This window comes from Molossus molossus, unplaced genomic scaffold, assembly GCF_014108415.1.
Source record: "Molossus molossus isolate mMolMol1 unplaced genomic scaffold, mMolMol1.p scaffold_m16_p_4, whole genome shotgun sequence".
Lineage (NCBI taxonomy): Eukaryota > Metazoa > Chordata > Mammalia > Chiroptera > Molossidae > Molossus > Molossus molossus.
In genome coordinates this window covers 47,894,406-47,948,199 of record NW_023425377.1, presented here as the reverse complement: position 1 = coordinate 47,948,199, position 53,794 = coordinate 47,894,406, and the positions used below count along the sequence as shown (strand labels likewise).

The 53,794-nt window shown below is 53.3% G+C and overlaps 3 protein-coding genes across 10 annotated transcripts; 1 reads left to right on the top strand and 2 right to left on the bottom strand.

The window, feature by feature from the left end:
* The first annotated feature begins 419 nt into the window (after positions 1–419).
* On the top strand, positions 420–15,287 carry DBN1 (drebrin 1). 3 transcript variants are annotated; one of them, XM_036240243.1, is made up of 15 exons: positions 420–650; positions 6,107–6,162; positions 6,723–6,835; positions 7,009–7,083; positions 7,176–7,322; positions 7,449–7,526; positions 7,788–7,939; positions 8,045–8,108; positions 11,476–11,535; positions 11,624–11,747; positions 12,483–12,620; positions 12,958–13,128; positions 13,528–14,246; positions 14,569–14,671; positions 14,838–15,287. In XM_036240243.1, the coding sequence occupies exons 1-15, from the start codon at positions 565–567 to the stop codon at positions 14,903–14,905; spliced, it is 2,154 nt and encodes a 717-aa protein (XP_036096136.1). In that variant the 5' UTR covers positions 420–564; the 3' UTR covers positions 14,906–15,287. The 3 variants fall into 3 exon arrangements, with proteins under 3 accessions (XP_036096136.1, XP_036096134.1, XP_036096135.1); XM_036240241.1 differs by lacking the exon at positions 12,483–12,620; XM_036240242.1 differs by lacking the exons at positions 11,476–11,535; positions 12,483–12,620.
* Positions 15,288–15,986: 699 nt separating this feature from the next.
* Positions 15,987–17,383, bottom strand: PRR7 (proline rich 7, synaptic). Its single transcript, XM_036281882.1, has 2 exons — positions 16,716–17,383; positions 15,987–16,540 (listed from the first exon to the last, which is right to left on the bottom strand). The coding sequence occupies exons 1-2, from the start codon at positions 17,137–17,139 to the stop codon at positions 16,143–16,145; spliced, it is 822 nt and encodes a 273-aa protein (XP_036137775.1). The 5' UTR covers positions 17,140–17,383; the 3' UTR covers positions 15,987–16,142.
* Positions 17,384–28,595: 11,212 nt separating this feature from the next.
* Positions 28,596–45,228, bottom strand: GRK6 (G protein-coupled receptor kinase 6). 6 transcript variants are annotated; one of them, XM_036281881.1, is made up of 17 exons: positions 44,816–45,228; positions 40,712–40,807; positions 40,022–40,130; positions 39,648–39,760; positions 39,439–39,516; positions 39,002–39,102; positions 38,598–38,690; positions 38,433–38,496; positions 38,198–38,338; positions 37,728–37,918; positions 36,917–36,954; positions 36,737–36,826; positions 35,642–35,850; positions 35,428–35,565; positions 31,885–32,022; positions 31,665–31,799; positions 28,596–31,019 (listed from the first exon to the last, which is right to left on the bottom strand). In XM_036281881.1, the coding sequence occupies exons 5-17, from the start codon at positions 39,460–39,462 to the stop codon at positions 30,927–30,929; spliced, it is 1,455 nt and encodes a 484-aa protein (XP_036137774.1). In that variant the 5' UTR covers positions 39,463–39,516; positions 39,648–39,760; positions 40,022–40,130; positions 40,712–40,807; positions 44,816–45,228; the 3' UTR covers positions 28,596–30,926. The 6 variants fall into 6 exon arrangements, with proteins under 6 accessions (XP_036137774.1, XP_036137769.1, XP_036137771.1 ...); XM_036281876.1 differs by lacking the exon at positions 40,022–40,130 and having other exon boundaries at positions 28,596–31,017; positions 44,816–45,225; XM_036281878.1 differs by lacking the exons at positions 40,022–40,130; positions 44,816–45,228 and adding an exon at positions 44,692–44,749.
* Between the last annotated feature and the right edge of the window lie 8,566 nt (positions 45,229–53,794).

Sequence of the window (53,794 nt, the reverse complement as noted above, 5' to 3'; positions counted from 1 at the left end):
GGATGGGGATGAGGTAGGGACAGAGATAAATTAAGCTAGGAATGAAGCTGGGCCGGACTGGAATGAAATGGATTTGGGATTTGGGACTGGGACCTGATAAGGAGAAGAATGAAGCCGGGTTTAGAGACGGATTGGTGAGGCTGGGGCTGAATTTGGGGCTGAGAAAGAGGGTGAGAGCCTAGGCTGAGGCCATGGTAGGTGAAGACTTGGGACGCGGGTGGGACAGGCCTCGAGAGCCGAGGGACAGATCCTCGCGGGCGCAGGGACGCTGGGTGAGGGGCGCGGGGGCCTCCGAGGCAGGCCGGGAAGAGTGGGCGGACCTCCCCCTGGGCCAGGCTGGGGCGGCGCTAGGACCGAGCGCGGAGGGACGAGCCAGGCGGAGCCAGCGCCCCCCGCCCCCCCCCCCCCCCGCCGGCTCCCTTCCCCCGGCCGCTGGCTCTCTCTGCTCGCAGCGCTGCAGAGGCTCCGAAGCGGCGGCAGCGGCTGTGACTGCCTCCTTCCCTCCCTCTTCCTCCATCTGTCCGTCCGTGCATCTGTCCGTTCGGCCTCGGTCCGGCCCGCAGCATGGCCGGCGTCAGCTTCAGCGGCCACCGCCTGGAGCTGCTGGCGGCGTACGAGGAGGTGATCCGGGAGGAGAGCGCAGCCGACTGGTGAGCCTCCGCCCCCGCCCCCCAGCCCCTTTGTCCCCGCACCGCCGCGCCTTTGTTTCCACCCGGCCCACCGCCCGGCTGCCGGGAAAGGTGGAGGCGATCCCGAATGGTGCGGCGTCCGGGAGGGCGGAGAGGGGCTGCCTTTGTGCGCGCCGGGGGAGGGGCCGGGCGGTCGGGCGGGGCGCTGCCGGCCCCCAGCGCCCAGAGGCCGCCCCAGGCGTGATGTGGGAGCAATGGCCGGACTCGGGACAGAGGGACGGAGGGACGCAGGATCCGGACCGGTGGCCCGGGGCTCAAGGCCCTGCAGGAGCCCATCCCCCGCCCCGGGCCCTGGGGACAGGTGTGCAGAGGGCGGACAAGGGCACCTTCGCTACCTTCAAGCGGGCGGGGACAGGGCGGGGACCCAGCTAGTGGAGACAGTTCAGCCTGCCTGACCCAGCCCGGACGGCGGGCCACAGCACAAAGGAACGCTAGGACGGGGGAGGAGTAGAGAAAGCTGGGGACCGGGGCGCCCCGCCCACTATGGGGGGGGCCTCTTGGAGTTGGGGTATGATGGAAAGACGTTTATTACCATATGGCAACCTCCCAGTGACTCCTGTTCTTCTCTCGGGCCGCGGAGAAGGCAGGGATGAAGGAGATTTCAGGGACTGGGCAGCTGGACTGGGAGATGCCAAGGACACCAAATTGCCTGCCTAGAGGGCCAGCTGGGGACCCTGGGAGGAAGCCCTGGGGCACACAAGCCTGGAGGGAGCCCCCAGTGAGCCATGAGGAGCTGAGTACATCTTTTGAGCCGTTGGCCCCATGGCCCAGTGCAAGGGGCTCTCAGCTCCCTGGTTGGGGAGGAGCTGGGCTGCCTTCTTCTTCCCCAGCTATTGTCTCCCCTTGAGCTCTGGGAGGAGTGGACCATCTGCTCTGAGGCTGGAATCTCCAGAGTGGTAAGAAAGCCAAGGGGTTCCACACTGCCCCATTCAGGAATCAACCCCCCACCTCCACCCCAGTACTCATCTCTTGGGTCAGATGCTCATTCTATTCCCAGACTTCTACTCCCTCTGGCAGGCAGGAAACTGAGCCACACAGTAAGGGCAGGCCTGAGGGACTGCACTTGAACTGGCCTTACCCAACTAAGGGAGGGCATTCCAGTAGGGATACTGACCTGGGTGCTGGAGGAGGGGACAAATGGCCAGGCATCCATACCACAGTACTGCAGCACTGGCGGGCAGCCAGGCCTGCCTTGAGAGATGGACTTGGGAGACAAGCTCCCATGTTCTGCAGGTTAGTTACAGGAAAGGCCAGCAAAGCCTAAGTGGGTAGGTGGCCCACTCATTGTCCCAGCCCCCTGGGGGCTGAGGTCATGGGAGGAGCTTGGGGCAAGTGGCCAGCTTGGCCTGGTGGAGGAGCTGATCTTGGGATATGATGGGCCCTGCCTGGAGAGGGGTATGGTCCATCTCAGAAAGTCCCCTTGTCCTCAGTCTAGGGCAGTGGTTCTCAACCTTCCTAATGCCGTGACCTTTTAATACAGTTTCTCAGGTTGTGACCCCCAACCATAAAATTATTTTTGTTGCTACTTCATAACTGTAATTTTGCTACTGTTGTGTCTTAGGCGACCCCTGTGAAAGGGTTGTTCAAACTCCAAAGGGGTTGCGATCCACGGTTGAGAACCGCTGGTCTAGAGGTCCGGTCTACCACCATATCATTGTCCCTAACCTCCCAAAAGCAGAGCTCTGGAAGCTCAGTGTGGGACCACACAGTCACTGCTGGCCCACATCCTGCTCAGTAGAGGCCTGGGTTCCCATCACTGAGCAGTATCCATGTGGCCAAAGCTACTTATTCATTACTGGCATGCGTCACTTCCCATATGGGTTTTGTGTGGTACTCACACTCACACAGATGCATACACATTTGTTCACTCCCAAGGGCCTACATAGCATTTTGTAAAAACAGTGTGAAGATCACATCCTGCAGTGGGGGACATGAATACCCCCAGCTTCCTGCATTGAGCTAGGAATCCAGTGGGGTCTCAGGATTTAGGAGCAGACCCCTGCACTCATAAGCTGGAAGGAACTGTTTTGGATAAAATTGCTGCTTGGGTAAAGGGGGCTTGTCATCGCCTTCTCTTACCTTGCCTCTGAGTGGTGAGGGTGGTGGGGAGCTTATTTCTTGGTGTCAGGGCCTCTGAAATAGACCAGCCCAGTTGCTGGGAGCAGGGGACCCAGGAAGTCAATGTAGTGGAAATAGTAAGTGTTGCCCTGGATGTGACATGACTCACTATGTGATCACACAAGAACCTATTTCTTTTTGGTCCTCTTAAAAAGAAGAAGAGGGGCCCTGGCCAGTGTGGCTCAGTTGGTTGAATATCACCCCATACACCAAAGGTCACTGTTCGATTCCCATTGGGGGCATATGCCCAGGTTGCAGGCTCAATCCCCAGTAGGGGTATGCAGGAGGCAGCAAATAGATGTTTCACTCTCACATTGATGTTTCTCTCCTTTTCCCTTCCTATCTCTCTAGAATCAGTAAAAACATATTTAAAAATAAAAAAGAATGGCCGGTTTGGCTCAGCGGTTAGAGTGTCGGCCTGCGGTCCTGAGAGACCCGGGTTCGGTTCCCGCTAAGGGTGCGTACCTCGGTTGCAGTTTGTCCCCGGCCCTGGTCGGTTGTGCGGGTGGCAGCCGCTCGATGTGTTCCTTTCACGTTGATGTTTCTCTCTCTCTCTCTGTTCCTCTCTCTCCCTCCCACTCTACCTGAACAAAGAATGGAAAAATGTCCTCGGGTGAGGATAAAAAAAATAAATAAATAAAAAATAAAAAAGAAGAAAAGAAAAGACGAAGAGGGGATTGGGCTCAACTATACCTGGGATATCCAGGGCTCTTCCAGCTCTAACATCCTGAGAGTGCAATTGTCTTTTTTTTTTTTCTTCTTTTTTTTATCATCCTCACCCAAGGACATTTTTCCATTTTTTGTTCAGATAGAGCAGGAGGGAGAGAGAGGGAGAGAAACATCAACGTGATGAAAGGAACACATCGAGTGGCTGCCACCCGCACGACCCAACCTGGGCCGGGGACAAACTGCAACCGAGGTACATGCCCTTAGTGGGAACCAAACCCGGATCTCTCTGGACCACAGGACAACGCTCTAACCGCTGAGCCAAACCGACCAGGGCGAGAGTGAAATTGTCTTGAGGGATCTGCCTACCCTTAGCCTCTCACCTCAGCTGACCCTAGCATCTCCTTGGAGCTGCTACATTCCAGCTCCCACCTCACTCCAGTCCAGTTTCTCTGGCCTAGATGGTTTCTCAGAGTTTGTGTCAGTATCATAAATACCTAGTGGTGCTGCTGTGTGCTGGACCGTGGACCCAGAGAGTGAAGTGTGTTGGTTCTCTGATTCAGACATCCATCTTAACAAAGTTTAGATCCAAGGCAGTGTCTGTCTCCAAGGACTGAAGCTGATGAGATATGTATATTTCTGGTTCCCCCATTCCTGACCTCTTGTGCTGTCCAGGCCCAGGCCACCTCTGACGTTATTTGAAAGCACTGGTTTAGTGAGATCTGGGGCAGGCTCAGAAGCTTCTTCCCATCCTTTCTGGGATGCGGTAAGTGGTCTGAGGAGGTACACAGCTTCCTGGAGAGCTGGCATTGGAACCCTGAGGAATTTCTGCCAGAGGTGGTCATGGGGTAGAGAAACAGGTCTGGCTTTTCTGTGAAGGGAACCACACATGCAAAGGGTAGGAAATATCCAGAACTGTATTTGGCATCAGGGAGCCATCCATTGTGACCCAAGTGGGTGGTGTGGATACAGAGGTGTAGCTGGAAAGGCAGGTAGTTAGAAGTCAGGATTGAAGGCCTGCTGAAGGCTTTGAACTTAGCTATGGTTTCTGTCAGGTCAGGGCTGTGACCAGAGTCAGAAAGGTGGCTGGAGTGGGTACGCAAGGATTGAGGATGGAAAGGGCAGGGCAAGCGTTCCTGGGAGTAGCAAGGGCCCTCAGAGCCTCTCAAGACATTCATCCCTGGGAGATATGCTGTCTAAAGCAGTATCTGAAAACCAGGGTCTCAGAGTTCTGCCTTGGTTTCTCATCTGTGGAATTGAGAAGGACAGACCCTGCTTCTCTGAGGGCCCTTTGTTCCCAGTGGTGGGTTTGGGTAGCCAGACAGGTGGTGGGACAGCTGTTCTGGGAAGCAGCTGCCAGCACTGGGGCCTGGGCAACAGTTGGACCAAGAGCTCCCTGCCTCAGAGCCCACCTGTGTCCCTTTCAGGAGGGAAGGATCCTGGGAGTGTGTGTGTGTGTGTGTGTGTGTGTGTGTGTGTGTATCCTTAGCAATGACTTGTGCTGACCTCATGGGACTGGGCCAGGCCCTCCTTTTTTCTCTCCTTCCTGCTTCCTCTCTCCTTTTTCTCTCCCTTCCCTTTCTTTTTCCTTCCCTTATTTCCTCTTTATCTTTCATTTCCTCCTTTCTTTTGTCTTCTTCTCTTTCTTCCACTTACTCTTCACTTTTCTTCTCTGGCTTCCTTGTGCTCCTGTCATCCCTTCTGCCCCCCTGCCTCCTGCCTTGGCAATAGGGAAATGGGGAAGGGGCTGAGCCCTCCAGAGCCTCTGGAACAAGGCCCTTCTTCCTTGCCCCAGGCCTGTTCTCCCAAGGGGGGGTCATCAGGAGCAGACATCCATGCCTTCAGTGAAATGGATGCTGTGCCACTGCCGCCTGGGGAGAAAAAGCTAGGAAGGTGGAAGAAGGAGGGCTACTAGGTCAGCTTTCTGATGACGCTAAGGCCAAAGGAAAGGCTGGCAGTTCCAGGAGGCCAGGGCCTCAACTGGGACACAGGTGGCCTAGGGGCTGGAAGACCAGGAGAGCAAAATCACCCAGAGGCCACAATCTGAGCAAGAGTGACCTGGATGACCTCATCTACATTTCAAAGGCAGAGATTAAGGCTGGGGTCCTTTGTGTTCTGGAAACTGCTGTTGGAGAGGGCCTGTCCTGTGCTGGTTGCTGGGTTGCCATGGTTACCAGGGGATGCCCTGATCTGAGTGAGCACCAGGTTCTCCTCCCCTTCCCCTGGTGTGAGAAGAGGGATGATAGGTACCAAGGCACACGCCTGGCAACAGCCAATGGGGATGAGGAACGTGGTAGCCAGGAAACAGTAACCAAGGATCCATAGCCTTGGAATCTCCATCTCACACCCGCTTGCTGGGTTGTAGGCTGCCAGGACCAGGCTCCCAGGATGTGACACATGGGCAGTGATTTCTCCACCCCCATTTCTTAATTCCCCACCTGACCCAGGCCTCCCTCTACCAAGTCCCAGGGCTTCCCCTCCAGAAATGGTTCTTAGCCCTACTGTCAGGCAGTGAGGTCTGGGGCAGAACCCCCTTCCTGTCCTGCCCTTGTCCTCCTCCCTAGAGCTGTCCTCACCCAAAATTGGCAGCCTAAGCCTTGACAGTTTTAAGAGCCACCCCTCCCTTTCCCCAGGGCTCTGTACACATATGAGGATGGCTCAGATGACCTCAAGCTTGCAGCATCAGGAGGTAAGAATTCTAGCCATTCCTTTGCTGTTTTCTCCCACCCTCTCCTCCCCCCTCCTCTGGTTGTTTTCTTTCCCACCCACTTGGCTCTCAGTCTCCTGGCTCCTGGCCACCTCCTCGCCTGCATCCAGCAGACCCACACTTGTCTGGCAGGTGTCCTTCCTGGTCATCCCTAAGCTCCCAAGGGTGGGGGGGGGAGGACACCTGGTTTCCTATTTGATTATGAAAAGACAGCCTCAGAGAGGGGAGAGTGACTTGCCCAAAGTCATACAGCTAAGGAGGAGGGGGCCTAACAGGGATGACCCAGATCTCCCCCACTTTCCCCAGACCCCAAAGGCTCTGGGCACTAGTATGTCATGAGACATGAGGATGTGTGAAGAACAAGCAGTCCTACCCCAAATCAGTCCCTGGAGATTCAAAGGCAAAGTTAGTGCTTGTCCGCCACTCTTTCTCACACCAACACAGAACTCAGGGACCTCTAGGTTCACAAGAGGAGTCTTCCCGGCCCTTTGTGGGGTAAGAGTTAGTAGATGGGAGTCCTGACACCCTCCTGATTTCCCCAGATGGGGGCTTGCAGGAGCTCTCGGGCCACTTTGAAAACCAGAAGGTGATGTACGGCTTCTGCAGCGTCAAGGACTCCCAGGCTGCTCTGCCAAAATACGTGCTCATCAACTGGGTATGCAGCTGTGGGCTGGGGAAGGGAGCTGAGACCCTAGAACAGTTACCCTCCACCCTGCTCCACCCACTGACACCTCTGGAGAGAATACCACTACACTCCTGGGAAGAGAGCCCAGGGCTGCTGTCCATTCTTGTCCTCTCCCAACCTCCTCTTTTTTGGGTACTTTGCAGGTTGGTGAAGATGTGCCTGATGCCCGAAAATGTGCTTGTGCCAGCCATGTGGCTAAGGTGGCTGAATTCTTCCAGGTGCGAGTGCGGGTGGGGCCAGCCATCCATGGTCTGTTCGATCTTGGTAGTGATGTGAGGGAGCCATACTACCTGAACACATTTTGCTGCAGGGTGTCGATGTGATTGTGAATGCCAGCAGCGTAGAAGATATAGACGCGGGTGCCATTGGGCAGCGGCTTTCCAACGGGCTGGCGCGGCTCTCCAGCCCTGTGCTGCACCGACTGCGGCTGCGTGAGGATGAGAATGCTGAGCCAGTGGTCAGTGTGTGTCCCTGCCCAGGGCTTGCCCACTCTGGCCCTCTCAGCCCTCAGCCTTTTCGGGTAGGAGGTCCCAGAGCACTCAGCCTGCTCTCCAAGCTCATGCCAGGCCGTTTGACTCTGCAGGGCACCACCTATCAGAAAACTGATGCAGCTGTGGAAATGAAGCGGATTAACCGTGAGCAGTTCTGGGAGCAGGCTAAGGTGTGGACCCCAACCCTGGCCTGTAGGCTGAGCTGACTTGACCCCATGGGGTAACCCTGGGCTTCTCTCCCCAAGTTCTCCATCAACAGTGTGTGTCCCATCCCACGTGCTTCCCCAGCTGAAAGAGTGAGCCTCATGCCTGGAAGGCTCACCCTGTTTTCCCAGATCCCATATCTCACCAGCCCTGGGTTGGGGATGGTCTGGAGGGACAGGGGACCCCAAGGCTTAGGGCCTACACTGCCTTGGCACGGGTGGTTGCAGAAGGAGGAAGAGTTGAGGAAGGAGGAAGAGCGGAAGAAGGCCCTGGATGAGAGACTCAGGTTTGAGCAAGAGCGGATGGAGCAGGAGCGGCAAGAGCAGGAAGAGCGGGAACGGCGCTACAGAGAGAGAGAACAGCAAATCGAGGAGCACAGGTGTGCCCAGCCCCACCCTGGTGCAGGCCCTGCCTTGCTGCAGGCAGGTCCACGTGGGCCCTCTGTAAGGAGTGCATGCCCACTTATGCCCACTTATCATTTCAGGAGGAAACAGCAGACTTTAGAAGCTGAGGAGGCCAAGAGGCGGTTGAAGGAGCAGTCTATCTTTGTAAGTTCTTAGCCAGGGCTCCCAGTCTCCTGGTCAGGAAAATAAGGATAGACCCTGTGTTCCTGGGCCTCTTGAGGAGATCAGTGGCTTGGGGACATTGCTGGGCATTCTGAGTACGGCTGCATGGGGTGTCATGAAGTGTCAGGCCTGCCATTCAATCATGTGGGGTCTGGCCCCTGGCTGTGTAAAGAGACCTACTTGGAGAAGCTTCTACTTTAGACTGAAAGAAGAAAATCTATCTTGACCCTCACTGATTAGGCCTGAGGGGCTCAGGTAGATTAGACATGGCTTTCTGTACTTAGGAGGCTTGAGACCTGGTCCTCACAACACTAATGCTGCAAAACCACACAAATGAATCTGGGCTGGTGCTCTGAGCATCTAATACACTGTGTGTGTATTGTTCAGAGCCACCTGTGTTCCAGGGATGCTCTCTGAACCTTCAAACATTGGGTTGTCCCATAGGGCCTGTGGATTGGCCCTTTGAAAAATCACAGTGGAGTCAAATCCTCATGCTTTAAGTTAAGGTCATTCAGTGGTGAGGTACAGTTCAGGATGGGAGGTGGGTGATACTCATCTGGATTGGACTGTGATAGGCAGATGTTGGGCCTTGGGGCATCAAAGGAGCTTCAGGGCCACACCCACTGGAGACTGGGAGAGAGCAGGCAGGACACTGCAGGCATTGGCATTAAGCAGCTATCCTAGTTTACTCCAATCACATCAGCCTCTGGATGGATGAAGATGATGTGCAGTTGGTAAGCTCCAGCTTTATTCAACAAACCCTTGCCATCACCTGCCATGTGCCAGGTGTTAGAAATACAGTGGAAAAGAAGATGAGCAAGATGAAATTAACTGATAGGTTTATTTATTTTTTAATTTTTTTCTTTATTGATTTTAGAGAGAGAGGGAGGGAGAGATGGAAACATCGATGAGAGAGAACATCAATTGGCCGCCTCTCGCATCCCCCTCACTGGGGATTTGGCCCACAACCTGGGCATGTGCCCTGACTGAGAATTGAACCTCTTAGTGCATGGGTCAGCGCTCAACCACTGAGCCACACCAGCTGGGCCATCTTAGCAATTTTTAAATATACAGTTCAGTGACATTAGTACACACACATTATACAAACATCACCACTGTTTATCTCCAGAATTGTTTTTATCTTCCATCCTGAAACTCTGTACTCATTAAACACTAACTCTCCCTTCTCCCCTCCACCCAGCCCCTAGCAGTCTACTTTCTATCTCTATGAATTTGACTTTTCTAGGTATCTCATATGAGTGGAATCATGTAGAATTTTTTCTTTGGTGACTGGCTTATTTCGTTTACTATAATGTCTTCAAGGTTCGTCCATGTGTCAGAATGCCTTCCTCCTTTTTAAGGCTAATAATATTCCATTGTATCTATGTACCACATTTAGTTTATCCATTCAGAGCAAGGGTTTTTTTGGAAAAAGCTTCTTTTTATGGGAAATTTCACATACACACAAAGTAGGAAAAATAGTATAGTGTATTATCCTCCGAACTGATCACTTATTTGTACTAATTATCAATATTTCAAGCAAAATCTTAAGGAACTAACACCATTATTTTATATTTCTTTCTGATTCCTCAACTGTGGCTCATGTGATAATGACAATGGATGTTCTAGCAGGTCAGTGTAGTGGTTTTACAAATTCAGGTTCTCTAAGGAAGATCCCATGTGAGAAACTTTGGAATTTAGAGCTCTAAAATACGTCTTCTCCTCTGATAAGAATTGCATTCCTTGTCTGAGTTCCCTTTATGCTTGTGCTGCCAGGGAGCTCCTGTATATCTGTAGATGCTCAGGTATAGCAGTGCTGCCTACACTTATAGTTGGTGTGTAGTGATCTCCTTTTCCTACCCACAGCTCTAGCTTGTTTCAGTATTGTTCACATCATTGGTAGGTGGTATACTGCTCTGGTGTTTTTTTCAAATGAGACAGAGGAACCTAGGGAGGTTATACTAGGCAGAGATTGAGCAAAAGCTGGTTGGATATACATTCTGGGGAGGCAAGGAGATTGGAGCTCCATGGGCTGAGGATCAGGGAAATTTGGGAAGACAGGGTAAGGTCAGAGGAGTTCAGGCTTCATTCTGGAACACAAAGTTGTGGTTGGAGTGACAACTCTGTTGAAGAGGGGTGCTTTGTAGGGCCATTCTAATGCACCTGACAGAAAAGATTAAGTTCTAGGTTATGTATGTGCTCAAAAACAAAGGAGCCCTCTTACTTCACCATCTTACCATCAGATTTTTCTTTTTCCCACTCAGTCCCTCCTGCCCCATTTGCCACAGGAGCAACAGGCAACACAGATTAAGAGGCTTTTGGTGTAGGTTGCAGGTTCTATACCGGTCCTGGTCGGGGTCACGCGGGAGGCAACTAATCAATGTGTCTCTCACATTGATGTTTCTCTCTCTCTGTCTCCCTCCCTCCCTTTCACTCTCTAAAAATTAATGGAAAAAATATCCTCAGGTGAAGATTAATACAAAAATAAAAGAGGCTTTTGATGTAGCGAATCCAACTGAGCAAACATGTGCTGACTCAACCTCATGCTGGCCACTCACAGACCAGTTCTCATCTTGTGTCACTCACAAAGGGTAGGGTACTTGATCCCAGAAACAGGAGATTTCTGACAGTATAATCTGTGGTGTGTGCCTAGAACACCTTATGGGGACCTGAAGAAGGAAATGACCTGAATGGGCCAGGTACCTCTTCCCTAGGAGGCATTGTCCAGGCTGAGGTCAGAGCAAGAAGAATTGGAGCTGGAGTGGGGGTTGGGCATTTGAGGAGAGAGAGAGATTCATCTCCCATATCAAGTGGTAAATGGCATGCATGTTCCAGGGGTGAAAACTATGTCATACCGATGACATTAGGTCTACATCTCAGGATGTGTGGGTAGGTCAGGGTAGAAGGGGGTTATTGGAGAGGTGAGAGGGGCTAGGTCAGGCAGTTGGAGGGGAATGTGGGCCAAGCCCAGGGGAGGAGAGGTTAATGAGGAAGCCTTAGTCATGATGCTGACATCCAGACAGCAATAATGTTGACATCCAGACAGCAATGATGTTGGCCGGGTGCTGGGATAGGAGGTTTGAGAAAACTTGGCTGCAGAGCTGGGAGCACTCCTGGATGACTGGGTGCCTGGGGTGAAGGAGCAGGAGGAGCTGAGCTGGGTGTCCAGGCTGGAGATGAGGTGGCTGAAGGCCTTTTGGATGGAGAGAAGGAGCTGTGTGATGGTGGTGAAGGGAGCAGAGGTGCCACTGCAAGCCTCTACCTGCCAGATTGTGAAGGAAACATGGGGCTGTACTCAGGCAGGAGCTCCTGGTAGGGGTGCCCAGGACAGTGTCCCTTTGGTTTCCAGGGTGACCAGCGGGATGAAGAGGAAGAGACCCAGATGAAGAAGTCAGAATCGGAGGTGGAGGTGAGAGCTGGGGGACAGGGCAGGTGAGTCCAGCAGGAACTGCCTCAGCCTGGCCAGCCTGGCCTTGATCCTTTTCTTATGCCCCCAGGAGGCAGCGGCCATTATTGCCCAGCGGCCAGACAACCCACGGGAGTTCTTCAAGCAGCAGGAACGAGTTGCATCAGCCTCTGTGGGCAGCTGCGATGTGCCCTCGCCTTTCAACCACCGACCAGGTAGTCCCAGGTCCCACCCCCAGCTGACCCCACTCCTCAGGATTTGGCCCTGAGCCTCTTGGGCACTATTTTTTGGAAGGGAAGTCTTGCCCAAGGACCCTTGGAGAAGGCAAGGTTGTTCATCAAGCGTGCTCCCACACACTGCCTCCCATGTGGCAGGACTGAGAAAGCTGGGGAAGGGGTGGTCAGTGTTGAGCTTTGGCTGAGCAGTGGGTAGTGCTAGAGGTCACCTGGGCAGCCCTGTCATGGACTAAGGCACCACCCTTGCCATAGGAAGTGGCCCTATTGGGGTTGAACCAGGTCCTGCCTGAGGGCTGTGGTGCATGTGAAGTGCACTGGCACCCTGGCACCTGCACCCAGGTTCCCTCTCAGGGTTCTCCTTGTACCTTCTGCCTCCCCTGAAGCACCCTTCTGCTCCCGGTCTGTTGGTCTGAGTGCTTGACTGTGGGGTGGTTGGCCTGTGCAGGGGTTTCAGGGGTGGGACAGGCTGTCCCTGGGTGTGTGCTTCGCAGAGGCTGGCTGCATTGGGCAGGCTCCTTGATGTGCATGGCTGGTGCTGATGGGAGTCATCTGACAGCTTGAGACTAGCCCAGCTTGGCTGAATGTGCACCCTGGCTAAAGGCAGCTTGGACATCCAGGGCCAGCACTGGGGGTGGGTGAGGCCTTGGGGCGGGGGTGGGGGAGACTGACCCTCTCTTGTCCTCTGTCTCTCTCTTTCTCTGTCTCTCTCGGCAGGTCGTCCGTACTGCCCTTTCATAAAGGCATCGGACAGTGGGCCTTCCTCCTCCTCCTCTTCCTCCTCCTCCCCTCCACGGACTCCCTTTCCCTATATCACCTGTCACCGCACCCCAAACCTCTCTTCCTCCCTCCCATGTAGGTAGCAGCCCCAGGCCTCGGCAGGGGGGTAAGGAGGGCCCCGCTTCCCAGCAGCACCCCTGCCCTTACTTCCCAGTCTGACCACTGATCTCTGGTGTTTGTCCCTAGAGCAGGTACTGCCTGCCTCTTTTCCCTAGCCATGAAGGGGGCACTGGCCCTCAAGGGCCTGGCTTACAGGGTCTGGAGTTGTGGTCTGGCCCCTGGGGGCCCTGGGGAGCTCCCAGCCCCCACCCAGACTCCAGGGAAGAGATGCTGGCCAGGCCCCGAGGTGTACAATCCTGGTTCCACCTGGCTTCCTGGCCCTCACTGATCAGTGTGGGGGTTTATTCCACAGGCAGCCACCTGGATAGCCACCGGAGGATGGCACCCACCCCTATCCCTACCCGGAGCCCTTCTGACTCCAGCACAGCCTCCACCCCTCTCTCTGAGCAGATTGAGCGGGCCCTGGATGAGGTCACGTCCTCACAGCCTCCACCACTGCCACCACCACCCCCACAAACCCAAGGTAAGTGAGAGGCCCTAGCTGTACTGGGCCTCTCACTAGTCCCTGTGCTGAAAAACCCAGGTGGCCATGGTAACAGCTCCCCAGGGATCTGGGCCACCCATCACCCAAACTGTACTGCCCTGGAGGTGGCTGTGGCAGGGAGGAACACTGGTGTGGCAGTCAGATCTACCCTCTGAGCCTCAGTCTCTCCATGGAGTGGGAATCAGGCCTTCCTCCCAAGGCTGCTTAGTGGCTTACAGACACTAGGTATAGGGGCAGCAGGGCCCAGTGGGTGCTGGAAGCCTTCTTTCCAGGAGGTCGTCAAATCTTCAGTGCATGGGCAGGGTAGGTAGGGTGGCTGCCCATGACCTTCCCTAATGGAGCTGGTCACATCTGTCTCCTCCATTTGTGCTGTAACAGAGACCCAGGAGCCTGGCCATGGCTTGGATAGTGAAGGGACCAGCAAGGAGGCCATAGCCACAGCCCCTCGGGCCTGGGTTGGCCCCGTGGAGGAGCCCCTTCAGGCACCAGAGCCTCCCCAGGGGAAAGGCAGCCCCACAGAGGACTTTATGTTCATGGTGGCTCCTGAGCATGCTGTCCTGGCTGCCCCTCTGGAGCCTGCTGGAGCCGACACCACTGCATCCGACACCCTGGCAGCTGCTGCCATTGAAACCAACATTGCTGCTGCTGACACTGCTGTTGCCAACACCGTCACCCCTGCCACTGCCAGCCTCATTGACCTATGGCCTGGCAATGGGGATGGTGCCTCCCCATCCCAGGCTGAGCCCAGAGCCCCCAAAGCACCCTCAGGTGCTGACGTCACTCTGGTGGAGGTGCCCCTACTGGATGAGGGGGCTCAGGAGCCACTGCCACCAGCAGGTGAAGTCTGTGCCAGTCTCCTCAATTTTGATGAGCTGCCTGAGCCACCAGCCACCTTCTGTGACCCTGAGGAGGAAGTAAAAAGGGAGCCCCTGGTTGCCCCACACCAGGGGGCAACTCCGCCCTCTGCTCTAGAGGAGCTGGATCAAGAGCCTGAGCAGGAGCCCAAGCAGGAGCCAGAGCTGGAGCCAGAGCTGGAGCCAGAGCCTGAGCCCCACCAGCTGACCAATGGCGAGACCACCCAGAAGGAGGGGACTCAGGTAGGGCAGGGCAGCCTAGTGGTAGGGTTGGAAGTCAAGGGCTTGAGCAGGAGGAGGCTGACCCTTTGTGTTTTAGGCTTGCAGCAGTACCCCCCCTTTCTCTGTGACCCACATTATTAGGGGGAAGTTGTATTCCATTCCCCTTTCCTGGCCCAGCTCAGCTTTTGTCCCCAAGGCATGTGTCTTGTTTCCTTGGCAACCATGGATGGAATCACTAGTTGCGGGGGAGGGGGAGATGACGACTACAGGGGCTCAGGCCTGGTAGGTCAACCCTAGTCTTGATGGGTGGGGCCACAGTAACCTGGTGCTTTCTTCCTTGCAGGCTAGTGAGGGGTACTTCAGCCAATCACAGGAGGAGGAGTTCGCCCAATCAGAAGATCTGTGTGCAAAAGCTCCGCCTCCTGTATTGTACGCTAAGCCTCCAGGTAGTGCGGGTATGGATGGTGGGTCGGAATTAGGGAGGGGATGCTGGGTTCAAGTTTGGGCAGGCACCCTTCCCCCTACATAGCTGGCACAGTTCCCAGGGGTTGGGAACACAGCCGTGGATCTGCTGGCCATCTCCTTAACTCCCCTCCGTTCCCAACACCTTAGAAATCGACATCACCTGCTGGGATGCAGACCCAGTCCCGGAAGAGGAGGGCTTCGAGGGTGGCAATTAGTAGTGGCGCCTGCCCTCAGGCTGCCCTTGCCAAGGTCACCCACCTGTGCCGGCCTCTGGCCAGATGGCCCGCCGCGCCTGTACTCCAAGCAGCTCCGCCTGGCACCCACTCCGGATTCCGGCCCTGGCCGGGGACTTGGACGCTTCCTTACCCACAGGGCCTGACTTTTACAGCTTTTCTTTCTTTTTTTTTTTTAAAAAAAAAAGTTGATAGGAGACTTGTACAGTTGACTGGTTTTCCTCCCGTTGGTAGTTGAGACGCTGTTGCAAATTCCACCCCCTCCCCGCCCCGTCCAGATTGTAGCGCTTAGTCCTCCCTGCTTAGTCCTCCCTGCTCACTCAGCTGGCCAGGGTGGAGGCCTCACCCTGTTGGGGCCTGGTGAAGGGGGAGCTCTGGTGGGTAAATGTCCCCCACCTCTTTTCCTAGTTTTATGTTTCTTGGAAAAATACCACTTTGTATTTTCTGTCCAGGGCTTCAGATATTTTGCACGAATTTGAAAACATGGCAATAAATGGCTCGCGGGTTCTGGCTCCCTGGGACCCTCTCCCTGCCCTTCTCTTGACCTCTACCTACCTGCCCCAAAAGAAGTAGCAGGCCCACCTGGGGCCCCTCCTGCTGGGCGGGTCCCAAGCCGGAGGCCTTAGGCTCCTTTCTGGTCAGGGCTATGGGTGGGGCCTGGGGCTTGGGTAGCCCCTCCCCAACTCCTCCCTTTTTGCTTGAGTTCCTTTTTCACATTCAGTAACTAACTGTTTTTTGGAAAGCACAAACTTCTGTAATGGGTCGTGCTCATGTCTATTAATAAAGAAATCCAGATCCTTTGGGCCTGCTTCTGGGCCGCCTGCCTTGACCCCCTTTTCCAACTCTTGCCACCTCCAAGGCCGCAAGGAGCGCCCTCATCGTGATTTCATGAGCAGGGAAGGTGGGGTCTGAGGCTCTTGGGGGAAGCAGGTTGACCTCAGGTTTAGTTCTGCATCCTTCAACCACTTAGCAGCTAAAAAGCGCCTTCAGCTTTCCTCCCGCCAAGGCCCAGGCACACCTGGCCACCAGAACCTTGGGCGCAAGCAGTGGGTGTCCCCTCCGCTTGTATCAAACCAGATCACACACCTTTATTATACTCAAAATGTAACAAACGGGGTAAGAAATCCCTCCCACCCCCCGCAGTCCAAGGGAAACATTTAAAAAGCCCCGCAGTCAGGCCAGGAGTCCACTGTCGGGGCTCGGGTCGCCGGGCGCCCATCTATACGGCTGTAGTCCTCCCGAACAAAGGGATGGAGACCGGCAGGCGCCAAGCTCCGTGCTCCAGCGGCTCGCGACTGCTGAGTTCCGAGTCGGTCCAGCTGGGGAAGACCCGGCGGCCGCGGTCCGCCTGCAGGCAGAGTGCAGGGCAGGGCGCCGCGGGTCGCGGGGCGCTAGGCAGGTGCAGCGCCGACGTGTAGCCTCGGTCCAGGAAGAGCGGCTTGTAACTGGGCGGCGGCTGCTCCTGTTTCTCCGCGCTGTCTCGGCGGCTCAGAAAGGGCGTGACTATCTTGCGATAGAGGCCGCGCGTGTCCGTGAGCACCTCGCTGTAGGGCGGCGGCGGCTCGGCCATCAGCACCGCCTCTTCGTAGCACGGAGGCTTGGACATGTCCGATTCCGCTGGGAAGTGGGAAGCAGCCCGAGGGCGTGAGGCCACCCGACCCCAGCCTCCCACACAAAACTTAACCAGCCGCCAACCCCAGGCCCAGCCCGCTCCCTCCTGGGTTGGGGAAATCCGTCCAGTGAAAAAGGGCGGGTCAACCGCCCCGCCCACCCCGGTAAGCCTCGCACTTACCTTGGCGCGGGTAGCTCCAAGGACGGGGCGGCACAGAGAGGTGCGGCGGCGGCGGCGGCGGCGGCGGGTGCGGCAGCGCGTGGTGGTGTGCGTGCGGATGTGCGTGTGGCTGCGCAGGCCCATGATGCAGTAGCGGGTGTATATGCAGGTGCTGGTGCGCATGCGCCGGCGCTTCTAGGTGGCTGCGGTGCTGTGGTTGCGGCGGCGCTAGGCCCGGAGGGCTCCCCGCCAGGCTGCCCTCGAGCTCGAGGGGCTCCAGCTCGAGGGCGCGCAGGTTCTGCTCACGCAGTCGCTCCTCCTGGCGCCGTTTGAGGCGGCGGCGCAGGAAGCTGCAGAAGCAGCACAGTAGGACGATGAGCCCCCAGATAAGCCAGAAACCAGCGAAGCACGTTAGGAACGTGTAGGTGCCCTGGGACATAACCATGGCTGCGGCGCGAGCGTTGGGTCCTCGTCTGCTTCACTAGACACTGGGCTCCTCTACGTGGCCCCGGGCCCGCGCCACGCTCGCAGGCGCCGCCAGAGTCACTCGGGGACCTGCGGCCGGGGGCTGCCTGCGGCGGGGCTCAAGTCGTGCGCGCGCCGGCGGGGGGCAGCAGCATCGGTGCCCGCTCCTTCCCATGGTGCCGGCGGGCGCGCGGTCAGGCCTCACCCGGGGCCGCGCGGGACCTATGGGACAGACACAGGCACAGTGAAGGCGCTGCAGCCCCCGACGACTTGCCTGTACCCTGCTTAGTCCCCGGGAATGCCTCCTTTGCCGGAACCTCCGCACTCCCCGGGGGGCCAGTAGCGTCACTGAGGAGGGTGACGTCATACCCTGAGGTTTTCCCTAGTAGGGTTTTCCCGGGTTTGAGATTTGGCCGCTGCGGCGGAGCCGAGGGAACCCTACGCGGGTCGGCAGGGGGCGCGCGAAGGCCAGACTCAGCCTCTGCACAAGTGAGATTCGCCACCCGCATCCCCTGGCACTGTTCCGTCGCTTGGCGGCGGGGAAAGGGTGGCTCACCTTCTAGAGCCCCACAAGCAGCCACTGGTGTCCAGATTCACCCCTGTGCGCCTAGCAGCCCCTGGCGCTCTAAGTCTTATACCCGCTCCCACCCGTGGCTGCCCAAAGCATGGAACATCCCAGCCCGCACCGCGACCTCCCAGTTGTCGCCCCTCCTGTAGAGGGGCTTGGGCGGGTGGTTCTAGCTGCTACTGCATGTCACCTGCCTTTGTCTGCGCCGAATGCCCGCCCAGCGTGGGCTGTTCCCTCTTCCTTTTCCTCTACGCACCTCTGCCCGTCACATCCCAGTTCTTTTGCCTCCTACCCCTGCGCAGCCCCATTTAGCCCTGCAGTTCTAGCTCCAAGATATTGGGTCGCTTCCCCTCAATTCCTTTCCCTTTCCGCAGAGGGAAGGAAAAGTAGCTCGTCTTCAGTACCGCCTGGTCCCGCATCACTCCTGACAGACACCTCTCGTTCCAACTCCCCTCCACAGCCAGGGTTGAAAAGGGGAGCCTTGCATCCTAAGAGGTATGTAGGAGGGAACTCTGATTGCTGAGTGACACGTGCCAGGCGACTGTTCATCACACCCACAGAAAAGAAATGAGCCCTTCTTGAATGCCTTACACCCAGGGGCTTTCATATACAACCCTTTGGGGTAATGTAATTATCCTTGTTTTACAGATAAGGAAGGGGGAAGCAATTAGCTGTGTAGATGGCAGGTGGCAGTGCTGTAATTTAAATTCAAGCCTGGCTATAAAACCCTAGCCTGGGGTGGAAGATTGCTGCTGCCTATGCTACATTGTAGGCTTTTTCCAGGAGCCTCATGGATACCCCTATCCTCAGCATGTTCAAGGCACATAAACATTCAGCTCTGGAGGCCATGGTAGGCCTGAGCCCCAAGCTGGGGGCTCCACATCAAGCCATCTCAGATTGGTCTGGCAGCAAGCTAGGGGAAGCCAGTGCAGGCCACCCCAAGGGGGCTCCTGTCAGACCACACAGCTGCCTTGTGCCATGTGCCACTTGGTGGCTGTGCCAGCCCCTTTCTCCTGGGCCTGCATTCCAGAACAGACAATGGCAGGAACAATAGCTCCACCCACCCCCTCCGCGACCCTGCCTTGAGGCTGCCATGGTGACTGAAGCAGCCCAGATAAAAATATGCTGCCAGTCACTAGGAGTTAACTAAATCTGTTCTTCTTTTCCTGAGCCCACCGGAATTTTCAGGAATGCTCTGAGGAAGTTGTTACTAACTAGGGGGCCCCTTGGCCTGCAGAGTAGGAACAACTCTGGGTCAGAAAAAGCATTTCTGGGGCTGGAGGTGATGTTGAATTAGAAATAGAAATACCTGCTCTGGCCAGTTTGGCTCAGCAGTTACAGCGTCGGCCTGAGGTCCAGAGAGACCCGGGTTCGGTTCCCGCTAAGGGCACGTACCTCGGTTGCAGTGTGTTCCCAGCCCTGTTTGGTCGTGAAGGTGGCAGCCACTCGATGTGTCCCTTTCACATTGATATTTCTCTCTTTCTTTCTCTTTCTCTCTCTCCCTCCCACTCTATCTGAACAAAAAATGGAAAAATGTCCTTGGGTGAGGATAAAAAAAAAGGAAAAATGTCCTCGGGTGAGGATAAAAAAAAAAAAGAAATAGAAATACCTACCAAGGCCTGTCTACTGTATGTCAGGCCTTGTTCTGGGCCCTTTCCATGCAGAATCTTGTGTGATCTTCAACAGTACTTTCTCACTAGGCAGTCCATTTGATAGAGGAGGAGTCCAGCTCAGAGAGGAAAATGAACTTGCCCCAGGTCACACAGCTAAGATTTACCCTGAGTCTGAATCCAAAGTCTGTGTCAAAACACCTTCCCCTACATGACAAGTGAGCTGTAAGTGAAAAGCCTGGTGCACGTAAGCCTGTACATGAGGACTTGGCAGCCATGGGGACACTGGGCAGACTGGCCAGCTTGTAGCCAAAATGTGCCTTCCTGTGCCTTCCCACCAAGGTCCTGGCCTTTCTGGCCATGAGCGCACAGCTCAAGAGTGGGAAAAGGCTACAGGGTGAAGAAATGGGATGGCAGCCCCAAGATTAAGCAGGAAAAAAGGACAGAGACCCTGCCCTCAGTGGCCCAGCACAGCTGGCTGGGCATTATGGCAGTTTGGGGCAGGCCACACCCAAGAGCAGCTGAGTGCTGCTGTGGCCCCTCAGCCAAGAAGCAGGAACCACTGCTGCATTTGAGACTATGCCACTGTGTGTCCATGAGAGGAAGTCTCACAGCTGAGCTGGCCTTCTGACCCTACACTAGCACCAATGCTCAGTTTGAGTGGGCGAGACCCTGCCTGAGGCTTGCCTCCTGCCCAGCATCTGGCCCACAGGAGTTGCTCAATCCATCTAATCTAACCCCCAGTAGGTGCTCAATCCATCATCATCAGGTCAGTCATGCAGGTCTTTCCAACTTCACTTCCTGACCAAGTGAATAGGCCAAGCTGCTCAAGGGCTCCCCAAGGAGCTGTCCCTTTGATCCTTGGGCCTCTCATGCTTCCAGCAGACCCTGCTGTGGCCTTGTACACAGCCACCCACCTTCCCCAGCCTCTCCAAATCGTTCATAGCCAATACCTGCTCCGTGTCAGACTCCGGCTGTGCTAGGAGTGGTACGTACAGACAGACTCATCCTTACGTCTGCCATTTTATGATTTGTTTCCTCTTTCTCGTTTCTTACCTCTATGCGGGTTATTTGAACATTTTTTAAGATTCAATCTTGATTTATTTGTAGAGTTTGTAAGCATATTGCTTTGCACAGTTTTCTGAGGCCATATACTCACTGGGAGCACAGTAGAGGGGATGAAAGACAGGCCCAGGGCAGTGGGTTTCTTAAACTACATGTTGCCTCAGTCTCCTCCTCGATGACCATGGTGAAGATTGAGCTAATCTGTGCAAAGGGCTTGGAGATGCTCAACAAACATTAGTGTTTCTCGAGGCTTCTGAGCTAAGGATGCAGATGTGTGTGTCCCCAAGGTGCTCCCTGCCCGAGGGTTGGACACCACAGGTCATTCTTGCAGTTATCCTGAGACCTGCGTTAGCATTTTCCCCATTTAACAGATGAGAACACTTGGCTTAGAGAGATTAAATGACACCCAAGGTCACCTAGATCTCTCATTCTGGGCCTAGTGTACCCCTGCGGGCACCATCCACACTGCCTCTCCTCATGAAGAACCCAAGCTCCCCAACCTCAGACCCTAAAGATCTGCTACTGGGTCCTTTACCTCAGCAAAGGGCCCACTAGTTACTATATCCACCAAATCCTGTTTTGTTTTTACCCTCAGTGTAGTGTGTCTTCATCTGTCCACTTCCTTTGGTCCCCCTGCCACTGCCTTGGCCAGGTCACCAGCACCTCTCACCTAGTCCCTTATTACTATGGTTGCCACCACTGTCTCTACTTCTGCGCTGTGTTTCTGCCCACCCTACCCACTCTCCATTTTCCCCAGGCTGCTTCTGGCCTGAACCCTCCAACAACTCCTCACTGCTTCAGAGACAGCCCAGCTCTTTAACACAGTTAAATGGGAGCCTCTCAAACTGGAGTAAGCATCAGAGCCACATGGAGAGCTTGTTAAAACAGAGTTCTGGGCTCCACTCCTAGGTCTGGGATAGCGCCTCAGAGTTTGCATCTCTAACAAATTCCCAGCAAGAGCTGGTATTGCTGGTCCAGGGAGCACATTTTGAGAACCAATGACCTAGATCACGACTTCTAAGATGAGCTCCTGCCAAGGCCTCTTCAGCCTTACCTCTCAGGGCTCCTCGTTTCCATTGTGCACTGCCTAAAGTTCTGCTTTCTCTGAGGGGCCTGCAATACAGCCTCACAGCTCTTGCCCCAGTGCTCACTACTGAGCCTCACGGCCTCACTTGTCACTTCCCTGGACAAGTCATTCCTGAACCACCTCACTCCTCAGGATGGATGAGAAGTCCAGTGATATCACAGTGTGCTATAGTGGCCTGGGTCCAACATCAGAGGCTGCATCTGTCTTGATTACCTGGCACACAGTAACTAAAAAATCACTTATTGAAGGAGTGACTGGAGTTGTCCAGTTAACTATTTGGTCTTTCAGCTGTAGGGAAAAGGAACACCTCAAGAACTGGGTCTGCGTCCAATTCATTCCTAGAAAATGTCTGCCATTCATCAAAATGTCCCTGAGGGAGAAGCCTTCACCCAGCTCTCGGTCCTTGCAAGGTGTTTTATAAGCAAGCTGAGGACCATACATCTATGTAAATAAGAGGAAAAGACTTAATGTTAGCATTTGACAGGGACTCTGGTGTGGGCAGAGGAAACCCCAGGCAGCTAGGGTTCTGGGTCATGAGGTTCCCTGCATGTGAAGCCAGAGCTACTAGTCAAGTGAAGGGACAGGGATTCAGACCAGAGGACAGAGGAGGGAGGGAGGAGTGTATTTGAAGAGTGAGGGTGGGATGGAAGAAGGTGGCGGCAGGGCGTGGGAACAGGTAGAAGAGGGTAAATGGGGGATAAATGGTGATGGAAGGAGACTAGACTTTGGATGGTGAATATACAATACAATATACAGATGATATATTATAATTGTACACTTGAAACCTATATAATTTTATTAACCAATGTAACCCCAATAAATTCAATAAAAAAGAAAGTTAAAAAAAATAAAAATTCTTTATACAAAAAAAAAAGAAAGGGGCTTCTAACCCATCCTGTGTGCCCTGCACATGCAAAGCTCACTGCTAGCCTCTTTACATTCAATTTCTCAGTGACAGCCAGAAGGTGGCTGCTGCCATCCCCATTCTACAGACAAGGAGCTGGGGCTAGCTCAGGCTCACATTGTGAAGCCCAGGTGATTGCAAAGTCCACTGTACTGGCAGAAAGGGCATTTCAAGAAGGCACTGGTGACAATTTGACACTCCTCCCACGCCAAGACAGATGAACTCAGTCCAGAGAGAGAGATGATGGGAATTATCCAGGTGCCAAAGTCAGCCAGGCATGGAGCTCGCCAAAACCTCCTTTCCAGCTAAGCCAAGATACTGGCATGGCACCCGTACCTTGTAGGTAGTATCTCTGTAACCCAGCCCTGGCACTGGGCCAGGAATCCAGGGCTTGGGGAACTACAAACAGGACAACAGAGACTGGAGCCCCAGGGGGATTGTGCGCACAGAGGCCTTACTTGGGTCAGTATCTACTATACTCAGATCTGTCCTTCCAAGGGAGTTGACCACACCTTGGGGGTAAAGGGGAGAATAGGATCCCCTCTTGTGAGGGTCAGCCTGGTGTAACACACAGAGCACTGAAGGGGGAGACCGGAGTTCCAATTCTGCCTCTGCCCTGCCGGGGCTGTGTGACCAGATCCCAGCTATTTTCATGCCTGAGCTAAAGGCTCTTTACCTATAAGACAGGGATGATGAAACCTGCCTGGCAGCACAAAAGAGGAACAAAACTTAGGGAGATAAAAATACTTCAAGACCAGCATTCACAGTTGCATGTGACAAACCAAATGCCAGCATCTTGCAACCTGAAGAGGCTCAAATGTGGAAACCAGACCATAGAACTAAGTCTACACAAGCCTGGGGATAGTCTGGCAAAAAGTGCCATTACTTTACTGTGGACCAGAGGTCTCAGCCGCATAACACATATGCTGGACAAGGTTCACGGATGTGTTTTGTTGGCCCACAATTAATTTTTTTAAATAGTCTAATCTAATTAGTTGCCAACATTTAAAATCCAGGAGTTTTTACTTGAAAGTCTGGATTTCTGGCTCATCTTGAAAATTGGATAATCTGGTCATACCTAGACCACATTCTCACTTTGACCGCAGCCAAGTAGCTCCCTGGCACTCCTCATTCCATTGCCCTCTGGGCCCTGGAGGCATCTGGATCTCCAATCACTGGGCTAGACTGAGTACTTACAGGGGCCAGAATCATATGGGCCATTCTTTGCTAAATTTTTTCTCCCACAGCCAGCCTGCAAGGTGATCAGGCCTATTCCTAAGGACTAAGGACCTCAGGGGTTTCCCAGGAGACTTGAGGTACACCTCACCTCCCTGCTTGGTCTTCCCCAGAGAGAAAAAATGGAGGGAGGAAAAGAGGGAGCCAGCCTGGCAGCAGAACAGTCCTATAGAGCATCTGGGGGAGCAAGAATCTGGCTGATTTTTCTAGAAGAAGGAAAGATGTACCAAGGCTGGAAAGACGGCATTTGCTCACTGGAGGAATGTGAAAGAAGGTTAGGAAGGCTCCACTGTTCTTTCCTGTCTGGCTCACAAGAAATGTGTAGCAGGCAGAAGGGCTGTGCCAACAGAAACAGCCCTGGAAACCTAGCTCCACAATGACTGGTTGTGTGACCTTGGGCAAGTCACTACCTCCCTGAGCCTCAGGAGTCTTCAACTCTACAATGGGGACAATAAACTTACCTTGCACAACTGTTGTAAGGATTAGGAATAATGGGTGCGGAGCCCTCACCCCAGGTCTCACACAGAGTAGGAAAAGAATGAAAAGGGGCTGTGAATAATCCCAATAGGCATGGCTGTCTGTGGGAGGAAGATTTGTGCCTAATTTACGGACCACCCATCTATAGGCATCTATGCCAAGGTCTCAAATGCCCAGGGTAATGGTCATCTCTGGTGCCCAGAACACCTTCCTGGATGGGAACGGAAAGCCAAGGGTGGTGGTTTTGGTCAAGGCCTGCGGTCAGTAGGGCTGGCATCTGCTGAGTCAGGCCCAGGAGAGCTGGCTGGAGGGCCATTTCTCTCCCTAGCACACTGATGCTGAAGGGAGGTTGGGAGGGGAGCCAGAGGTCATTTCCTCTGACTCCACTACCATTCTCTTCCCAGAGGAGCTCTCCTGGAGGTCAGGGCATCTCGATGTGGCACTGGCCAGCCTTCGGCCAACCTGCATGCTACACAGCACAGTTTGGGCTTTGTGCTCAGAAAAGAAAGGAACAGGTGACCTAGACCATGGGTCGGGGCGCTCCCATCTGGCCTGGGCTTCAGCTTCCCCAGGTCAGCAATGTCCTTTCCTCTGCCCCTGCCCACGCTGCTCCCACCCCTTCCTGGAGAATGGTGGCTTGGAATGAGGAGCAGGGACCCATCAGCAGCCCAAATCGCATTTGGCACATGCCCTGGCCATGAGGATGAGGGAGGGATTCGAGCTTCTTTCCTCTCCCCTGGTAAAAAAAAATACCGCCTCTGGGGCACCCAACTCGGGTTGGACCATTTCAAAGGCAGGTGGTTGGTAGTGGCGGGGCCCAAACCCAGCCTCCATGCTTCCTCCTGCCATGGCAGACCAGGGCTCCCCGACGTTTGCAGCCACCCCAGGAGTCCTGCTGCGAAGACTGCAGCCACGTGGGAGCCAGATCTTGCTCCACAGCGCGCTTGCCCCCCCACCCCCACCTTCGATAGGTTGTGGAGGCAGGCACACCCAGATGGGCCAGAGGGGTAAAGTTCCCCCACCATGAAAGAGGGAGTCCCCCGCACCCTCTCTCCCACTGTGTCCTGGGGTTGGAGCCCCGCGTGGGGTGGGGGAGGGGTGGGACAGGGTATAGCTGCCCCGCGTTGCTGAGGAGCGCAACCCCGTTGCTGTGGCAACCGTTTCCAAGCGAACTGGTGGCTGCTCGCGCGCTCCGGTTCCCTCGCTCACTGGTGCTCTCCCTCCCTCCCTTCGGTGGAGGCTGGGGGAGGGGCTGGCCGGGGCAGGGGTCCAGGGCGACGACCCGGGCCAGGGCGGGGATCCGCCTGCGGAAAGGGGGCCTGGCCTTGGGACCATCTTCCGCCCCCACTCTGTGCCCACCGGCTTGCTGCCGCCGCTGCGGTACTCACGGGCCCAGGCATCCTCCTTGAGCTCGTCCTCCTGGCTCCGGGAGAGAGCGGGCCCTGCAGACAGAGCCCCTGGCCGGGGGGGAGGCGACGGCAGCCCCGGGGAGCAGACTGTAGCAGCCAAGGCGGCTCGGAGAGGGGCTGGAGCCTTGGGGCGCGCGCACGGGCGCGTCCACGGCGCGTCCAGAGCCCGGCGTGCGCGCGCGCGGCCGCCAGCGGAGAGCGGGGGGCCCCCCCCCCCCCCCCCCGCGCCTCGCAGCCAAAGGCGGAGGACCTGCACCCACCTGCCGCGCTGGGCTCCCCTTGCACAGGGAATGCGCTCACCACTCCGCACACCTTCTGGCAAAAGGCTGTCTGGGCCTGGCACACGCAGGCAAATCCAGTGCACACAATCGGCCGAGCACACGGGATGCTCAGCCAAGCAGCTGAGGTCCAGACCCCTCACACAGACCTCAGCCCAGAGAGCACACGCACCTCCAGGCCCTGGTCGTGTACTGACAGGCACTGCATACACACAGTAGGCAGAGGTTGGAGCAGGCAGGTACCCCAATGTGTTCATGGCCTCCTCCCAACTCAAGGCCTCTCCCACTGTGTCTCCAGCAGGCCTACAAGCCTACATCACCACATGTCTACTTAGAAATAGCAGAAGAACCTAGTGCTGGATCCATAGTGTGGTTTCCATGGAACTTGCTTAACCCCAGCAACTGAACCGAGCCCTAGTGAGGACCCAGCTGTCTAGGATGAGCCTGAACCTGGTTGTCTACTAGACTCTTAACTGGATTCACTGTTTCTTAGGGGGGAATCATTGCATCCCAGGGAAGTCAACATGGTGGACCTATGAACCCAAGTGCCCTGCTCAGTGGACAGATTTCCTTTCTGGTTATTTAGACTCCTTGGGTTTGGAGTCGGGCTCAGCAATGCAGTCCCGTAGCATCTTCTCTCTGGGAGTTGTGCCCTGATGAGAATGGGGTCTGTGACTAAGACCCCAGTGCTGCCCCAGTCTGGTTCTTCCTGTCGATCAGCTTCCCCCACATCCTTTTTTTGTTTGTTTATTTTTAAAGAAAACACTTTTGGCCCAGCCGATGTGGCTCAGTGGTTGAGCGTCGACTCATGCACCAAGAGATTGCCAGTTCGATTCCCAGTCAGAGCACATGTCCAGGTTGTGGGCCCAATCCCCAGTGGGGGCATGTAGGAGGCGGCCAATTGATGTTCTCTCTCAATCAGGTTTCTCTTTCTCTCTCTCCCTTCCTATCTCTAAAAGCAATAAAGAAAAAACAAACAAAAAAACATTTGCCCAGTGGGTGTGGTTCAGTAGATTGAGCATTGTCCCATGGACTGGGAGATCCCAGTTTGATTCCAGGTCAGGGCACATGCCTGGGTTGCAGCTCGATCCCTGGTAGGGGGAGTGCAAGAGGCAGTAGATTGATGGTTCTATCTCACATCGATGTTTCTATCTCTCACTCCCTTCGTGCATAGGGGTGGAAGAAGGGAATGACTGGAGTTGAAGCCAGTGAGACACAGCTATGCAGGACTTTGAAAGCGGTGTTAAGGATGTGGTACCTCATCTGCAAGGCAGTGGAAGGGTGCCTGCCCAACATGTACAAAAACACCCCAAACTCTCTCTATAAAAATGAATAAAAACATATATATATTTTTAAAAATCCTCACCTGGGGATATTTTTCTATTTATCTTTAGATAGAGAGGGAAGAAGGGAGGGAGGGAGGGAGGGAGGGAGGGAGGGAGGGAGGGAAAGAGAGAGAAACATTCACATGAGAGACACATCGACTAGCCACCTCCTGCACGACCCAACCAGGGCTGTGGACGAACCTCAACCAAGGTACGTGCCCTTGACTGGAATCGAGCCCACAACTGGTCCATGGGCTGGGCTGTCACTCTAATCACTGAGCCAAACTGGCCAGGGCAATATAAACATATTATTAAAAAACAATTTTAAAAAAAGAAAAATAAAACACATCTCTCTCTCATTTCTTTTTTTTGGGGGGGGGGGTAACCAAATTTTTGGTGGCCTTGTTTCAACAAGGCTGAAAATAATAAAACACTTTCTAACTTGCAACCAAAGACCCCTTAACAGCCCCACCCAAATTACAAAGCTCTAGGTGTGTGTGTAGTGGGTGCAAGCCCAGCCCCATATAAACCACATGGGCTGAGTTCAAAGGAAATTTGGGGTGTTTTTGTACATGCTGGGCAGGCACCCTTTCACTGCCTTGCAGATGAGGTACCACATCCTTAACACCGCTTTCAAAGTCCTGCATAGCTGTGTCTCACTGGCTTCAACTCCAGTCATTCCCTTCTTCCACCCCTACGCATGCTACCCCACATTCAGCTATCCTAAATCACTAGAGGCCCTAGACTATCCAGATACATCTGGTCCTGTGTCCTGGAGGGCACCAACTCTGACACCTTTGTGGCCAAAGGGCCTTCCCTCCCCAGTCCCATGGCGGTCCCAGCCCTGCCAGCTCTTGAACTAGCCCTGCCATATTGTCTGCACTGGATCCCACTGTTTCCATGTCTACCAGACTGAGCCCCAAGCTCGCTGGAGTCTTGTCTCTGAGTCCCCAGCTCCCTTTTCAGAGCTGGAGGTAAGCTTAGGAAAGGCTTGTTGGGAAGTGATGCTGCGAGTTTCCTCTGCCAATGGTGCACTGTGAACTTTTAAAGTAAGCTGAACTCTAGCCAAGAAGTTTCCTGGATGCCTCCCTAACCCAAGGGGGAACTTGGTGGGAAGTCTGGACCCATTGCAGGTGGTGTGTCACAGGGTCCTTCCTGTACACTTGGAACTCACTCACACCTGCTGAGGGCTGAGCTTCAGCCTATGCATGCTGATACCTAACTGCCCTTCCTCCAGAGCCTGGAAGGGCAAATGCACCTTGGACCCCAACCTCATGAGTAAGATCCAGTTTCATCTTTTTTTAAATCCTCACCCGAGGATATTTTTTACATTAATCTTCAGATAGAGCTGGAGGGAGAAAGGGAGGAAGAGAGAAAGAAACATCGATGTGGGAGACACATCAATTGGTTGCCACCTGAACAACTCCAACCAGGGCCAGGGACGAACCGCAATTGAGGCATATGCCCCTGGCTGGAATCGAACCTGGGACTCTTTGGTCTGCAGGCAACGCTCTAACCACTGTGCATACTGGCCAGGGCCAGATCCAGCCACATCTTTAGCTACCTTCCCCTACCTTGCAATAGCCACTGACCAGCTGGAAGACCTTGGCAAGGCCCTCTCCTTACCCTGTTTCCCTCAAGTTAATAGAAGAAATAGTGCACATTCCACTGTCCAAGACCTGGGACAGTCCAAGAGGCCCCATCTGCTAAGCTGTTGCTTGGAGCCTTCTTTCTGGCTGCCCTTAAGATAACTGTCAGCTTGGCACCCAGCATCCACTCCCCAGACAAGCAAGAGTCCTGTCAGTGCCCTAGGGGATCAAGGTGAGGGCTGCTTCAGTGGTTTCTCATAGCCTCCTTGTGAGGCAACTGATATCACACTCATCATTCTAGACAAGGGCCTATGTAAAGCCACCTTGAAAAGTGACCTGGCTGGAACTTGAACCCAGAACCAACAGCAAAGCTCATGTGGCCTCTATGGCATGGGGTACTCAGCCCAGAGGCAATGAACAAATCTTTATGATGGCAGGGCATTGGAGGGTGAAGAGGTGGGGATGGGAGTGCTGAGGTCAGTGGGAGATTAAGGAACTGACTGGTCTGTTAAGTCTGGGACAAACTTGTGGTTAACAGGCTGCCACCTCCACCCCAAGTCTTTGCACAGGTGAAATGCTATGGAATGGGATATTCTCCTACTCCCTCTGCCCCCAGCTGAATGTCTCCTTCAAGGCCTGGCTCAACTTCTATCTCCAGAAGACCTTCCCTGATGCCCACATGCCTCTGCTACAGCCTAATGCCCAGTATCACCATTGCCTCATCTTTGCCTGGCCACATTTCCTGCCTCAAGGGCACAGCAGAGGGGTGTCTCTAATGCATGTGCACTGGCCCTGGGCCAGGCACATGGCACATGTCCAGGGAAGACAGAATGGGCAGGTGTCTCTAACAGCAGCAGCTCCCATCTCACTCCCTAGGCTGCTCCAAACCCACAACTGATGACCAGGCCACCTTGGCCTTGGAGGAGATACTGCCAGCTGAGCCTGCCTCTCAAGCACAGGCACAGCCAGACCCACACCTCAGTGGGGACCCATTTCCCTCAGGCTTCATCCATTTAAAAAGCTGAGAAACCCAAAGGGTGAGCTCAAAGGCTGCCAAGTCCTGAGTGCTTGGAGAGGCTGCTCCAAGATCAGCCCTGGGAGATCCTAGGCCTTCCTGGAAGGGCAGCCCCAGCCAGGCCCACTTCTGATCCCTTCCCACTTCCAGCAAGGCCAGGGAAGCAGGAAGACTGTGGAGCACCAGGAGCAAGAAAGAGGCAGGCAGGGGTAACTGGCTAGCTTTGTGCTCAGACTATATTCACATAGAGACACATGGCAGCTTACATTGGACAAAATGAGTAATAAAAGTTGGCTTTAAATATGGAAAAACCAGGGTCCTGTAATCCCACGCTACCCCAACACTGGGACCAGGAGGTCCATCCAGTCCTGGGAAGGGCTAGGGTGGGGTCTAGGGTATAGGCACACAGCCTCAGCCTGCCCCCTTCTCTCTCTCTCTCTCTCTCTCTCTCTCTCTCTCTCACACATACACACACACACACACACACACACACACACAGAGGGAGGGGTGGATTATTGCTGGGCACATGTGTCTATTGTTATGAGGGAAGTCTGGAATGTTTGAAGGTTGGCCAGGGACACCCCCCTCCTCCACCTGGGATGGGGCGTTCCACAAGAGGTGTCTTCAGGACAAGGTCCAGTATGAAGGACAAGGTGCCCTGGGAGCTGGAAGGCAGAGGCAGACCCATCTGGGACAACCTGGGCAGTGGACTGATGGGTCCTAGGGTCAGCCCAATCTCTGGTCAGACTTTGGCACATGCCTCATGTCCAGCTCTGACCAGTGCTGAAAAGGGACAGCATTGGGCTGCAGAGGTGGTGGCTTGAGCCCAAGGCAGCAGGGGCAGGTAGGAGTCTCACTCAGAGGTCGGCGGTGGTGAGCACAGTGCTGGGGGCTCAGGGGCCTGAGGAACCTTGAGTTTGGCGGTGGCCCCTCTGCCAGCTCCAGCGTGGTTCTTCAGAATGCTCTAGTCGCTATATACATTCATACAAATACATAAATACAGAAAACCCCGAGCTCCACGGAAGAGCTGAAGGGACGCACCTTTGTCCCAGGGACAGCCTAGGCCTTGCCAAACTCAGCCAGACCAGGGGCTGAGGGGCAGAGGACATTGGGGACAGCTCCGGCTGTGTTCCCCAGGCCACAACTTGAGTGTACAATGGGGAGAACCACTGTGCAAAACTGTAAACAGCACTTGAAGTAGCTGCTACCGCCAACCGCTGATGGGGGCCTCGGGCTGGGGGCTAGAGGCGGGTGGGGAGCTCTTCTTCACTGTCGCTGCAGTTCCCACAGCAATCCTGGAGAGCAGGGAAGACATGGAGGGAGAGAGGCAGAGCAAGCGCTGTTAGCCACCAGTGCTATCACTGAGTGGCCCTATCAGGGCAGGCCAGGAACTGCCCAGGGCCATGCTCTGGGGAGGGACCCCCCACGAGGGGCCTGGAGCAGAGGCTGCCAACTACAGGTTGAAGTAAGGGGGACCAAGTGGAACCCAGGCTTTGCCAGGGCAGGGCCCCATCCAGCTGCTCTTCCCTGGGGCAGGTGGAGGCAGGACATGGGAAAACAGATGGCTAAGCAAGGCTAGCAGCTTGAAGGTGTCGGGGTGCAGGGAACAAAAGCAGTAAGGAGGGGAAGGTAGGGAGCGGGCACCAGACTTCTTTCTCCCACATCTCGCCTCTGCCATGGAAGGACTGCCCGTGGCTCCCCGTGGCCAGGCAGCAAGGCCAACCCACGGGGAGCCTACACTGCTCACCTCTGGAAAGAGAAAAGAGGCCATGAGCCCAGCCAGGAGTGGGGGACAGGTAAGAATGAGGCCAGAGACCCTGGGCACCACTGGCATGGCTGAGGGGAGGCCCATTCACAGCACATGTGGGCACTGATTCAGCCTCCCACCCACCGTCCCCTGGAGCAGGGCTGGGGGCCCAGGTAAGACACTACTGGGGGTTACCTGGCGACTGAAGAGTCTCTGCAGCAGTCCCTTCTTGGGGGGTGCAGGCGGCTGTCCCTTCCAGTCCAGGTCCGGGGGAACTGAGCCGTCCAGCCCGAAGACATTCAACTCCTGGAAGCACTCGGTCTCCACCATCTGCCGTAAGACAGGCAGCTGTGAAAACTGCCCCAGGGCTGCCCGCTGGAGCCCACCCCACCAGCTGGGCAGGCCTCACCCTCACCTCATTCTGCCAGGGGATGGGCACACTGCCTGTGGCAAACTTCTGGTAGAAGTCCTGGTCGGTAGGCTCCAACTCCACACCCTTAACCGTGGAGAACTGTTCAATGTCCAGGACATCTTTGCAGTAAATAGCCTGGGGCTGGGGGGACAAAGGCAGTGGTCAGATAGGAACACCAACCATGCATGAGAGGGCAGCTTGGCCCTGAGAATCACACCGGTCTTAGCCTGGTTGTGCTCTGCCCCTTGCAGCTCTCTGGTTTGGAGTCAGAAACCAGCAACCCATGTACTTCCTTGACAGTCCTTTCCCTCTGAGGCTGTTTCCCCTCTGTAAACTGGGGATCATTCTCCCTCACTGACCAGCCGGTAAGAGCTGACCCACCAGAGCCAGCAGCCTTCACAGTGCCCAGTGGAACCACTACCAAGTGCCCCCTCCATCTACACACAGCTATCTGGGTGTGCAGCTGATGAGGTGAGCACCGGCTGAACCTCGGCAGGAAACTTGCATGCAGGGCCCAGAGCTGAGGGGTCCTGTCCTAGGATGTTCAACAGCTTGCTCCATCCTCTCATGCCTCACAGCCAACCACCTCCCCAGCACCCTGCTGGGAGCCCACCTCACTCCAGAAGGTGATCTTCTTTTTCATCATTACATTATCTTCTAAATCCTACTATCAGGGATATCAATTTAAAAAATCATATAAAATAGCCCTGGCCAGTTTTGCTCAGTGGTTAGAGAGTCGGCCCACGGACCGGAGAGTCCCAGGTTCAGTTCCCCCTAAGGGCATGTACCTCAGTTGCAGTTTGTCCCGGGCCCTGGTTGGGGTCGTGTGGGTGGCAGCTGCTCGATGTGTCTCTCTCACATCGATGTTTCTCTCTCTTTCTTCCCTCTCTCCCTCCTGCTCTATCTGAAGATACATGCAAAAATGTCCTTGGGTGAGGATAAAAACAAACAAACAAACATCACATAAAATAGTGCAGCTGCTTTGGAAAACAGTCTGGTAGTTCCCCAAAGGTTAAATATAGTATTACCGGATGAGCCGGCAACTCCATTCCTAGGTGTATATCCAAGAGAACAGAAAACCCATGTCCCCACAAAAACTTGTATGTGCATATTCACAGCAGCATTATTCACAATAGCCCCAAAGTGGAAACAACACTAATGTTCGTCAACTGATGAAGACAAAATGTGGAATATTCATATACTGGAATATTGTTCAGTCATAAAAAAGAACCAATATATGCTACAATAGTGAGGAACCTTGAAAACATTACGCAAAGGGAAAGATGCCATTCACAAAGAATCACATAGTGTATATTTTCATTTATATAAAATGTCCAGAATAGGCAAATATATAATGACAGAAAGATTGGTGGTTGCGCCCTGGCTGGTTTAGCTCAGCAGTTAGAGCATCAGCCTGTGGACCAAAGAGTCACAGGTTCGATTCCAGACAAGGGCACGTACCTCTGTTGCGGTTCATCCCAGGCCCTGGTCAGGTTGTGCAGGAGGCAGCCAGTCAATGTGTCTCTCTCACATTGATGTTTCACTCTCTCTCCCTCCCTCCCACTCTATCTGAAGATAAATAGAAAAATATCCTGGGGTGAGGATTAAAAAACAAAGATTAGTGGTTGCCAGGGGAAGGTGAGAATGGGGAGTGACTGCTAATGGGTACAGGGTTTTGGGGTTTTGGGGGGAGAGGAGAGATAAAAATGTTCTAAAATTGATTGTGGTGATGGTTGTACAATTCTGAATATGCTAAAAACCATTTAAATATATACTTTAAAATAAGTGAATTGCATGATATATGAATTAAATCCCAATAAAGCTGTTAAAAACGATACTGCTTTTCACCTGCTACTTCTAAAAAGTTCAAGTCCAAGGTACTGATTTTCTAACTCTCAATGAAAGACTGGGGTCAGGGGTGGTCTCAGGGTTAGAGGAGATGATGTGCACAGGAAGCAGGAGGGACAGTGTAGCCCTGAGGCAGATGCTGATGACAGGCTCAATCACCCACAGCAATGCCCACATCATGGAGCCAGTGAGGCCTACACGACACAATTCTTCAGGGGGAGCAGCCCACTAGTGGGTCTCTCACTTTTACTCATCTCCTCTATGGCCCACCTCACACCTCACATTCCTGCTCAACATTCCCCAAAGGCCCCCATCACACTCAGAGTAAGACACACCTATCACACTGGCCCCTTGAAGCTGTATCATTTCTTGAGGCTAGTCCCTGTCCTAGGACCACACTGCCGGCTGTTCCTTTTCCCTGGAATGCTCATACGCTGAATCTTGGCAGGGTTTTTGCCACATATTTTAGGCTTCTGCTTAACTGTCAGCTCCTCAGAGACCATCCTGTCTAAAAATACTCCTCCCACCCCCCATCATTCCTTATCTTCTTAGCTTGCTTTATTCTTTGCTGCTGCACTTCACATTACCTAAAATGTCTTCACTTACTGATTTACACTGGTGTGCTCTCCCACTAGAACATGAAGGCAGGACCAGGTCCTGTTGACTCCATATTGCTGAGCTCTGGCACATTTGGGCACTCAGATAATTGTTGAATGAATAAACAATCGTGTGTGTGGTTGACAGCTATCAACCTGGTCTGCCTATCACCTTCCTGCCTCCCCAGTGTTCCTGGTGAACACAGGACCCAGGTCTCTTCCACATGGGAGAAGAGCAAGCACATGAACTAATCTTGGCCAATCAGAACCTTCCCTGTGACTTCATACAGAGAAGCCTGAGTTTAGTGGGAGGATAGTCAACAGACTGAAGTGGAGCCAAGAGAAGGGAGTCCTGGCCCTGTTCTCAGACTTTCTGGCCAAATGAACAAACAAACTCCATGTTGGACATAAGTAAGTCTGAGTTGGGATTTTGCCATTTGCAATCTGATAACTCAAGGATATTCCTGCATGCAGGATGCCTGACTCACTCAGATATCAGCAAATGGGTAAGACACTACAAGAGGGAGGGTTCTGCCCACAGATGGAAGGTTAGCCCTTCCAGGTGTGGTGGGCAGCTGATGTTATGCCAGCCCAACAGCCCTTCCCCCTGCTGTTAATAGCATCTTGGTTTTTCTTTGGGGAACTGGTCTCTTCCATTGGCAGTGCTTCAGGTAGGTATATGATTCGGGTGTGGCCACAGAGGAGCCCCTGAATAATCAGAGGCAATGAATGTCAGCCTTAGGCCTTTTATCCTCCCTTTCAGGACTTTTGAAATTATTGGGCAAGAGGTACTCTTTATCTAGTGGGTAGGATGTGGGTTTGAGCTGCTGGGCTCACCACTGCCACACCCTGGGGAGAACCTGCAAGTAAAGACTACACAGTGACCAGTACACTGGGAGGGAGAGGAAGAGAAAGAATTCCTACAACATGGTTAGAGCCCCAGATGGGGCTTTTCATTTTTGTGAGCCTAGGGAATTATCTGTTTTGTTGGCTAAGCCATCTGAGTTGGGTTTTCTTACATTCAAATGGAAAGTGTCCTGACTTCAAGAGCCTGACAGCCCCCACCCTGGCTTGGTCCTGCCTTCAGACGGGTGGCACTCACATCAGGCTTGAAGGGCGGCTCCAGCATGCCTGCTCCCAGACGCTTGAAGTTCAGTTTCTTGAAGAGGGGGTGCTCCTTCACCTCACGGGCACCGCCCCCACGACACCCTAGCCTCTCAGCAGGGTCCTTGCAAAGGAGCTGTAGAAGGGGAGGGGCAATCAGGGTGGCCTTGGGAGACCGAGCTCCAGCCCGGGCCTCCCACTGGCTACTGTACCTGGGAGCAGAGTGAGTGGGCCTGCGGAGAAAAGCGCTCCGAGTACTCTTCAGCTACCTCCTTCACCAGCCGCTCCACCTCCTCCCGCTTAATCTTCTTTTTCCTCTGCTGAAAGGGTGACTGGCCTGCAATCATCTCGTACAGAAGGCAGCCTAACGCCCACCAGTCTGGGCTGAATGTGTACCGTTCGTTCTTCACCACCTCTGGAGCTAGACGGGTGGCATAGGAGTTAGGGGTGCCCCAGGAATGCCCAGCACACGTCAAGGCAGGGTATCAGCTCGAACACCCACCAGGCAGGCACTGTAAGCGGCCTGGTGGGGACCATGGTGAGTAGGAGAGCACATGACTCATCAAAGGGAGCTGATGTGGCCCTATAGAAGGCCAGGTCTTCTAATTTTTCAAAGTAGTCAGAAATCCATATTTATAATGTGAAGCTGTCTGGCCCATTCAATGTTGGCAACCAATTCCAAATGTTTTAAAAATAATTTGATGGAAACACAAACATAGGCCAAATGAGGTCCGTGTGGCTACCAGTTTGCAACCTATGGATTTAGCATTCGACCAAAAGGAAGAAAGACATTTGCTGGATGCCTACACTGCCTACAGGGCAGGGTGAGTTGCCTCTATCGCCTCTTCATCTTCGAGGCAACCCTGACAGCAGGTATGATGATCACGGGCAGGGACAGTGAGGCTGAGAGTGGCTGGCTCAAGGACACACAATAAGTACGAGGCAGGGAAGAGATCACCTATAGTTGGGGCCCTGTCACTGTGTCAAGTGGTCCCAGAGGGCAACCCGGGACCTTCTCTTGGTTTTTCCCCAGATGGGCACTCCCACTCTGAGTGTGGACAGGTCAGAGGAGTGGAAGGCTGGGGCAACAAACATGGGTTTGAGTCCCTTTACTGGTAGTCACCTGCAAGCCCAGCCAGCAGGAGCTCAGTATTTAGTAAATAAAGTGGGTTCACATGTGTGTGGGGCCCTGGCTGAATCTTGACCTCCTGATCTCTAAATGAGAAGCAACAGCTCTTTCTATTCCCTGAGACACAGGAGACTCTCAAACAGAAGTTGGAGAGCCAGGCCCAAACAAGAGGACTCACCCATGTAGCCCACAGTGCCCACACGGCCTTTGATGGTCTGGCCCTCGGGCACGTGTACAGCCAACCCCAGGTCAGAGATCCGGATGTGACCTGAATGTGGGTGGAGAAGTGGGAAGCCAATTAAGCAGGGGGCTGGACCCCACCCCACACCACCCTACCTCTGTGACCCCCCCCACCCACCATGGTCATCCAGTAGGATGTTCTCTGGCTTCAGGTCCCTGTGGGGAGAGAAGGCAGGGTCAGATGCTGCTCAGTTTGCCAGCCAGCCAGACAGGGCCACCCCCTCCCAGTTTGGTTGCCTCCTAGGATGCGATGTGCAGCAAAATGTAGGAGCCATTTGCTACCAGGGTGACAGAGAGCCTTGCCCTCCACCTGCAGCAATCCCAGCTCAAGGGAGCAGATAAATGATCTATGGAGCCAGGACTCCTGGGACTCACTAGGCAAGTGGAAGGCATCTCCCATATAGGGAAGCTGCCCAGATGTCATCAGTATTCTTGCTCATCCCAGTGACAAGGGGCTCTCCCCTTCTTCCCCCCAACCCTTTGGTGGCTGACTCCACCTTTCTCGTCTGTCAAATGGGGCTGCTCATTCTTCCCCTCCTGGGGCTATTGGGAGGCTCCAAGGAAATAATCATCAATACCAGTAATAGGCAGAGCCCTCACTGCCGAGCCCTGCACGACCAGCTCCAGTGTATTTTACCAAATTATCTCATTTGGCCCCTATCACAACCTGCCAGGCAGAAATTATAGCCTCTGCTTTCCAGGAATGGAAATGGTGTTAGGAGAAGGAAACAGACTGATTCACACCTGCGTCAGCCAGATCCTAGAGCCTGGGTTCTGAGCCTTTCATGTCCATCTAACATGGGCAAGTGTGGAGCCTCCAGCCAGTGCCTTGCAGGGCTTAGATGGGCTTGTGGCTACACACCCACATCTTTGCACCACCTCCACTTGTGCCCATCTGCAGCCCCTGGTGGGGAGGCACAGCTCCGCACCTGTACACAATGCGCTCCCGATGCAGGTCCTCCAGTCCACAACAGATCTCTGCAGCGTAGAAGACAGCCCGTGCCTCTGGGAAGCCAGCCTGGCCCATGTGGTAGATGTGGAACTTGAGGTCACCTCCATTCATCAGCGTCAGCACCAGGCACAGCGCATCCTTGGTCTCATAGGCATAGGCCAAGCTCACCTGTGGTGGAAGGGACCCGAGACCTCAGGCAGGGAGCACAGGCCACCTGGTGGCTGGGCTGGTGCCAGTCACCCAAAAAATCCTCAGTGCCACTCCTGGGGGCCCAGCCTGCTTCTCAGGTCTGGTGTCAACACCTAAACCTGTCCTTCCCAGACATCTCCAAGAATGGGAGGCAGTGCCTGAAGGGGGTAAGGGGTCGGGGCTGGGAAGACCTTAGCCTGGTGAGTGGGGAGGGCAAGCATGTGGCCTGGAAGGGCAAGGTCTCCAGTCTGTACTTACTACAAACCTACTGTTCACTTTCTCCAGGATCTGCTTCTCATTGAGTGCCATGGCCTCCCCTTTCCGCTTCTTGATCCGCTTCTTCTCCAGCTTTTTGCAGGCGTACATCTTGCCTGTTGCCCGCACCTGACAGGCACACACCTATAGCCAGGGTAGATGGGGCAAATGGGAACAAGCTGTGCTCTTGCTAGGAATACAGGGGCTTGGGGGGTGGGGGCAGGGCTTGGCCACTCACCTCCCCAAAGCCACCTTTGCCCAGGACTCGATACTGCCTGAAGGTGTTTTTGGTCACTGGCTGCCTGTGGGCAAGGGTTTGGGGAGCAACTGGCTGAGCAGGGGTACGAGGCCCGTGACAGCCCCAACAACCTGCCTGCCCCGGCCCAGCCTTTGAGGAGCTCACCTTTCCAGCCACTTCCACTGCAGGAAACGGTTGAAGTAGATGCTGTCGAGGTAGTCAGCAAAAGGGGCTACACTCAGGTACTCGTGGGTCAGCCTATTGAGAAAGCCCAGCCCACTAGTCAGCCCGGGTTCTCAGCTTGATGGACTAGGTCCCCTGTTACATGCATGCTCAGCCCAAAAGACAGCATCCTCAGCCAACCCTCCTGCTAACCCATCTAGGACAGAAACACACACCCGTGCTGAAGCTGAGGATGTTACAGAGAGGGGAGGCAACCTGCCCAAGGTCACACAGCACGGGCAAAGCTGGGATGAGAGGCTGAGCAGCTGAGCTGTTCACAGTCTTCCAGGCCCACAGAAGCCCCTTCCTCAGGACACATTTCCGGCCTGTGGGAGGGAGAGGCTTACCGGGTGAGCTCCTGGAAGAGGTCTTTGCAGGGCCCCTTCTCCAGCCGCTGGGCACAGTTAGTCACCAGTTGCTGGGGGATCTCAGGAATAAGGTCAGGACCCTGGGGACAGGCCATAGACAGGTCAGTGAAGGGGGGGCCTCCTTAGCCAGCTGCCCACTCCTAGGGCAGAGATGGTAGATAACTCAGGCCTGTGCTAGGGATGGCTGCAGGCTGGTGGTGTCCTAGCCTGTCTGGTTACTGAACCTGTTCCTGCTGCTACACTAGAGGCAGGGAGAAGCAGAGTCGCTGGCAGGCTGCCTCTTAGGCTTTGTGTCCACAGTGCTGCCTGGTGAGCCTGGAGCAGCTCCAGGGCATCCCTGCCCAGGTGGTGGTCACTCCTCTCCCCGTCACTGAGCTCTGCCTGATGCTGTCCTCCCTCCATCACTGCTCACTTACCGTGTGGCTCAGAAAATTCTGCATTAGCCTTTGCCCACATGCCTTCCTCTTCTCATCAGGGGTCACTTCATACTCAGCCTGCAGGGTGGGAGGCAGAGAGGCTTGAGGTCTAGGGTAAGTAACAGGTGTGGGGTACCAGGGCACAGAGGGTCTGGGATCTCCGTCCACCTTGGGTTTTGGGCTGGGCCTCAGGGCTGGGCTGTACTCACCACCTCATCCAGGAAGGCAGTACATCGGGTCAGCTCAGGCCTCGTTGCGCAGAACTCTCGGAAAAGTAGGTGCCCAATGGGCTGCCGCTGACATAGACTGTGGTAGTCATGCTCTGCGGGCAGAGGTGGGAGCTGCTGGGTTCCCAGACCTGGAGCCTGCCGGCAGGGCAATCCTATCCACACCACCAGGCCCTGGGCCCCAATGACAGCTTCCAGCCCTGTAGTATGGCACCCATTATCTCCTTTAGAACCCTCACCACAACCCTCAGGTACTTCTACTAGATCATAGCTTGGGACACTAAGACCCAGAAACGCTAAGTGATTAGTCCAAGGTCAAACAGCCAGAAGTAAGGCTCCAGAACCAGGGCCCTCACCTCCCCCACTGTCTCCTGCTTCACACCACTTGCATTCGTCACAGTGCTGGGGTTGGGTGTGGTCTGAGGTTCCGGCCAGGCCCAGGCTGGGCCCACACCTGCTGCCTGCCTGGTGAAAGTATGGGAGGAAGCTGTGGCTTCCGGCGAGCTCCAGGCTAGATATCCTTCCCAGGCAGTGGAAGCAGCCACAATATACTCCTTATCCACATGCAGGTTGTCAGAGGGGACCTGGGCAACCTCGAGAGCTGCTCAGACCTGGAGCCTCAGCCAAGATAAGCAGGAACTGGGGTCCTGGACCCTTCTGGTCAAGGCTTTGCTGGGCCCCTCAGGACCAGACTGGGTGGGCTCCCAACACTGTGAACTGGCTCCAGACCCTACCATACCCTCTGTTCCCTGAGGTCTGCATCCCCTAAACTGGTCCTTCCTTCCTCTGCTTCTCTCAGATGGCCCCAAATCTGACCCTGCCCTACAGCCCCCACTCACTCGATCCACCCCCTGCTGTTCTGTTTGCTTTTCGCCCTCCACCCATCACAAGCCCAGGAACTGAAACTGAGATGGGTGGTATTGCCTAAATTTGCTCCCTGGACCCCCCAATCTTGCCTCTTCCCCAGGGCGAGGTCTCAAGGGAGGCTCCCTGGCACTTGCAGGTCACCCTCGCCTTAGCACCCCTGGTCTCCACCCAGGCCTCACCGAGGCTGAGCCGCAGCTCTTCACACTGGCTGATGTGGGGGAACTGCAGCATCTGTCGCCATTTCTTGCTTTTGCCTTTACGATTCCCGCCACCACCTGTGGGAGCAAACAGGCCCTGAGTCTGGCCACCACCATGCCTCCCCTCCATCCTCAGTGTGGTCTAGAGGCTTCCAGGGCCCAGCCTAGGCACAGCTCACTAAAGGAGGCACCTTGAGCCTTCCTTTTACATGCTCCAACATACCCTTGCTGGGTTCCGGGACACACATGTCCCTGGTATTCCTGCTAGGGGCTCCTGGGCTGGAAGAGCCAAGAGGGCAGTAAGGCCAGGACAATGGGGAGGGTGGAGTCTCTAGGCAGCCTGGGCAAGCCTCAGCTGCTACCTACCAGGGAGAGTTTCCCAGGTAAAGAAAGTAGAAAAGAACACAACAATGGCAGGAACCATGTAAGTTAACACCCAGAAGGGAGAGACTCTAGGACATATAGGACATGCCTGAGAATTGCCAGAGCCCGAGGGCAACCTGAGTCACTGGGCCCTGCATCAGGGCTATTAAGAGACTCAAATAAGGTGGTAGTAAGAGAGTTGGCACTCAGGATGCCCACCCCGAACACAAGGGCTTCCCTGGCCCTGTTACCTGCCTCATTTTACCTAGCTGATCACTCAACTACAGTCACTGAAACCAAGGTAGCAGCTCAAATGCCTACAAAGCCAGACAGATATGGTGAATGTGTACTAGATGGGAGACAATAGGGAATAGTGGAGAGTATGATGAACCGAACTACAGGGGCAGCTGCAGCACAACTCCAGCTGTTGCTTGGTTGCTGCTAGGAAGGAATGCTGGCTCAGCTCTTCTGATTTTTCAAAAGCAGCTGAGAATCCAGACTGTTACATGAAATAGTGGTTCCTATTTTTTAAAAAACCCACTACAGCCAAATAAAACATGTTAAGAGAACTAGCCAGATGTGGCCTGTGGGCCATGAAGCAGAGAATGGTGGAAGGGGCTTGAGTCTTGAAATCACAGACCTTGGTTGGAATCTCCAATTCACACTTTAGGCCTGTGACTTGGCTACTATAAACTTCAATTTCTCCATGTGTACTTTGGATACAAAGCCACTTCTGGAGGTATTATGAGGGTGACTGGGAGAGTTTGTGTCCAGCATGCTTTAGGGCTGTGGCAAGAGGTGGGCCCAGTTCTAACAACTCAATGGCAATCTCAAGCTAACACTTTCCCTTACCTGGCCTCAGTTTCCCCTCTGTTTATGCAGCCTTGTTTCCATCTGGCCTTGCTGAAGGCAGGTGGTACAGGGGGAAGGGGCTGCCTTCTAGGGAGGAAGCAAAGCTGGGTCCCTCAATGTGCTCCCTGACTGAAGCTGACCGGAGGAGGAAATGTTGCAGGGTACCCATTGGGAAACCCACTAGCAGCCCTCCTGCAGCCTGCACCCAGCATATCCTATAGTCATTGCTCCACTGTGAGTAAGCAACAGACCCTCACCCCAACCCAGGCAAGGCCTCCCTAGAAGGGGAACTCCTCCCCCACCCCTGCAGGTCCCTCACCCAACCTTCCATCCGCCTGCCTCCCCCATCAGTTACTTCCTCCTCCCCTCCTCCCAGCCACATTAAGGCAGCAGCACAGAGTCACATGCAAATATCCTGTCCTGGAACTGCCACCAGTCAGTGGGGCTCCTCCCCACCCTAGCTTGGTCCTCTCACTATGCCTCTGGGCACATGAAAAAGGAAGAATTAAGCAAGGGCTCATACCCCCAGGGCTGTCCCACTTCATCCTCACAGCAGCTCTGCCTCACCTGGACAAATTTCATGAGAAAACCAAGTCCTTGAAATGAACCAATGGGTCCAGAATCATAAAACCTGCAGGTACCAGAGGCAGGACTTGAACCCAGATCCCTGGGACCACAACCCAAGCCCCTCTCTCACCCCAAATATGTCAGGCATTTATTAGGTGTCAACTGAATATATACACCAAAGGTTCCCAAACCATTTAGGGCCTCAGATCACTTTGGAAGCTGGCAAAGCCTGGCCCCAAGCTGTCAGCCAACTCATGAAGGGATCCCCATACAGCCAGTCCAAGGGTCAGGGTTCAGGACTCAGAGAAAATCAGGATATCCTTTGGTTTTCATGTCCTGTTCCCAACCATTGCACTAAAAAAGATTACTAAAGTTCAGCGAGAAGAGACTTGTCTAGAGCCATGTAGGTGGGAGGGACAAAGTCAGGTGGGGTGAGAGTTCCCCAGTAGAGGCATGGGTCCCCGGTCTAGCCATATCCCCCTACGCCTCACTTATGGCCTGAAGAAGTTTGTCTGAAGATGCCCATATTCTCTGTCCAGGCAAGGCAGTGTTCTCAGCAGCCAGAAGCCTGAACTGGCTATAGCAACAGGAGGGAGGCCTGGCCAGGCTCTCATCACCCCTCCTCCCCAGCTTGCTGGATGACAAGGCAGAACAGAATAGGCAGATGCCCCCAGAGGCTGGGAGGAAGGCCTGGCCCCGGACTCGATAAGGAACAGGAGATAAGGAAGGCTCTGGACACTAAGAACTCAGCCTGCCATGCCTATTTCCAGGCAGCACCTCTCTGGGGTCAGTACCCATTGGGCAGGCAGAAGGTATCAGATGCTGTGCCAGCTGGGGGCTCTTCTGGGCTTCCCACAGACTGTATTGGGGGCATCCTGTATCCTACACCTAGGTCAACCACAGTCTTACTGTGTAACCTGGAGAATAGTCCCTGCAAAATAGGGCAGAAAGGTGAAGCAGATGACTCTTTCAATCTGGAAGCCTAGAAAAGAGTGAAAAAACTGTCATGACCTCCCTGTCCTGGAGTTCCAAAAAGAAGGGTCTTGTTCACTGCTGGTCACCAGCACCCTGGACAGGACACAGCACAGAATGGGTGACTGGTAATTATGCTACCAAGGTAGACAATAGCAGGTGCAGACTGAGTACCAGGCAGTGAGGACCAGATCTGGTCCTTCTGTGTCTCTCCTAGAACAGATGCCTGCTAACATCTGAGGTGGGAGTCATGAGGAGCTCAGCACACACTTGGTTCACCAGACCAACCCCCTCTGCCAGGGCGTGCAGTTACCGTCCACCAGCCCAGCATGCCTCCCACTTATATCTGTGCTTGTTTGCACCACTAGACTGTGTGCTTCCTGAAGGCAAAAATCGTGCCCCATTCACCTCTGTTCCCAGTGTCACAAGGCCCCGAGCAAGTGGCAGTCATGTTAGTAGCGTATGTGATTAGCAGTTTCCCCAGGTTGGATGGCTGTTCATTCATTCTCCAGACCTTTACCCTGCATCTACTTTGTGCCTGCCCAGGCTGTACGCGGACCTAGGTCCGGGGCACGTTGGAATGGGCTGCCGCCCCTTCCTGGGGCAACTTCTCATCTCTCACCCAGGAGAGGCCTCAGAGAAGCTCTCTAGGATCTCAGGTTCCACTCTTCCCTCCTCCTCTTGGTTCACCAGACCGGCTCTTTCAACCCCTCATTTTCCCCTCGCTGCGAGGGCGGTGGCCTGACCCCCGCCCCTTCCTGGGCCCGGGCTCCCCGGGGCAGTTGCGGAGGAGGAGGACATGAAGTGGGTAGGACTCATGCCTGCACCGGGTGTGGGGAGCGCAGCGCGCTGCCCGAAGAGATGTGGTGGTGGGGTTGCCCGGCCGAGCTCAGAGGCCGCGTACCCGCTTTCTTCGCACCCGGCCGCCCACCCGGCCGCCTCACCTTCCCGGGCCTTGAGTAGCACCGTGTTCGCTACGATGTTTTCGAGCTCCATGGGCTGCAGCGCCGCCGGGCCGCGCCACCAGCCGGGATCGCGCGCGGGAGCCGGGGCCGGATGGCGATCGGCGCGGCTCCACTCGGCTCGCAGTGACCGCACCGCGGCCTCTCCGGCCTCCCCGGCCGCTGCCGCCTGCCGTGCACTCTCCACCCCCTCCTGGGAGCCACCCGGGCGCCGGCCCGCCCCGCCCCACCCTCTGTTTACTTTACCCGGCCAATAATCAGGAGGGCGCTCCCCGCGCCGTCTTCCCATTAGACAGCCTCTTCATTATCCCCCGCCCCCCGAGCCAGGAATTCGCTCAAAGGAGGAGGGAGGCGGGACCTAATACGTCACCTCTTCCTGGTTGGTTTGAGGTGAGGTTCGGCCCCAAGGTTCGAATTTCTGGGCCTTCGTAGGTTACCGAACTGCCAATTAAGGCCGAGCCCTCCGCTGGGAGAACGGGGGTGGGTTCTCTGGGTCTTGTCCCAGAGGCCGGATGTTCAGTTGTTCTCAGCAAAGCAGTGATTGGGCCATCAGATGGGGGTGTGGCCCGGGTCCCTTTGGCTAGCCTAGGCTTTTCTAGGGTTTGCAGCGGAAACGCTTGGTATCCTGGGCCTCCTGCCTCCAGGCCGCGAGCTGCTTTGGGCCATATGTATGGCCGTATTCTTTTGGGTCGGCCCATCCTGGAGGGCGCACATCGGAAGCCCGGAGCAGCTCTGGGGAGAGGCTGCACGCCTCCTCAGCTGCTCCTCGGCCTCCTGCTCCGCCGCCGCTCGCACCTCCGCCCCGCTCCCGCATCCGGATGTTGTGATTTCTCTCCACCCACACGGCCTCGCCCGCTCTCGGACTCTGCCGCCTTATAAGGCAGCGCTACCACCCCGAGACGTTGGGATGAGCTCACACCCATTATACAGGTGGGGAGCTGAGGCGCCAGAGGCCCAGCGGCTGACTCCTAGCGGAAGACTAGTGAGAAAGCAAGGCCGAAATTTCACAGCTAATCAACACCTTTTAGTTCAGTATTCTACTCCCTCCACCCCCACTTCAAACACCAGGAAACAGGCTTGCCCAAACTCAGCGAGTAAGGCAGAACCGAATCAAACTAAGCTTCTGTTACCTATCCATTAATTCATCCAAAAATACAGAGCATTCGCTTCGTACCAGACACATCCCCAGCTATTGGGGAATACAGTGGCGTCAGCAAGATAGCCAAACTCCCTCCCTGCTCACATGCTAGAAGGAGCATAAAGATGATAATCCAGTATATAGATATAAAGAATGGTCTCAGAGAGTGATAAGTGCTATTAAGACTGAAAATCAATAAAGGGGAAACCTCATTTAAAATGGAGTTGGGTGCTGGCCGGTTTGGCTCAGCTGTTAGAGCGGCAGCCTGCGGTGAGGAGAGACCCGGGTTCAGTTCCCGCTAAGGGCACGTATCTCAGTTGCAGTTTTTCCCCGGCCCTGGTTGGGTCCTGTGGGTGGCGACCACTGGATGTGTCCCTTTCACGTGGATGTTTCTTTCTCTCTCCCTCCCATTCTATCTGAACAAAATATGGAAAAAAGTTCTCGGGTGAGGATAAAAAAAATAAATTAAATAAATAAATAAATAAATAAATAAATAAATAAATAAATAAATAAAATGGAGTTGGGCCTGGCTGGTGTGGCTCAGTGGTTGAGTGTGGACCCATGCACCAAGAGGTCACCTGTTCCATTCCCGGTCAGAGCACATGCCCAGGTTGTGTGCCAAATCCCCAGTGGTGGGCACGCAGGAGGAGGCCAATTGATGTTCTCTCTGTTTCAATCTCTCTCCCTCTCCCTTCCTCTCGTTCTAAAATCAATGAATAAAAAATATTTTTAAAAAATGGAGTCCCGCCCTGGCCACTTTGGCTCAGCGGTTAGAGCATCAGCCAAAAGACCGGAGAGTCCGGGGTTTGGTTCCCACTAAGGGCACGTGCCTCAGTTGCAGTTTGTCCCGGGCCCTGGTTGGGGTTGTGTGGGTGGCAACCACTAGATGTGTCTCTTTCACGTAGATGTTTCTCTCTGTCTCTTCCTCCCTCTCTCCCTTCTGCTTAAATAAATAAATAAAGTCGGGAGGCCAGAAGAGGGAGTCCTCTTGCACTACAACTGGAGGTTAATTAGGGACCCCAAAAGGAAGACGTCAATTAGGAACCTCTACAGGAAGAGACACACCTTGCCAGTTGATACTACTTTGCTACTCCAGCAGGAGGAAGGAAGATTTCCTTTCTTACTCTGAACTCTCCCTTTTCTCCAGGAGACTTTCTTTTAAAACAACTCCTTCCAACTTCCTTCTTTTTCTCTATGAAATAACGTTCCTCTCCCTTTCTGTTTAAACTTGCCTATTGTTTTTCTATAGCATGCTTGTCTTGAATTGCAATTCTCTGGTAAAATAACTGGCTATTTTATTTTTTAGCACAAGGCAAAGTAAGAGTGAAATTGTCTCAGGGTGTATGATATTTAAACAGATCCAACATAAGACATCAGAGGGCCCATTCAAGATTAATTGTGGAGGCAGTGGAAAGACAGGGGGAGGTGGTCAAGCCAGGCTCTTTCTGAGACATGGGGATTCTGCAAGCACCCAGGAGTATCCAATCAACTCCTTGTCTGCCTCTTACCCAGAATTATCTTTGTTATTTGCAGCAAAGTATCCTAAGTAAGACAGGCAGGAAGGCCCTTTTTTTTGGCGGGGGGGGGGGGGGGGGGGGGGGGGGGGTTAATCCTCATCAGAGGATATTTTTCTCATTGAATTTTATTTTATTTATTTATTTATTTATTTATTTGTTTATTTATTTATTTCCCCCATTGAATTTTAGAGAGAGAGGAAGGGAGGGAAGGGGGAGAGAGAGAGAGAAACATCAGTGTGGAAAAGACACATCAATTGGTTGCCTCCTGTATGTGCCCCGACTGGGGTGAAATTGAATCTGCCACCCATCCTGGTATGTGCCCTTGACAGGGAATCTAACCTGTGACCATTCCCTCTAAGTGTGGGCCAACCCTCTTACCACTGAGTCACACAGGCCAGGATGGGAGGTCTTTTAGGATAAACCATTAGAGAGAGGCAGTGACCAGAAGGTGCCACAAACAAGTGGCCAGATTGAGAGCAGTCATGGAGCTGCAATAAACAGGACTTGGCAATTGATAGGGGCCAAGAGGGGAAGGTGTTATGTATAACTCTCAGGTCTTGCTCTTCAGTCCATTTTCCACCTACATCCAAAGTGATCTTTTTATGTATGTATGTATGTATGTATGTATGTATTTATATTTGTTAATCCTTAACCTAGGATATTTTTCCATTGATTTTCAGATAGAGTGGAAAGAAAAGAGGGAGAGAGAGAAACATCATTGTGAAAGAGACACATCAATTGGTTGCCTCCCACACAACCCCGATCAGGGCTAGAGATGGAACATTCAACCCAGGTACATACCCTTGACCAGGAATCGAACCCATGACCCTTCAGTCCAAGGACTGACTCTCTAACTGTTGAACCAAACCAGCCAGGGCCAAAGCAATCATTTTTTTTTTTTTAATCTTCACCTGAGGATACTTTTCTATTTATCTTCAGACAGAGTGGGAGGGAGAGAAGGGGAGAGAGAGAGAGAAAAACATTGGCATGAGAGGGACACATCAACTGGTTGCCTGCCGCAGGACCCTGACCAGGGCCTGGGACGATCCGCAGCCGAGGTTCATGCCCTTGGCCAGAATTGAACCAGAGACCCATCGGTCCACGGGCCATCGCTCTACTGCTGAGCCTAACTGGCCAGGGCGAAAATGATCTTTTTTAAAGGGGAAGCTGCCACCCGCCATCTGAGATATATATTTCTAGGAATTTATCCTACAAACATAATTGCACGTGCGCAAAACAAAAAACGAATCTTTGAACAATCCCTGCAGTATTGTACAAAAAGATGAAATGTACTAATTATCCTTGGGTAACCGATTACTTTATTTAAAGGAATGGTACAAATGAAAGAACATAAGTAGATGATTTGGTACAACTTATAGAAAAGGTAAAGGTAACCCTCATGGGCTCATACTGCTTTGGTGACCAGGAAAGTCACCCTGTGGCTATGGGAAGCCAGCCTAAGGCTTAGCTCTCATCACTGTCTCCCAGGGTGTGCTTGTCAAAGAGATGCTCTGTCATGCCACATTCAGGGACTCCCAACCTGTCCAAGCTGGTTATGTGGTCACCCAATTCTTTGATGGATTTTGCTGCTTATTCAGGTAATGTGTCTCAATGAAGTCACACAAATGGAGGTCATTTTTGTCAGTGGCCAGTTTGTGCAATGCCAGTAGTAACTAATTCACATTTTTTTTCCAAGTGTAACGCACATTCCATTGCATTCAGCCCATTCTCCCAGTCGTCACGGTCTGGTTTCTTGATATCCTGCAGGAACATTTGGCTACCTCATTGGTTCTGCAGCTTCATCAGTTTCTCAGCATGTTCCCTCTCCTCATGATATCGTTGAAGAAAATATTTGTCCAAGTTCTTCAAAGCCACATCATCTTGGTCAAAGTAGTAAGACATAAATGTAGAAGGTGTAGAGCTCCAGGTTGATTTGGTAATTCATGGTGGCCTCCGAGTCCTGGTGGTAGTTCCAGTGCACCTGAGAGGGAGACACAGTTGTCTGGGTGGGTGGCGGGGGCCTTGGGGCATCTTAGGGCGCTGTGAGGAGAGGAGGAGGGCTGGATCTAAGTGGCTCACTGGGATGGGGGACAAGCGCTAGGTCTGTCTAAGCACTCTTGCAGCAGGAAACCACGGCAACTCTTAGCCAAAAGACTGTCTTGCACCAATTATCCTGAGTAGGGACTGATTCATAAAATTTGGTCCTTTCTAGTACAGAAATACTATGTAGCTATTTTTTAAAAAGTATGTGGATGCTCTTTCTGCACTGATATAAACAATCTCCAAGATACATTGTTAAATAAAAAAAGGGAAGTGCATCCCTGGCTGGTGTGGCTCAGTTGGTTAAGCGTCCAGAGGTTGCTGGTTGGATTCCCAATCAAGACACATGCTAGGGTTGTGGGCTTGATCCCCAGTAGGGGGTGTGCAGGAGGCAGCTGATTGGTTTCTCTCTCATTAATGTTTCTCTCTCTCTCCCTCTCCCTTCTTCCCTCTAAAATCAATAAAAACATTTTTTTTAAATCCTCACCCAAGGATATTTTTCCATTGATTTTCAGATAGAGAGGGAGGGAGAGAGGAAGGGAGGGAGGGAGGAAGAGAAAGGATGATGAGGGAAACATCAGTTGGCTGCCTCCTGCATGCCCCCTACTGGGTATGGAGCCCTGGGCATGTGACCTAGCCAGGAATTGAACCAGGGACCCCCTGGTGCATAGGTTGATGCTCAATCCCTGAGCCACACTGGCCTGGCTAAAATAATAATCTATGCCACTAAGTTGGGAGTGATTTTTTGTTTGTCTGTTTTTACACAGAAATAGTTTCCTGGAATAATTAGTTGTATGCCCAGAAAGAGAGTATTATTGGTAATGTTTGGTGAATAACACTAACAACTACTACCACAGATGGATTTGCCTCTATACACATGGACTTCCTCTGGAAGGACATGTGAGACCCAGGAACATTGGTTGCTTCTAGGAAGTGAGAATTAGGCGTACAGGCACTTTTATATTATATACCCTGTTGGACTTTTAATCTTGTATCACAAGACTGTATAGCTTATTTTAAAAACAATCAACCTGATCTTGTCACTCTCCTATTCAGAACCCTCCAGTGGCTTCCTGGGGATGGGCATCCTCTAAGATAGCCCCAGTAACACCCTCCTCCTTGGTATTCCCCTTGTGACTCCTTTGTATGTGACTCCCTCCCTTGAGCATGGTCTGGACCCAATAATTAACTTTTTTTTTTTTTTTAAATCTTCACCCAAGGATACTTTTTCCATTTTTTATCTTCAGATAGAGTGGAGGAGAGAGAGAGAAACATCGTCGAGAGAGAAACATCGTCGAGAAACATCGATTGGTTGCCTCCTGCATGACCCTGATCCACAATCGAGGTAGATACCCTTGACCAGAATGAAATCCACAACTCTTTGGTCCATGGGCCAACGCTCTACTGCTGAGCCAAACCAACCAGGGCCAATAATTAACTTTATTTATTTATTTATTTGGTATGTGCCCCTAGCGGGAACTGAACCCGGGACTCTCTGGTCCATAGGCTGACACTCCAACCGCTGAGCCAAACCAGCCGGGGCCAATAATTAACTTTAAAAAATATATTTATTTTCCTTTACTGATTTGAGAGAGAGAGAGAAAGTGAGAAGGAGAGGGAGACAGAAACATTGATGAGAGAGAACATCGACCTGCCACCTCCTGCGTGCCCTCACCGGGGATCAGGCCCACAACCTGGGCTTGTGTCCTGACCGGGAATTGAACTGGTGACCTCTTGGTGCATGGGTTGATGCTCAACTACTGAGCCACAGCGACCAGACAATAATTAACTTTTAATAAAAAGAATGCAGCAAACGTGCTGGAATGTCATCTCGAAGATTAGGTCACTAAAAGGCTGTGGCTTCCATTTTCGGTACCTACCCTCACTCCCTCACTGGCTCACTCTGAGGGAAGCCAGCAGCCATGTTGTGACCTGCCCTGTGGAGAGGCCCACATGGCACGGAACTAAGGTCTCCAACCAACAACCAAGAATGACCTGAGGCCCACAGCCTTGTGAATGAACTTGGAAGTGGATCCTACCCCAGTCAAGATGACTGCAGCCTCATGAGAGATTAATCCAGAGGCACCCAGTTAAAGAGTGCCCAGATTCTTCCTCTTTTTTTTTTTTTTTTTTTTAATTCTCACCTGAGGATTTTTTCCATTGATTTTTTAAAAAGATGTTTTTATTGTTTTTTTTCAGAGAGAGAGGAAGGGAAAGAGAGATAGAAACATTGATGTGAGAGAGAAGCATCGATTGGCTGCCTCCTGCATGCCTCCTAGGGAGGATCAAACTTGTAAACCCAGCATGTGCCCTGATCAGGAATTGAACTGGGATCTCTCAGTCCATGGGACGATGCCCAATCCACTGAGCCACACCTGCTGGGCTCCACTGATTTTTGAGAGAAGGAGAGAGAAAAAGAGAGAGAAGCATCAATGTGAGAGAGACACATTGATTGGTTGCCTCCTGCACATGATCTGACTGGGTGACCAGGGCCGGGGATCAAACCTGTAACCCAGATATGTGCCCTTGACATGAACCTGAGACCCTTCAGTGCTCGGGCTGATGCGCTAACTGCTAAACCACACCAGCCAGGGCATCACTGCCCAGGTTCTTTAAAAAAAAATTTTTTTTCCTTTATTGATTTTAGAAAGAGAGGGAGAGAGAGATAGGAACATCTATGAGAGAGAACATCAATCGGCCGCCTCCTGAATGACCCCCACTGGGGATTTGGCTCACAACCTGGGCATGTGCCCTGCCTGGGAATTAAACTGGGACCCCTTGGTGTATGGGTTGATGCTCAACCACTGAGCCACACTGGCTGGGCCTAAACTTGTCTTTCATTAGGCAGTTCTGTCACCTTTTGAAAACTATGCCGCAAGTCTCTGCTAGAGAAGACTGGGATTTGTGTGTGTCTGTGTATGTCCAGGCACAGTGAGCAGGAAATTGATGGTTTCCCACTTCTCATCCCATAGACCCAGACCCCAGTTGTAGAAGACAGAAGCCAGGGCAAGGAGATGGTATCTTTCTGCTCTGGTCCAAACCAATTGCAGAGACCCAGATATACAGGGAAGGCTGGCCCAGATGTATAGAAATTGCTGAGAAGGGGAATGTGTTCACATGAGAAAGTTTCTTTGTAAACTTCTCTAGATTGAGCCCCAACCTTATGCCAGGTTCTGCACTTTCACATGCATTCCCTTTCAAACATCTCAACAATTCTGCCAGACAGTGTGAGTGCCCATCCTTCTAAAGAGGTGTGGCAATTAAGGTTCAGAGAGGCTGAGTCCCTGGCACATGGTCATGCTGAGGTCAGTGGCCAAAACAGGATTTGAAGATTTCCTGATTGAAGTTTATTGCTGTTTCTTCCCACCAGTTCCTGCTTCCAAGGTCATTATTTTCCCATTCTTTAAGCTATTGATTTATGGAACTGATCAGAAGGGGTTTTGTTTTGTTTTAGGAACTTCCTGATAACAATGTATAAATTCTTGCATCGGTTAGGACTTTGGGTTGCAACTAAAACTGGCTTAGGTAAAAAAGGAAATGTATTGGTTCAAGTAACTGAAAAGTATAGGTGGTAGTTCTGACTTCAAGGGTCTTGGGACCCCAAGTCTCAAATGGTGTCACTCAAAATTTGTCTTTCCAATACCGACTCTGCTTTTTTTCTTTTTAAAAATATGTTTTATTGATTTTTCAGAGAGAGAGAGAGAGGAAGCGAGAGAGAGAGTGAGACAGACAGAAACACCTATGTGAGAGAGAAACTGAGCAGCTGCCTCCTGCATGCCCCCAATTGGAGATCGAACCTGCAACCCCAGCATGTGCCCAGATGGGGAATTGAACCGGGACCTCTCAGTCCATGGGACAATGCTCAATCCATTGAGCCACACCAGCTGGGCTCTGATTCTGCTTTTAACCTGTGTTGTCTTTGCTGTCAGCCAGGTTTTCTCTCTGAGGTATTAGAGACAGCTGCCAGCAGTGCCAAACTCACGTCTTACCAATGTGGCAACTTATATAAAAAGACAAAACCTTGCCCTGGATGGTTTGGCTCAGTGGTTAGGGTTTTGGCCCTCAGACTGAAGGATCATGGGTTCGATTCCCATTTCAAAGGCATCTATCTGGGCTGTGAGTTCGATCCCTGGCCTTGGTTGGGGTCATGCAGGAGGAAGCCAATCACTGTTTCTATCTCTCTCTCCCTTCCATTCTAAAAAATCAATAAAAACACATTTTTAAAAAATTTGAAAGAAAATTGCTGATATAAGCCAGTTATAAAGCCCTCCTACCTTTACCAGAGATTGGCTTAGGGGTGTCAGATGACCCAGCTCTGGCCAATGAGCCATGAGGGGAGGACTGCTTGGGATTTTTGTAAGGATATTTTCCTTATTTCTAAGGATTTACTGGAAGGGAAGGTTCTTTTTCTTACTGGGGTTTTGTGATTTCTGTAACTGTGGCAGCCATATATTGACTATGAAGGAGTCAGCTTGGAGGTTTTTACATTAAGGATCATAGAAAAGAAAAAAGGAAGAGCCCTGGCCAGTGTGACTCAGTGGTTAGAGCATTGGCCAGCACACCGAAGAGTCTCAGGTTCAATTCCCAGTCAAGGGCACATACCTGGGTTTCAGGTTTGATCCCTAGCCCAGTGGGGTCATGCAGGAGGCAACCA

Excerpts from the sequence above, each read along its gene's own strand:
- PRR7 (XM_036281882.1), bottom strand. The coding sequence starts at position 17,139 with ATGGTTATGTCCCAGGGCACCTACACGTTCCTAACGTGCTTCGCTGGT. Across the intron at positions 16,541-16,715 it reads TTGGAGCTACCCGCGCCAAG|CGGAATCGGACATGTCCAAG; the intron begins GTAAGTGCGAGG and ends CCCACTTCCCAG.
- GRK6 (XM_036281876.1), bottom strand. The coding sequence starts at position 45,143 with ATGGGCCGACCCAAAAGAATACGGCCATACATATGGCCCAAAGCAGCT. Across the intron at positions 40,808-44,815 it reads CTCAAACCAACCAGGAAGAG|GTGGTGGCGGGAATCGTAAA; the intron begins GTGACGTATTAG and ends TTGCTCCCACAG. Across the intron at positions 39,517-39,647 it reads CTGCCTTCCTGGATGAGGTG|GCTGAGTATGAAGTGACCCC; the intron begins GTGAGTACAGCC and ends CCCACCCTGCAG.
- DBN1 (XM_036240243.1), top strand. The coding sequence starts at position 565 with ATGGCCGGCGTCAGCTTCAGCGGCCACCGCCTGGAGCTGCTGGCGGCG. Across the intron at positions 651-6,106 it reads GAGGAGAGCGCAGCCGACTG|GGCTCTGTACACATATGAGG; the intron begins GTGAGCCTCCGC and ends CCCTTTCCCCAG. Across the intron at positions 6,163-6,722 it reads CAAGCTTGCAGCATCAGGAG|ATGGGGGCTTGCAGGAGCTC; the intron begins GTAAGAATTCTA and ends TGATTTCCCCAG.